Below are 72,089 nucleotides of genomic sequence, written 5' to 3' on the forward strand. Positions count from 1 at the left end.
CTCCCCCTGTCTACTTTGTACCTACTATTTATGCTTCTTATTCCTTGTACCTTTTCCCCCATACTCTCCCATCCCCTTCCCTGCTGAAAACCGTCCATGTGATCTCTATTTCTGGGAATCTGTTCCTGTTCTAGTTGTTTGCTTAGTTTGTTTTTGCTTTTTTTAGGTTTGGTTGTTGACAGTTGTGAGTTTGTTGTCATTTTACTGTTCACATTTTTGATCTTCTCCTATTTCTTAGAAAAGCCCCTTTAATATGTCATATAATAAGGCCTTGGTGATAATGAACTACTTTAGCTTGACCTTATCTGGGAAGCACTAATCTGCCCTCTCATTCTAAATGATAGCTTTGCTGGGTAGAGTGATCTTGGATGTAGGTCCTTGCCTTTCATGACTTCAAATACTTCTGTCCAGACCCTTCTTGCCTGCAAGATTTCTTTTGAGAAATCAACTGATAGCCTTATGGGAACATCCTTTGTAGGTAACTGTCTCCTTTGCTCTTGCTGCTTTTAAAATCCTCTCCTTATCTTTAATCTTGGCTAATGTAATTATTATGTGCCTTGGTGTATGTTTCCTTGGGTCCAACTTTTTTGGAATTCTCTGAGCTTCCTGGACTTCCTGGAAATCTATTTCCTTTGCCAGATTAGGGAAGCTCTCCTTCCTTATATTTTCAAATAAGTTTTCAAATTCTTGCCCTTCCTCTTCTCCTTCTGGCACCCCTGTGATTCATATGTTGGAACATTTAAAGTTGTCCCGGAGGTTCCTAAGCCTCTCCTCAATTTTTTGAATTCTTGTTTCTTCATTATGTTCTAGTTGAATGTTTATTTCTTCCTTCTGCCTGAAACCATTGATTTGAGTCCTGGTTTCCTTCCCTTCACTGTTGGCTCCCCATACATTTTCCTTTATTTCACTTTTCATGGCCTTCACTGTTTCCTGTATTTTGTGACAATACTCAACCTTTTCTGTGAGTATCCGGATTACCAGCATCTTGAACTCCTCATCTGATAGCTTGGCTACCTCTTCATCACTTAGTTGTATTTGTTCTGGAGCTTTGATCTGTACTTTCATTTGGGCCATATTTTTTTGTCTCAGTGCACCTGCTTGTAGTGAGGGGTGGAGCCTTAGGTATTCGACAGGATGGGGCAACCCACATCACTTCATTGTGGTGCTGTATGTGGGGAATGGGTCTAAGAGGGAACAATGCCACTTTTTTGGCTCTCGGCAGGCTTTCAGTCACTTCCTCCACTACCTACATGCAAATTGGGCCCTTCTGGTGCTGATTCCTGAGTGGATGGGTTTGTGTACATTCTAGGACCCTGTGGGTCTCTCCAATAAACTCTCCTGTGAGGCTGGGAGTTTCTCCTGCCACATGAACCCCCACAGGTTTTTTCAGTCAGAGGTTTTGAGGCTTTATTTCCCTCACTGGAACTGTGCATTGCTCGGTCTGTCTCAGTTGTTCCTCCTGGTTTACCCGCACACAAACTTGGGACTGCCCAGTCCTCTATACACTACCTTGACTACCCCTGTCCTCCAGCTGCTGCCTTGCTATGACTCCTCTCTGCCCCAGCTGCCCATCTCTGCCCCTCCTACCAGTCTAGATGAAAGTTTCTTCTTTAACTCCTTGGTTGTCAGACTTCCATACAGTTTGATTTTCTGTCAGTTCTGGTTATTTTTTGTTTTTAAATTGGTTTTTATCCTTCTTTTGTTTGTGCGAAGAGGCAAAGTGTATCTACCTATGCCTTCATCTTGGCTGGAAGTCAGATTAGTGGTTTCTAACCCATGGTCTTTAAATCAATGGCTGCTATTGTACTTTCATGTGTTATGTTTGTTGAAAAAAAATAACCATAAAAAAGAAGTTAGCATCAATTTGATTTTTGATATTAGGACTTTTTAAAAATGTCAAAACTGTTAGCAAGAGGACCTCAAGCATTAAGTCTGGGAAGCAGAGGAACAGAGATGATGACAGCAAAATGCCTCATAATAAACAAGGAGTGTGCAGACAGAAAAAGAAATTAACTTGTCAACATGTTTTGCTCCAATTGAGTTAGCCTGTTGGGGTTGGCATTTATTTTTATGTAAATGATTATCTCTATTGAGATCAACACGCTGGGGCTGGCAAATTTACATATGACCCAAATAAGACCAAAAGTCTTATAAAAGACAGCAACTTGCCAACCTGACAGTTCACCACAAGGGCTCTTCTGATTGTACTCCTGTGTCTCCCAACCTCTGCACCAAGACAGAGTCTCCTCTGTACAGCTAGACTGGCTGATGGCAGGGTTGGGTCAGGGGATGACAGGGCACAACTTGAGGTCTCTGAGTGACATGGAGTCCATGCTTTCTGTCTTGCTACTCCTTTGTGGCAAATCCTTCTAGCCATGATTGTAATTAGTTACTCAATATTGCTCTTATTGGCTCTTTTTTTTAATTTTTTTAAATTTTTATCCAGTTACAATTGTCTGCATTTTCTCCCCATCCCTCCACCCCACCCCAGCCAATCCCACCTCCCTCCCCCACCTCTACCTTCCCCCTTGATTTTGTCCTTGTGTCCTTTATAGTAGCTCCTGTAGACTCCTCTCCCCACTATCCCCTCCCCACTCCCCTCTGGCTATTGTTACATTGTTTTTAATTTCAATGTCTCTGGTTATATTTTGTTTGCTTTTTTTCTTTTGTTGATTATGTTCCAGTTAAAGGCGAGATCATACCTTTTGCTTTTATTGGCTCTTAATCCCAACTCCTTTGCTGGATATTTAAAGTAGGTTCTAACCAGTTTAGCAAATTTGTAATTGCCATTACTTTACCTGCTTGTGGTTTTGGAGGTGACCAGACCAACAGAAAAGAATCCACTCACCAGGTGCCAGTGCACAAAAGGCACTGGACACCTGGAGATCCAAACAAATGAAGACACTGCCTTTTCTAGAAGACCTTCTGTTTCAGTGGCAGGGTATTCATTCAAGCAGGTCAACAAAGATATTTTCATCTTCCACCTTACTACTTCCCCAGTTTCTATGTCCCTCCAGTCAGAACAGTCCATGGCACCAAGCCTGGTGTTAGTCATATGCTTATAATTTCCAACCCCTGAAACTGGAAATATAGTTGATATAGTACCGACTTCTTCACTGTGCCCAAGAAGGTTTAGACTCCTAAAGGGTACACAAATCTATATTTAAAATAATCTCTTGACAGGCTTCTTAAGATCACCCTGTCTACATAACCAAATGCAGGTTTGACTGTCTGCCACAAAGAAAACCAAACTTGTGAGACCGGTACTGGTAAGAAGGAAAGCAGTCTATTCAAGTGCTGGACACCTGAGAAGTGGAAGACCATTGTCCCAAAACATCTCTTAACATCTCAGTGCAGGCAGGGATTTTTATCAAGAGGGAAAAGAACAGAACAAAGAAATCAGGGGGAGTCATACAGGGGCATCTAGAGAGATCACTGGGGAAAGGGGTGGGATGCAGAGGTGGCATGGGAGAGGCCAGGCCCCAGAGAAGTAAGGGGTCAGGAAATGCTAGGTGTAGCTGGATTGAAGCTGCAGCATAGCAGGACAGATTTTCCAACCCCCGAGGAGGCAAGAGAGAGGCTGCTTCCCTGGGTAACTAACGGGTAAACAAATCAGCTCAGTGCCTAACAGAGCAGGAAGAAGCTTGCACCAAGTTTGCACATGCTGGAGAGGTCCCGCAACACATGTACCATGGAGGTTGATGTGGCGGCTTGGGGAAGGGCAGACCTGCCAGTCTCGCCCATGATATTGGCTGGAAAGCAGGATTCTTCCAGAGCACATGGACTTTTGGAGCCAGAGATTTAAATGGAGGGTGGGCTGAGTCTCACCCCTTTGCTTTACCTTTGCTTGCTGATCAGAGGCCAGCTCACACCAAGGCCAAGTCTCAGACCACAGTACGCTGTAGCTCCCCATTGCATAGACAGTCCTGGACTGTATCCTCTCTTCCGCTGAGATGAGTGCACAGACACATGGGCTGGAATGCTCACGGACCCCAGGGGCATAAGCAGCCTTGAGCACTGGGCCCCACAGACGAAGCCCCTACATGATCAGCTGCAGTTCTTGGCACCAGTCCCAGGCCCTTGGTATGGGAAACAGCTGCCACTCGATGATGGTGACATTGGCTCCACAATCAAGCACTCCAGGGAGGGAGCCTGAAGCCAGGGAGCAGTCCACCTAGTACCCTTCTGCTCCAGAAGAACAGATAAGAATAGAAGGGGATGTCTTGGCGTGGATTTGGATTTCAGTCTTTTTGGGAACATGGCAATTTCTGTGTTCTGGGGAAGAGATTGGCCTGGAGCCAGGGAGTTTTCCACTTCCCCAAACTGTGTAACATTTAAATAAAGACCTTCTTCCTTACTCACCAATCTTTGGTTTATGCCTGTATTTGGTGGTGGGAAACCGAATCCCACTTTGGTTCAGTCACAGGAGGAGGGCTAAAGGTTTTCTATGTGTAAGTCAGCATAGTCCATTCCAAAAATTAGATTGAAACTGGTCAAGTGGAGGTCCAGTTTTTATGGGTCAGAATCAGGAAGTCTCCCGGAGCCAGAATGTCCAGTTGCTGTAGTCAGCCTCCTTCCCTGAAGCTAGTTCCTTCGATAAGCTCAAAAGGCTATTAGTTATTTATGGCAATAATGACAAACCAGGCCTTTGTTTTAAGACATACATCCTATTCCCTGATTTGGAGAGAAGCATTGTTCTTTATATCTTATTTAATCAAGAAGGTTATTTTGTTGGTTAGCATAAGACTTCATATATCCTGTGTAACAGTTACAGCAGCCTGGTTCTTACCTCTTGCTTCACTCTCCAGTTTAAAGCCCGACTGTTTTTCTAGTTACTGAACTACCAGCCTCAGGGCCCGAAGATCACAGCTATGGCCCTGACACAAAGCCCTGTTCACAAAGACTGTTTAAAGCCATGGAATGCTCTGGCTCTTTCATAATTGTAATAGATATTGAAATGAAGCACATTCTATTCTCTCCACAGGGAGAGTTTTTTCTGTTCTCCTCCTTAGTTCAAAGATTCTTCCTGGTACCCTTATAGCATAATAATTTGCTTTTCTTTCCTATTTATGCATGCTGGTGGACACAAACTCCTCTGTTTTTGTCCTACTTTAATAAAAATTATTGACACAATCCTTACAATGAATGGCTCTGATATAACTGATTGTTCTCCTGTTGAGTAATAATACTCATAAAAATAAATGGAAGGCACAAGAAGAATCAGACAGTGGGCAGAAATTGGAATTGTAGAAGGAAACTGTTTAGCATTTATAACTTCCATAAACTTAACCTTGTATTTGTGTCAGCTACTTTATAGTTTTCCAATTTACTTTTTAATTGAGTCCTTTTTTCAGCCGTGTTTGGAAGATATAACTCTAAGTCGTCTTTCAAATCCGTACCACTTTGTTTGGTTCAATTGATTGCTCCTTATATTTATTATTCTTATGCCCAACATATATCACTTTCCATTTGGCCAACTGCAAATGCAATTTACCACGCATCAGGTCACTTATACAGCAGATCTGCATTAGTTTATATTTTACTTCGAGTGGTCCTTCCCATGTTTGCTGTTATCCCTATCAGTGCCACCTACCATATTGTTTAAGGTGTAAAGACAGAAGGAGTACTCAAGTGAACTGTTTTACTTGTTGACTGTATAGTCAACCACATATAGTTTAACCACATAATGTGTGGCTGTTGTTAGAGAAGCATAAATGTGAGTTAAGTGAACCAACGTTGGTCTCAGACTCTCCAAAAATGCTACAGAAATGTAAAAACTGTCCTTTCAGGCTACTTTTTCGGTGTGATCTCCTGGGAAACCCTGCAGTTGAGAGATCTGGTTTTGGATCTGCTGCTCACAGATTCTGTGACCTTGGGCTCTTTTCTCTTATTTTGCCCTCTGTGTATTGCCATTTCCTGGAATGCTCAGAGAGTGCTTCCTAAGAAGTTTCACTGTTGTTTTCTGGAAAAGTGAAATCAAGAAAAACTTGGACTGTGGAGATGGAAGGTATTACCATTATTGCTGGTGTTGTTGAAATGACACTAGTCCTGGTTCTTCCTGCGAGAAAATACTAAATTATTTTGAGGTTTTTAAATAAGTGCTATTAAAATTGGTTTTGCCACTGGGACAGTGACATTTGACCAGTCTCACTGTTTTCAGGGATCTTATTCAACCATTCATTCAGTTTATAATTCTAATGCACTCACTCAGAACACTCAACTCCTCAACCAGCTTTTTAATTCTCAGTTAATTTCTATATTAAGCAAATTAAGCAAATATATTTAAAAGATATATTATCTGAAGATAACTCTGATTTCTGTTTATATTGGTAAAGTCCTAGTTAGACTTACTCATTCTCCCTATGTGCCCATAGCACTTTCCACATGTATCTGTGACAGAGAACATCATATCAATTGTCTCTACTAGGTCATGGAGGACAATTATTTCTTAATTGTTTTTGTGTCACTGCACAATACGCAATTACCAAGCACCTACAAGTGACAATCACTGTGGAAACTATCGGAGATATAGAAAAATACAGATGAGTATTTTCCATAGCTCATAATGAAGAGAAACAGACATATTTATAAACAAATAAATGCAATAATGTATTATGGGTGGTGTAATTTAGCATGCATAAAGCTCCAAGTAACAAAAAAGGTCAACTCAAACTGACTTTAAAAAATTAAAAATTTCCCTGCCCTTTTCATCTTTATTTCCCTTCTCAACTTCCTTTGCATCTCACTAAGCTGTCCCTCCAAATGTTGGCCTAAAAAGATGGAATTTACTTAAAAAAAATTGTGTATTTACTCTTACATGTTTAAACTTCAGTCACCTTCAAAGTATTCCATGTTGGGAACTGCCCTGCCTGGTTTCAGAAGCTATAACCCCCCATGGGTAAGGCTGAGTGACAGACCTTGAGACCCTAAGCCACTAAGGACACAAAGCTTATCTCCCTGGCAGGAGCACTGCCTCTGCCCACTTTACTTTACTTCACCCTACCTGGCCCCCAGCACATGACCAGTTAGCCAATGATGGATAAGATTCCTCAAGGGAGGGATGACCTAAGACAGGTACTGTCATGAGGTAGCCCCCAAGGAAGGACTTGGGGGGCTATGGGGAAAGGGGTAGATCGACCCTGGCCCTTCGGCTTTGCCATAGCCTGAGTCCTCATTCTGTCAGCAAGAAGTCTCCTAATCTCTTGGTTGCCTTATTTCCCCTACCTGACTTAAGCCTGAAATAACGCCTTAAGCCTGAAACAATGCCCGAGGTGGGTGGGGCTCTGTGCTGGAAAGGGTGGGTTCCCTGGGGTGATCAGGCCTAAGAAAGAATGCATTAAATCCTGTGAAACCTGCTTTGCTAATACCCTCAATTTAAATGATAAGGGTCCAAACATGAAATGAGTTTTTTTCCCCAAAGTTGTATGGTCCTTTAGCTATCTGACCCTGACTCAAAATAAGCCCTCAGAGTTCTTTGAATGTTACCTATTTGATTATTACTGCCTAACAATGATTGATGAGCTTTCCATATATGCCCTGTATTCCTGTGCAAATTAAGCCAATAAAAGCCTGTCAAGACAAGGGTTAGGGTGCTCTCCTCTTGAGAGAGTGGCCATGCCATCCCTTTTCCTCCATAGGAAAGATGGAGGAAAAGGGATGGCATGGCCACTGCACACTACACAGACTTGGTAGTCTGTGTGAATTTGTCTCATCTCAGCCACAACACTGTGGACACTGCTTGCCGGTGACCGTGTCAATTCCATCTGATGCAATACACCTATTGAAATGTTTTTTCCACTGCTCAAAACAGTTTTTCAACTCATCTATTTTGACATCTATTTAGTGTTTCTGCTATTTTTTGTTTCACCTCTTCCACATCAGCAAAATGTTTCCCTTTGAGGTCTTTTTTCATCTGGGGAAATAACAACAGAAAAAAAATGTCACTCAAGGAGAGATCAGGTGAATATGGATCATGGGGCAAGGGACTCATGCCATTTTTGGCCAAAAACTGCTGAACACTCAGCACAGTATGGGTAGGTGCACCCATAAATCACCCATCATGAAATAGGCAAATACATTGAAGGAGTCTTCAGAAAAGACTCACTGAAGCCAAACACAGCCTCTCACACCAACACCAGCTAGTACACTGATACAGATGGGTCCCTAGAACACTAACCTCATAGGGTAAGCCTATACTACAAGGGGCCCACCCTCCCTCCAGAAGGTAATCCCAGTTTTCCGGGTTCTTCCTCATATGCTGGAACAAGATGCTGGCATCTGAAAGAGCAAGGTGATGAAAGGGTGTGTCATGGAAGGGGCAAGGGGAAGAGATAATTAGAGCTTAGAAATTGAGCAAATAAGTTAATGGATAAGTAAAATAAATAAATATATAGAGGATAAGGGAGGCAGCTTCCTCAGTGTCTGAGAAGGCATTTTATAAGAATGGAAAGTGGGAGGCTAGAAAGAATCTTGAAATATTAGACTATGGTATTAAGCTTAAGTATGAACTTGTGGGCTTTTTAATATACATATTCCAATAAATATGGAAATAGTTGTTGATAGATGTTTATGTGCATCTATGTAGATATAAATACACATACATTTTCTAACTCTATCCTCTGAGAGGGTCTAGATGTAGGCCCACCCTGGTCATGACGATCACCCTGAATATCTAAGACGGTGGTTCTTAAATTCCATCCTTCACTAGAGTCTGGTCACAAGGAGACATGAGGTAGACCTAAATTAAGGGTCATCCTATAAAATGAAAGACCTATATTCTCTAAACATTTTACGGATGTGGCAGAAGAGAAAGGACTGAGAAACTGTTCCAAACTGAAGAAAACAGATGAGACATAACAATTAAATGCAAATATGTCCTAGTATAAGATCCTGGACCAGAAAAGAACAAGAAGAATTAATGGGATGAGATACCAACTGGTATGTGATAAAGTTTGATACTTATTGGTATTTAAAGATCCAAAACTAAGACACTACTAACACAATTGGTTTTAGCATTTGCAAAAATTGAGTTACAAAGCTTACATTTTCCCCAAACATTTTGTTGTTTTCATATAGATGAACAGCCAGTAAAGGTTTTTTAAATGACACATCTGATTTCAGAAATACTGTTCTGTGAACTTTATACTAAAGCCTCACTGCTAATGATGATAAAATGAGGTCACATTTATAGTAACACCAAATCACAATGGCTTAGTACCTCCATTTGCCACGCTGCAGCTTAAAATGCATGCACCCACCATTACTATGTTCTCTGTGTTCTATTTTTTCATCAGGACCCCAGGCAATGGCCCCTGGACATGACCTGTGTAGCTCCAGGACCATCCTGGAGATTTGGAAAGTTATGTTGCCACAAGTCCAAGTCTGACAGAAAATCCTCCCTGAGACCCAGCTTGAATTGTTAGCAAATTATTGACAGTTTAGGCAAAAAAAGAAGGAAAGAGCATTATATCTAGTAATGTATTCTTGGTACTAAATGTGATATTGTAAGAGCATGTGGGCCCCACACTTACACGCAGTGGTATCTCTGAGGGTATTTTCCTGCCTAGCTCCCAGCCTGCTTCTGAAAGGCTACCTCCACCCCATCCCCCAGACCATGTGCTCCATTCACCTCTACAACCCAAAGTCTAGGTCCATCTTCCCTGAAGCTCAGAGAGAAATGAGACTTTCCCTCCTTCCCGTTGTTGCCTTGACTTCTCAATTTTCTTTTTTGTCTCTGAAACAGCTTCTTCCAGGATAGCTGGATTTGCTACACAAGAAGCACTAATCATAGTCTTAACTTAAGGCTCCAACAGAATAATTGCAAAATAAGATGGCCTGAAATCTCAGTAAATTCCAGGTTATTATATCTGAATAATGTGTAGTACACTGTTATGGGCTGAATTGCATCATCCATATGTTTAAAGATATTCATATGTTGAAGTCCTAATTCCCTAGTACCTTAGAACGTGGCTTTATTTGGAGACAGGGTTTTTAAAGAGGTAATTAAGTTAAAATGACATCATTGGGGTATGTCCTAATCCAATATGACTGGCATCCTTATAAGAAGAAGAAATTTGGATACAGACACATAGAGAGGAAAGATGGTGTGAAGACACGGAGAGGAGACAGCCACTTGTGAGCGAAAAAGAGAGACTTGAAACAGATTCTTTCCTGAAAAACTTCAAAAGCAACCAACCTTGCTAACACCTCAATCTCAAACTTACAGCCTCCACAAAGGTGAGAAAATACCTTTCTGTTGTTTAAGACACCCAGTCTGTGGTACTTGTTATGGCAACCCTAGCAAACAAATAGAGATATTAAATTTGAATCATGTCCATCTAAGTCCAGTTTCTTTTTGGTGTTTCTTCCATTGGTAGGGAAAAGATAAACCCTTGAGTTTACATTTTTATACATTTTTTCCCAATGACTACAAAGAGAACAAATGGAATTTTCTAAAAAAAAAAAAAAAGTTCATGGGCATAAATCATTCTAAGTATGAAATTTATATATAGAAAAAATCATTTGCCAAACCCCATTCCTTTCCCCCACCAAGAAAATAAAAGCCAGCAAGGTCTCCAAGATATGCTGCCTCAACCATAAATAGCCAATATATGAGGTTTGTCTGGAAAATGTCCAGCCATTGTTAATATAACAAGAACATTTTGCGCAACTGCAAGGTAACCTGGCAGCCAAGGCAAGTGAACTGGAATGAGCATGCATGAACAATGACGACTTCACTGTACTAGTCAGTGGGGGTGGTAGATGCCATTGAGTGAGCATGTGTACTGCGTGGCTGTCACATTCAAAATGACTGAGCAACTAGAGCAACAAATCTGCATCAAATTTTGTGATAAGCTTGAACACCCCTGGGCAGAAATTATTCGGATGATTCAGAAGGCTGAGCTATGGGAAACTTGTGATTGGCAGCTTCATCATGACAACATGCCCACTCACGCATCACATCTCATGCAAAGTTTTATGGTAAAATATCAAATCACCTAGGTGACTCAGCCCTCCTATGGCCCAGATTTGGTGCCCTGCAACTTCTGGATTTTCTCAAAACTAAAATTACCTTTGAAAGAGAAGGGATGTCAGACTGTCAATGAGATTCAGGAAAATACGACGGGGCAGCTGATGGTGATTGGGAGAACTGTGTGATGTCCCAAGGTACCTACTTTGAAGGGGACTGAGGCATCATTGACCTATGTACAATGTTTCTTATATCTTGTATCTTATTCAATTAATATCTCTATTTTTCATAGTATGTGGCTGGATACTTTATGGACAGATCTCACATTTCTAAACAAAATACTTATCTTCTCGGTGTAAAAAAATCTACCTCATAATCAGTACCTTTACAAATGTGTAAACATGTAAAACATAACAAAGGGATGATATGCCCAGAAAGGAATTCAAATCTCCATCTCTTAACAAAGATAAAAGCACTTTAAAACTTCAAAATAGCAACTACGTTCACATTCTGGCCATCAGGGAAGAGTTGGAGTTTATTCAGGGGAGCTCCTCTTATTCTGATAAAGCATTTGTATCTTAATTATTCATGGATGAAATAAATGGAACGAATGAAAAAGAATTTCCTTTAGTCTGTGCTCAGAGGGTGAAGCTGCATGTCACCAGAATCCAGCGATCCTGAGGATCAGCTAGCTATTTCTCCCCATCTGAGGCCGCCCTTATTCCTGTTTCCCCCCTTACCTCAAGTTGCATCACTTCTATTTACTCAAGCACCGCCCTCTTTCCCATTTCTCTCCCTAGCTTGCATCATCGCTTTTCTTCCCTGCTGCTGTGTGGATGACATACCTCTGTTCTGAGTTGAAATGCTCTGTTTCATGCAATCTAATGACAGAAAAGCCATGAACACCAATAGCAGTGGTGTTCAGAGTATGGTAGATGGACCAATGGTGGCAAATGAGGTCATGACAGGGAGTCTACAAATACAATTTTAAATTTTAATATATTTTTAAATTTAAGTGTACATAAGAAAATATAAAAATGAGACGTGAAATATTTATAAATTAACATAAATGAGCAGATGAAAGAAGAATTCTGAGCCTCAAGAGAGTCTTCCAGGTGACCGTGAAATCAAACCACATTAGATTTTATAAACCTAAGTGCTTTCTCTGACACACTCAACCATGGAATAGTGCAGGTCTCTTTGCTATGAATTCTCAGAGCACAATGTACCTCTTCTTTCCAGCACTTAGGCCAATTATAACTCACTCTTTGTGCAACTGTTTGTCAAGTGGCCATCTGTACTACTAGACTATTAGCTCTGAAGATGGTCCCATGACTGTTTACTACTGTATCCTCAGCTCTTAGCACAGTCTCTGGTACATATTAGCATTCTTTACGTATCGTAGAATAAATGCCTGAAAAAATAAATGGATAAATAAAGCTTTTCTCTGATTAGATGATATACCCATCACTTTCCTAAGAAGATTTCTGAGCAAAAGAAGGAAACCATAATTTGAGAATTAGTCACACACACACACACACAAAAATGAATTAAGTGCATAGTGCATAGTGTGGGGAAAAGAACAGAGAACAATGGGCTCCAAGTTGCAAGACCACAGTCTAAGCCTTAACTCTGCCAATAACCAACCGGTTTAGTGACTTCTCTTTTTGATCCCTAAGGTAATGTCACTTCTACTGACCTTGTTTCCCTGTGTGCAGAAAGAATGGGTGTTCTCTAAGATATGTCCCTATCTTAGGTGCTCTGCAGTCAGCTGAACATGGTTCAAGAGTTTCCTTAAGGCTGTGCCTTTCTTTTTCCCTTCCTGTGTATGCATGTTTTCAATGACTATTATTAGAATTAAGGCTTCAATCAAACAATACTCTTATCAGTGGAGAATATGTCAATCATATGGCTCAACAAAGAACATATAAAGTCTTATGTGTTCTGCTGGTGAGAATATATATGGAGCAGCCACTGTGGAAAACTGTTTGGCCCTTCCTCAAAAAGTTAAGCGCAGAATTAATTACCACATGACCCTGCAATTCTACTCTTAGGTGTATACCCAAAAGAACTGAGAACACTATTTAAACCAAAACTTGTATGTGGATGTTCATAGTAACTTTATCCACAATTGCCAAAGGTAAATACAATTCAACTGTTAAGTGAATAAACAAAATGTGGTTATATCCGTACAATGAAATATTATTCACTCATAAAAAGGAATAAAGCACTGATACACACTACAACATGGAGGAACTTCAAAAACATGCTAAGTGAAAATAGGCATAAACACAAGGTCACATATTATATGACTCCACTTACACAAAATATCCAAAATAGCTAAATCCATAGAGACACAGAGTCAATTAGTGTGAAAGGCAGAATGGCGAATGACTGTTTTACTGAAAACAGGGTTTTCTCCAGGATGAGGAAATGTTTCAAAACTAGACAGAGGTGATGGTTACAAAACATTGTGAATGTACTAAATGCCACTGAATTGTATATTTTTAAATGATTAATTTTATGTTATCTGCATTTTACCTCAAATTTAAAAATCCTGTGGGTTCCATTTTTTTAAAAATGTATAATAATCTTTCCAAAAATGTCACTTGGTATCAAATAGAAGATTTATAATTCTAAGGAAATCAATGGCAACAGTCTTAGGCAGGGATGAACAACTTTCCATCCACGCCTATAGCCTTTGAGCTTTAAGATGTAGCCTTTGATATCATGACAGTCACCAAAATCCAAAAATATTCAAGTCTGCTAATAATAATGCCTGTTATGTAATCAAAAGCATGACCCTTCTTGAGCTGAATAATTCCAGCCCACTCTCCACCATGAATTACAAATGGTATTGTAATATTCTCCAAATGTGACTAATATTAACATAAGATTAAAAACTAGGTTAAAATGATCCAAAAACCCATTACTTTCTTCAAAAACACAATAAATAAATAGTTCAAAACTCCAAATTGATCCCATATTCCTCCATTTGAAGACATACAAGAGATCTGCATGCAGAACTCTAAAAAAGTACATATAATTTAAAGCTCCAAACTTAGAAAAGTTATGCTTCTGCATGTGAAAAAATAGTAGCATTCACAGGGATTTTCCCCATTCTCCTTTGACATTGCTGCACAATTCTCCTAGGACAAGAGCTGCCATGATTCCCACAGGCCAACAAGCTACAGCTTGTAGGAGGAGACATGTGTGAGGACACAGGCATGCATGAACAAGCTCATTCACCAGCTCACCAAGCACATCTTCCCATACCCTTCAAGACCAGCATTAAAGACAAGCTTCACACTTTACAGAATTTGAAGACAAAATCTCCTTTTGAATTTGTTTTCTAAATGCTTGGTAAAATGACTCATTTAATCAGCATAAGAATGTCTTTGGAAACAACATTGATGTTTTGCCACATGACACATAATGTCACAATGTGGTACTTCGAGGATCAGTTCACGAAATATCTGTTAAAGAATAGCACCTAGCCCTGACTAGGGTTGCTCAGTGGGTTGGGCATTATCCTGCAAACCAAAAGATTGTCAGTTCAATTCCTGATTAGGGCACAAGCCTGAGGTGCCAGCCAAGTCCCTGGTTGGGGTGTGCGAGAAGCAACTGACTGATGTTTCTTTCACATATCAATGTTTCTCTCCCTCTCCTTCTTCCTCTCTTCCCCTCTCTCTAAATATAACAAAAATAAAATCTTTTTTTAAAAACAAGAACATCACCTATATTATACTCCATATATATAATATGGAGTATATTCCTTCTCTTCCTCTTTTTCTTTTTTTTCCCCCACTTCCTTTTTTTTTTCTTTTGTAATTAAAAAAGTAATGCAGGTTCCTGTCAGGAGAAAACAGAAATGTAGAAAAAAGAAAAATCACCTACAGCCCCACATTCCAAAATTCATCACTATTAACATTTTAACCACTAATTTCTAACCTATGTCGAATGATTTCATAAAGTTTTGACATACATTTTCCATTTTACTGTTTTTCTCTATAATTGAGCTAAGTCTTCTTGGAGAATAAAACTGTAGTGTTTTCATTATCAGACACTAGAGTTTCTGTTAAACACTCTATAAAATATTTTTTGAAATAGTGTAGGCCCTTTAGATTAAAAAAAAAAAAAGCTTTATGTTTAATCACCTCTTTGCAAGTCTCAGTTTATATTGCATGTCACCTCCATAGGGAAACTCCTAATTCTCCTGATCAGGTAAGACCCTCACTCATGTGCTCTCACAGCTTCCTTTGCTTTTCCTTTATAACATCTATCACAACTAACCATGTGCATCCTTATCAACTATTTCTCTCAACTAGAACATAGGGTCCCAGAAGGAAGTCACTGAGTCTGTCTTATTTTCTGCTGTTCTCCAACAATTGAGTGAGTTTTATTATGCGAAAGATATTTAGTAAATAGATGGATGGATGGATGGATGGATGGATGGACAGATGGACAGATGAATGGATGAATTAATAAGCCAGGAAACAAATTTTTCAGGAATGCAATCAGGCAACATGACTGAGTAAAGAGATAAAACTAGTGTGGCAGTGTATCTGCAGGTAAAACAGCTGAATTTCTACTCAATGAATTTATGCATCTTTGATCCTCCTTCTCAGATACCCGGACCCTGAGGCATGGGAACTGGATTTTCCTTTTCACTTGAAACAACTACCAAAAAAAGGGACAAAATATGGTTTTCAGACATTGGACATCAAGCGGCATAGGACAGTGATTCTTGCAAGAGGAAAAAAATAAGGTGAGCCCTGTGAGAACCCCTACCTTATTGTCTGGAGACAGTTTAAAGGCTGCAATACAGGAAGAGAGGACCTAGGAGGTACCAATATTCTCCTAGAGTTTGTTATTGGGCAATCTCTGGAGTCACCCAGGTGAAATTTGAAACTGGCTTAGATACATAGAGAGCAAGAAGAGAACAAAGAGGCAGGTTACTCCAGATTGGGAGGTGGTAGGTTTAATAAGCAAGAGCTCTTACACATGAGGCTTGTCTTGGGTGCTGCAAGGTAAATAGATACCTTTCCCACCCATGAAAATCTTAGAGTTTATATAGAGGCCCTCATGGGGTTCAGTCACATATATCATCCAGATGGTCTCGACAACACATTGCTTTCTTTAAGCTACATCCTTAAGTGGCTCCTTTTATAGCAACAGTGAAAGAACGTACATTCAAGGACAGGGAGGGGCGAGGAGCCTCCTATTACCCAAGGTCTAGGGTCACCTGGTACTCATATCCTTTTGATGACCTTCTCCAACAGATTTGAGGGGAGGGCGCTTGTTTGGAAAGGTCACAACAGTCAGTATTTATGGGGTAGAATACCAGAGAAGTCAGAGCTACACAAAAGGAGAACTTCAGAGATCTGCAAAGAGTCCCCCTTAAGTCTTTGACTGAGTCCTTGTGAGTGTAGAAACTGCCTGAGAAAAACCATCGAAATAGATCAGAAAGAACGATTCAGGGTGTTTACGAAGGACAAGAAGTCATTTTCATATCACAGGTCAGAGTAGAGAATCTTCATAAATCATGGGCTTTGGGTAGAATATTCAGAAAGATGGTACCTCAGCAGTGGCAGAAAACAGCCCTAGTCTACAGACTGCCCTGGTCTCGCTATACTCCAAAAGGACCACACCATTTGAAAGTAACTTCACTGTATACTATAACAAAGCTCAATGATATTTATAAAAATACAAAACTATCCAGTCTCCAACAAGGTAAAATTCACAATACTGGGCATCCAATATAAAATTACTTTGGCATGTAATAAAACAGGATATATGACCCATCATGAGGAAAAGAGAGCAATGGGGGGGAGAGCATCTGAGGGGGAAACAAAGTGAAATTTAGAGAGCATCTAATACTGTCATTAGAGAGAAAATATGGTATATACACTACAACAAACATCCGTATTTGCAAAACATCTCTATCATTTACTAGGTAAATCTGACTCAGAACCCTGTTTTCATAACCACTGGTTCCTATTCTGTTTATTTATGCTCCTTTAAGGACTGCAAGAATTGAGATGTGTGTACATAGAGAATTGTTTAAATATAAAGGCAACCCTAGACTTTCCATTTTGGATGGTCAAGCCATCAGCACCTCTAAGGTCCCTTCTACAAACCCAAGGATATAAAAACTAACAACCTGCACTTCTCTAAGGAAGAAACTGATACTTGAAAGAATCACTGTGCCTAATTAGTATTTGCCTACAAAGCTTTCAGCCATCTTTCCTGAATTTTGGATTTTTTTTCTTTGCTAGCAGTTTTCATAACACGATTCAAGTAGGATAGACTTTTCATCGATTACGTGACATATCACATTGCCCTAACATGTCATAAATTTCATGAATTTCTCAATATCTTGCCAGGATGAACCAACTTTAGCAATATTATCAGACTGTGGCTCTACATATCAAGATTCTTAATGTTTGTGCCAATAACTAAAATTTATAATGTCTTGAATTTAATGGACCCAGTGCATTGCTTCTTTCAGATTGTTTCAGCAGGGACTAAACTTTTTGAAGCCAATAAAACATTTCCTGTCCTTAAAATAAACTCTAACTGTTCTCTCTTACGGTGCTTTCATGGACAAAATATTGCTTCTCACCTCTTGCAACTTGCTATTTTAAAAGGGATGTTCTTTGGTTTTACTCAATGATCAATAAGTAAAACTCTGAAATGCCCCTAAGTGTGATAAAAGAATTATTAAAAACCAAGGGTCCAAAAATAATGTATAATGACAAAAAGTATTTTTGTCTAAATGAAAAATGCCACACAAAGTTCTAGTGCATATTAAAGTACTGCTCTTTTGGGGCAGGGGGCAGGGGCAGGGTGTTAGAAAGCCCAGGAATTTTGTCAAAGGAAACCATACCTTTGTCACTGTGGCTGCTGTCCAGACAGATGACAGTTGTTACAATCATAGGCAACACCAGCAGAACAGGAGATGCAATGTAGTGGAGGAAGGGATAAATGAACAGAGACTGAAATCAAAGGTCAGATCAGTGAAGGAATGAGTAAACCAAAAGCATGAGGAGTTATGGGAAAGGAATCTAGATGCATCCAAAATTACAGCATCAGTGGGAGAGAACAGGGAGCAAATCCAAGCGTGGATCTGTCACGGCTCTGAAAACCTATACAGCCAGCGGAGTCAGTAAAGAGGACAGGGCCCATAGCTTCTGCTGTGGGTCTCACCTGGAGTGAGAGAGGAATCTTGGGCCATCATTCTAACAACATATAGGTTAGATAATATCTAATTAGGAAAGTTATAAGATGTTTGAGGGCCACTTAAAAAGCAATTAAAGGACAAGTGTGGATTTTAGCAGAAACAAGATGAAAACAAAATTTCCTAGCATTTGTTAAATCACAAAAGGAGCAAAGAAACCAGAACTCATGTGTGTGCACACACACACACACACAGTACTCGGGAAGAGAGCCCCCAAGTAGTAGACCCATTGGCTGTTAAAACTGGCATTTCACATAGGGTTTTCTAAAATCTTATGCGGGAAGAAAGTAGCTAAAGTCAGAAGAGTTTTTATTTTGAAATTCATATGTTCCAGTGTACTTATATCTCAATAAATGATGAAGTTATATGGCACCTTCCTCTAAATTTAAGACAGAAGTTGAAAGATAATTCAATGTAGTCAGGAGAGGGATAAAGGTATAAAAGTAGGAAACAAAATATTCCTCACATCTTACTGTCTTTTTACCAGAGAGCAAGCTCCAAATGGTAGAGACTGTGTCTGTTATGCTAATCACCGAAGTGCCTAAAACAGTGCCTGGTGTACAGTAACTATTCAATGAGCACTTATTAAATAAATAAACAAGGGTATAATGCATTACAGCCACAGAAGGACATAATAAAAGCCTAGATCCTCAAGTTAGAAGTAACATTGGATAATTAAATTAGTTAGAATTAGTTTGGCTCTGTGTAACAAATTTATAATATGGGTGACTTAACCAAGATAGAATTTTATTTTTCATTTACATTTTTTAAATAAATGACTGAAGGTAGTCAATTCTTGGAATGGTATGGCATTTCCACAGTGGTCAGGGAACATCCGGCACTCTCCTCTAATGTCCATCATGTCTGGTCTTCATCCTCAAGGTCCAACGGCTGTTAGAGCTCTACATTTTCCTTCCAGAGGCAGGAGGATAGAAGAAAGGGCAGAGACGAGACAGGCGCATCCTTTTTATTGATGCCCACACAGTACTCTTCATTACACTGATTAGTCAAAGCTTAGTCACACTTAACAACAAAGGGAGGCTGGGAAATTTAGTCTTTTAGCTGGAAGCAATGTTCCAGTTTAAAATCTGTAATCTTTCATTAAGAAAAAAAGGGATCATAGATATTGGGCGGTTTTCAACATAATTTGAGCATTGATTAAAATCTTCTCTAGATAGTACAGCGAGAAAATAGAAATTATTTGGCATTAAGCATTTGCCCTTTTGTTCAATGTTTTTTAGAAAGATAAGCAAATTCGGCACTGAGCTGGTAACAGTGGGCGGAGCAGACAGCGCCAGGCGGCTGGGGATGTGGGGATGCGGGGATGCTGGGGGGGCAGGGGCAGGGGCGGAGGATGGGGACGCAGCAGCCCCGGGCTCCGGCCCTACGGAGCGGAGCCTTAGCCGCCAGGGCGCAAAGGCGGAGCTGTCCCGCAGAATGCACTGAATCGAATACTACATGATGAAATTCTTCATAAACCTATGGAAATACTACAACTTGCTGTTCCGTCGGGGTTATATACTCTTCAGAATAACTTACTCTATGTGGCATCGTCAAATCTAGATGCCACATAGGTATCTACGGTACCTATCGGGTCCTATCAGGTATCTATCAGGTCACCTATCCGCTGAAAATTCTTACGACGGCACTATTTTCTGTGTCTACGCTTAGTAAAAAGTTAGGTGTGTACCAGTGGCTCTCCCTGGTCGCCTTGATGACAGGAGTTGCTTTTGTACAGTGGCCCTCAGGTTCCCAAGAGCTGCATTCGAAGGAACTTTCGGCTGGCTCTCAATTTGTAGGCCTTGTGGCGGTTCTCACAGCGTGTTTCTCAAGTGGCTTTGCTGGGGTTTACTTTGAGAAAATCTTAAAAGAAAACAAACAGTCGGTGTGAATAAGAAACATCCAGCTGGGTTTCTTTGGGACCATGTTTGTATAGATGGGTGTGTACGTCTATGATGAAGAGTTGGTATCAAAGAATGGGTTTTATCAGGGATATAACCGACTGACCTGAGTGGGCAGTTGCTGCTCTTCAGGCACTCGGAGGTTTTGCAATCGCTGCTGTTATCGAGTATGCAGATGATATTTTAAACAGGTTTGCAACCTCTTTATTCATAATATTATCAACACTGACATCCTATTTCTGACTACAGGATTTTGTGCCATCCAGTGTCTTTTCCTTGGAGCCATCCTTGACATAGCAGCTACCTTCCTATATGGTTAAGATCCCAAGCCTGCAGGAAATCCCACCAAGGTATAGTCCAAGGCTGTCTTTCACTGGCTTCGCCAGGGGGCATGGGGGTTTCTGCATGAAACCGACGCAGAGGACTCCTGCCGACCCTCAGAGTGTATCATGCTGAGTCTGGTCATCGTGTCCAAATGGTTTGAAAACATAACTGTTTAAGGGTGAAATACGTATATCTGTTACAAAATACCTATTGCATCTAGAAATCAAAATTTGGAAGTATTTCCAGGGATTAGAATTATTGGAGGAAACTTGAAATCTAAGGTTAGAAAGATTTTACCGTTTTGATCGCTGCAGACATGTCCTGTGCACTCTTTGCAAGAGCACACCCACGACAAATGTCAGATCAGCTTCTGCAAACCAGATCTACTTCATTTTACTCAACGATTTTATCTTACTCTTTCTGTACAGACATACCAAATCACATCGAATATTCAAAATTTTAATATTATGATTACCTGTAAAGCTGTGAAGAAATAGAAGTATGACATGAAACACACACACACAAAGATAAGCAAATTGTTTTCAATACTTAAGAGCTGTAAAATAATGAACCAATTGACCTACCTCTCAACTGATGAGAGATGGAAGAAAAGGAAGAGATTTTTTTCCTCTGTTCCATTTTTATTTTTTAATCCTGAGCAAGAACTACTTCACCTTAGGAAGTTGGTCATCTCCATGTGTTTGTTCCCAGAGATCTAGGGAATCTGCCGATTTGGTGGAAGCTGGAACTAAACTGTCATGCCCCCACCAGTCCTCACCCATCCCTGCACCTTCTCCAATGACTCAGTTTGACCATCACTATTGCCTACAGTCCAAAATGTTTTTTCACTGCTTCCGTGGGAAAAAGAGGTAATTCCAGCCCACAAAAAGATGGGTGTCCTTGAATGCCACACTTACTACTGACTAGTAAAAGACCAAACCAATTATTATGGTAAAAAAAAAAAAAACTGAACTAGAAAAGAAATCATGATAACAGTTTCCAACTACTATTTTGTTTGTTTATTCATTTTCCACACAAAATTTTAGCTGATGCTATCAAACTAAATGTTTCTTAGAAATAAAACCACTGCAAAGAAAAATAATAGATGTGGTACCATGAGCCTAGAAGTTTTTATTAATATATGAGAGCTATTTGAAATATGAAGCCATGAATCAAAGAGGACTGAAAGGATTTATTTTAAGTGCCATAAGACACACTGTCTTTGAATCTTTGCCTGGGGATGCCTGGTGACAGGGATAGGAGAGTCAAGATTTGAAATTGGTAGGCTTCAACTGTTTCTCCTCATCCTCAGCCTAGTTACAAGGAAAAACAGAAAACCTAAGTGGCTTAGAGTAACCAAAGTTTATTTTTTTTCTTGCTGTGAGAACTATAAAACCATAAGAGACTTACAAACTCCCTGCTCAGATTAAAGGTCAAAACTTGATTTCCCAAATACTAGGGTGGTTCGGTGGAATAACAGGAGCAATGGATGGACCTCCTAATGTGGAAATACATAAACTCAGAGAATTAGGATGGGAGAGACATGGGTCTTAAAGATTCAATCCCAGAGGGTCCCATCCAGGGATGATATTCAATATACTTAGCAAGTGGTATTGCACAGGCAGCAGGCCATCAGAAACAGCACTGGTCAGGGCACTGGCTCAAAGACTTTGAGCCTCCCTGGAGTGCTATGTATTCAGTCTGGTTTCTTGATTGCGAAAAGTCACAGGACAAGGAAAAGGAAAAGGATCAGGTCCTCAGATAATTGCCCATCAGTATTTTAACAACACACATGACTGTCATAGGACAAACCAGCTTAATAATCAGGCCCAGTTCCACTCTTCCAGGCATTAGTGAAGCCAGGCCCATGACCATTATGGCCATACCCTTGCTCTCTGATATCATCCATTTTCAGAGGGTCTCTGAGCTCTTGCTGCTTTGTGCAAATGGCCACCCAGTCCTGGAGAGAACCCACAGGAAGACACAAACCCTGCCTCCAGAGTGTTTAACTACATCCACACCGGAAACATCAGGTGGGGAACAGGAATATCCATGTAGCCTTTGGTCTCCCATATTCACCCACTACTAAACAGAAATATACAGCAATATAATTTGAAAGTAAACTAAAAATTTTGAGATGTTTTAGTCTTACTTTAATCGTATTCTTCTCTAATTACACCTTGGTCTCCTCTAGAGAGGTAAATTAGATTGGAATACGCTCTGTATCTTCAACCAGCACGCTTAAATCAGTATCAGTTTAATTCTCAATTGTGAATCTGTGTGAATAAGATCATAAAATTATTGAGAGAGGAAACTGCTCACCAAAGCAAGACTTGTTGGTGACACCAAACTTAATACCAGGATAGAATGGCATGTTCAATTATTGTCAGAAACAGCAAATTCTCTTCAATGGCCTTCTGTAGTTGATGTTTACTCATATATAGTAAGTTGTCCTCATTTTCTTCTTGTGGATTTTCTTCTTTAATAAAAGTCTTCTTATTTGAAGACTTTGGAAAGAACAGCTAAAGCAAATTAGTTTCCCTTCCTGTTCTTTTTTTTTTAATGACTCTTTATTACAGGAGTCTAGTTTTTCTAACATGAAAGAAAGGAGGGAGGAGGATTTAGTTCCCTTTCCTGACCTTAATTTTCCTCAGATAGAACTGTAGCTCCTTGCCTTCTAGCACGTAGCCATCTGCTCGGCCGCACTGGTCTGGTCTTGAAGCCATGCACCTAAGAAGCTTGCCCTGCTGGAACTGCTCTTCCAGAAGACTTGATTTCGGCGTTCTTTTTCCTTTCATCATATTTCTTCTGAATTTTCTTTGATCGTTTTTTGCTTAAAATCTCTTCCTCGTCAGGAGTCAGCTTGGCCCCCTTCTTGCGGCCCAGGGGCAGTGCATAGTGGGACTCGTACCAATGTCAGTACAGGGTGCTGTCAATGAGCATGATGCAGTTCTTTTCTAGGGTCTTGGTTCAGACCAGTTCGTTGTTGGATGCACTGTACACAACATCCATAATCCTTGTTTTGCACGTACAACACTCTGAGCCCCAGGAGAAGTTGCCCATGTCCAGCCTCAAGGCTCGGTACTTCTTGTTGCCTCCTCCCATCCTAACTGTGTGTATGCACTGGGGACCAATCTCAGTGTTGGCAGCAGGGCGCCCCAGCTCATATTTTTGCTTCTTGTGGTAGGGCTTCCTCTTGCCCCCGCCCCAGTCTTGCGGTGCTTGTGCCAGTTGTCCCAAGAAATGCCCATGGCTTGGCACCGGCTGGAAAGAGAGCTCCCTTCCTGTTCTATAACAAATGGATCTATTATTAGGTCCTTGGCTTGTTCTTTCATTCCTCATGTTACTCCCTCTTTTTTGACTTAGATATCTCTTTTATCTGCATGTGCTCCCTGACAATCATTTATTTTTTATTGAGTTAAAATTCACGTAACATAAAATTCACCATTTTAACCATTCTGAAGTGTACAATGCAGTGACATTTAGTGGATTCACAATGTAGTACAACCATCACCGCTGTCTAATCCCAAACATTTTCATTACCCCATCAAAAAAAAAACAACTGTGCCCATTAAGCAGCTACTTCATATTGCTCTCTCCCCTCTCCCAGGCCCTAGCAACTAATCTGCTTTCTGCCTCTATGGTTTTGCATATTCTGGACATTTCGTATAAATGGAATCATATAAGATGTGGCTTTTGTGTCTGGTTTCTTTCACTTAGCCAATGTTGACAGGTACCTCCATGCATCACTAACTTTTGTGGCTGAATAATATTCCATCATATGGATTGACCACATTTTTATCCATTTATCAGGTGCTGGACTTTTGTGTTGTTACCACTTTTTGAATACTGTAGATAATCTGAAAATTCATGTAGAAGTTTTTGTTTAACGCCTGTTTTTAATTCTCTTGCACATATACCTAGAAGTGAAATGGCTGAGTCATAGGATACTTTTTTTTCTAAAGATTTTCTATTTATTTATTTTTAGACAGAGGAAAAGAGGGAGAGAGAGGGAGAGAAACATCAATGTGTGTTTGCTTCTTGCATGCCCCCCACTGGGGACCTGCCTGCAACCCAGGCATGTGCCTTAACTGGAAATCGAACTGGTGACCCTTTGGTTTGCAGGCCAGTGCTCAACCAACTGAGCCACACCAGCAAGGGCTCAAGCATAATTTTTAATTTTCTGAGGAATTGCTCAACTGTTTTCCACAGCTACTCTACCATTTTATCTCCCTACTAGCAATGCACAAGTTTTCAATATTTCAACATCTTTAAAACACTTGTTATTTTCCATTGGTTTTATTTTAATTATAGCTATCCTAGTAGTTGTAAAGTGGTATTTCAATGTGGTTTTGATTTTCATTTCTCTAATGACTAATAATGCTAAGCATTATTAGTTTATAAGGTTATTTGTCATTATTATATCTTTGGAAAAATGTCTATTCAAGTCCTTTCCAATTTTCTTAATTGGTCTATTTGCCTTTTTGTTGAGTTGTACCTCCCAAACATTTTAAGCAAAAGCATTTTTGATTGGCTTTTCAAACCAATAACCAAATTGCAGAATGGAATACAGACAATAAAGCAAGCCTAGACTACTTGCCACCTTCACTAAAACACACACACACATACACACTCATTTTGAGTTTCAATTTTTGAATCCTAATATCCCCAGCAAGACAACAAAGGTAAGTTATTTCAACAGAAAATGAAATTTTTCAAATTAAAGAAAGGGCAATTATTTATTTATGCATATATTTTTTCAACAAGTATTTATTGATCACTCTGCTAAGCATTAGGGTGACTAAAATCCTTGTGGCAACACTGCGTCTTCATACTTTCCATCCCCACAGGAGGACACATTATAAAGGGGTCTGCATACAGAAAACATGTAAAGTGTGAGGAAAAAATAATGGAGGGGAAAAACTTAGTTCACCTTATTCAGAGATTAGAAGAAAATGAAATTCCCAAACAGACTAGAGGTAGATCATCTGTTTTTATCATCCATTACAAAGGATACTGTGTTAAGAGCAAAAATCTCTCCTGCAAAATACACAAGAACATATCCAAACTCACCCATTCAATGCCTTTGAATTAGTAGGTGTAAATAAGGAGGTATCAAATGTATACTGTTCCTTTGTCAAGGATAATTCTAGGAAAAATGCTGTGGAAACTTGGAATATTAAGGAGAATTTGGACTCCTATTAAGAAATGTGATTCCAAGTTGGCAATTTTGGATGAAAATCTAAGGGAAAAATCTATGAAACAAAAGCAGTATCTCCAAAGGGTGAGAACTGTATTTTCTGATTAACAAAACTGAATTATACAGGTGTTTGGGACTTGATAAATAAGAGGTAGAGTATAAACATGAAATTAGTAGTGGTTTAGAACACAGGCTTTGAAATCAGACAGATCTGGATTTGAGAGCTTGGTGTCACTAATTAGGTTGTTCATCTCAGTTTCAGATCCATCCTCCTGACCTAACTTTGCAATGCTGGGGCTGGGGCTGGGACTCTGAAGCACCTTTCTGCTTTGCCCTCTGCTCCCTGTTAAACCTGCCAACTAGGGCACCAGAGGAAGATTGACAATCTGGAGGGGAAAGAAGAAACCTGTGTGTTCCTGATTCCATTTGGTTTTCTATTACTGTTAGCATCATCTTAGCAACACTTAGAAGCAGCAGTTGTTCCAAAAGTAGAAGTTGAATACAGCTGGATCCAGTTTGCAGCATTTTTGGTTTGGGTTTTGTTTTTAACAGTCGCAGACCAGTCCTATCAAATTCTCTCAGAGGAAATACCAAGAAGCTGGTTGTCATCCCTGGGACCCAGTAGCAACCATTGTGTCAATATACTAAGAAATCTGATCTCATGCATTTCCCAACCCTTGTGTGAATTAGAGTGACTCAAACCTTCAAAAAAACCACCCTCTAAAAAAGGCAAATTGAAATGACATAAAGTAATAGTGTTATCCTGGGGCTGGAGACCGAAGCAGGAACTGACTGCAAACAGGCACGAGGTGTGTTTGGGGGTAATGGACACATTCTGACACTGGACTGTGATGATGGCTCTGTAAATTACTAAAATATCACTGGATTTTACACCTAAAATAGGTGAATTTTATTATATCAATTATACTTCAATAAAGCCTTTTTTTAAAAGCAACTTCTGAAAACTAACAAATGGTACTTGTACTCACGGCCTATCATAGAGCAAGTGAGGTCATTCGGGACAGGATTCTCACTCCTAACAGGCCTCAGATTGAGACCTCCAGGGTTATTTTCAAATGAGAGATTACAGATAGTCATAGAGATACACTAAGAAAACAGAGAGCACATGTTTACCACCAACATTAATTGTTAAAATATGACCAGTTTTTGTTACCCTCAGCCTCTGCACATTTGAGGTGTTTGTCTTCAATGTCCAATAAATATCTTAATGGAATAGGATTTCTCCCTTTAGTGTCTGAGCTCATCTCTAAGATGTTCCCACTCCAAAAATATAAGGGTAGGGGGGCATTAACACTTAACTAAGCATCTCCTATAGAGCAGGTACCCTATTCTTTGCTTCCTACCATAATTCAAGCTAGTTTTTACAGTAAGTATGGTGGGCATTTCAACCCAACCATTTCACAGTGAAGAAAACTGAAGCACTCAAAAGTGAAATAACTTGCTTAAGAGGATATACTTACTATATAGGATAAGTTATATTTAAAATCCAGTTTTTCTCACATAAAATGGTATTTCCATTAAAATCTTGGTGCTTCTCTAGTGAGTCATGTCTGAGAGTCAAGAGAGAATTCTACAGGGTTGTGCCTTTACACGAACAAGGATATCAGTTAAATCAACTTAAATAGCACATTGTTCTTTAAGATGGCATGAATTATGAAGGTAGAAACCTTTAAGGAACTCTGAAAGGGTAGGTGACCCACACTGTGTATTTTACATAGGTATTAAAGGTAGATATTTCCCCCATGATTTCTTTAGGTTCTTTTTGGTTCAAATATTTGGCAATACTTTGTATTACACTGTTTTATAATGTTCTCTGCTAAAAAGTAGTAAACTCTGAGAAAACACATTCCTTTTTATTCCAAACCTATGAAAGCATAATTGTGCATTTTTTCTTTGGTAGCTCCTGTGGTTATATGACTGCGCATTTAGAGTTGGTGTTCCCTGGATCAACCAAGCCAACACTGTCAGCTTAAAAATATATATATATGAAGATCAAAATGCACCTTTTCAATTGAGAAGACCAACAGAAAGCAGAAATGGTGTATTTAAAAATACATATATACATTTTTTAAAAAATTATTAAGGGAAATCATCAGATCTTGTTTTGTCTTTTCTTTTTTTGCTTTGAAATGAACTTTGTCATCTTTCAAAGAGAAAAGAAAAAATCAGCTAAAGTAATTTGTGGGTGTTTCAAGTCCAGCCATGACAAAATTTTAAACAGAAATTTTAATACAGATCTTCAATCCCAATACTTTACAATAATGTGAATGGTGTTAACATTTTACCACAAAAAATTATATTTATTTTGTTAATATATATATTCCATAATTACATTTATCTTCTTAATATAGATATCCCATATTTGCCCATTCTGCGGCAATTGCATAAAGGCCAAATCTGCTTGGTGCTTGGGTCTTAAATGAGCTTGAAAAAGTCATTATGGCAGAACCTCAGCGTCATACAATACAAAAGTTCACGTTATCCACTTTGGATGAGGAATGCAATGGCACAACCATAGCTGTGAGGTTTAACTAAGGCTATCCACTGGAAAATAAATAACTTTTTAAACAAAAATACTGTCATTGGTTACTTCAGAGAAGTTAGCTAAGAAGTTTGAGAGATAAAGGAATTTTTTTTTTTTGTATATTATCCTGTGCTTAAACTTCAATGAAAGTGCTGAAACATTTATTTCATCAAGGGCATGCATTGCTTTGTTAATAAAATAGGTAATTACTTTTAAAAGGGAATATTTCAAAAGAAAAACAAAAATGTCTTTGGAAAACTCATATAATCTTAAAATAAATTTTCCATTACAGATGGATAATGCAACCCCAGGAGACACATGCTCCTGGGGTAAAATTGCAATTATCAAAAAAAACAAAACAAGAAGCAATTTTAATGCCTAGAGGAAGAAATCAGTGGTACTCAAAGTCCCATCCACAACCACATCAGGAGCCTGTGCCAGAACATAAATTAACATACTTCTCCCTTCTATGAAAAAGTTCACTATCAAAAACAAATAAATGAATCAGATGAAAAGTGTGCTTAATGACTATATTGACTGACATTTTGATGCAAATTGGTCACAAACATGTAGACAACCAGAGACCACACTTTAATTAGCACTGAATCCTACATGCTCCAAAAGAGTACTGGGAGGAGAAAGGGGCAGATTGCAAATCAGTTAAGTTTCAATGTCAGCAGTAAAAATCACTCTAGACAAGCTTAAGTAGAGAAGTAATTAATTCAAGGAATTCAGTGCACACAGAAATAGTAAAAAACTAGAAGCATGAGCATCAAGGAAAAAAGGAACCACTTAGCCAAGTCAAAGACCCTCCACCATAACACAACCCAGAGATCAAGCAATTATTACTGACATTGCCACCACTGCTTAACATTCACGGAGCTGCTCAATGCAATTGTGTCTAACCCTCATGAATTTGGCTTGCCACCTAAACATACAGTCCATCTCTTTTCTGCCTCCCAAATATAATACCAGTACGTCTCATTTAAACAATCTATCTTGCAACCAAAATCCTAGCTTCAAGGAAGTCTGGGAAATGTAGTCATTAACTTTTCAGCCCCTGAAGAGTAAGACTTGTAGAAGAGTGTGGGAATAGAAGTGAAATACTAATTGATTATATCTAACCTGAAAAAGAGATGTCTTATAGGAGTGAGTCTTCAAACATAAGAAGGACCTTTGCAGAAGAATAATTAGATTTATTGTGAGTAGTACCTGAGAGCAGGCTAGAATACTTGCTCTGTCCTGGTTCATCTCTTTAAAGGGGTGTTCTCTAGAATCCATATCTTTGGATTAAGATCACTTCTGCTTGGTGTATGTTCACTGTGGGGCCCAGGTGGAAGGAACAGTGGCCATCCAGAACATGATTACCTCATGGTGATCAAACCAAACTACACAAGTACATACCTATAAGGCCTCTGCTCACATCACATCTACCAACACCCCACTGTCAAAAGCAAATCACATGGCCAAGTCCAATATCAATGAAATGTACCTCCGCCCACAGTGGAAAGGCACTGCAACATTACATAGCAAAGGGCATAGGTGTACTTCCAAGGGAAGTGAAGAATTGGAACCAATAATCCAACAGTTGCCAGAGTCTTTTTCAATGTTGCAGTTCTGCATTCTGTAACCTATTATAGAGGTTCCTAAAGATGTGTGAACTCACTCACCTCTCCAGTTACCCACTTTTCTGCCTCCATCAACTCCCCAAAAGACCACAAACCACTAATCTCAGCCAAGCATACCCTTTTCTTAGCCTTTTTTTATCTCAAAGGAAGAATTACCCTTCTCTCCAACCAGGACCCATTTCCAAGCCCTGTTCTAAATTTCAACCCCAAAGTCTCAGAGACTTTGGTTGATCCCTATTCCCTCTTCTTCTCTCTTAAATCTTCAGTTTCGTTCTTTTACTGACATGTGATCACACATTTGGCTTATGATGTTAAAAAAAAAACAAAACCCTGCCCCCTGGCATTGCATCCCCTCTGTCACTCTGCAGCACTCTGAAATCTGGCCAATAATGCTCACAGCAAGAGCAAGGAGATCTTATTTGCCAAGTTTACTGTTTATTGTTTCAGGGCTTGGTGAGGTGCAATGAATACCTCTCCTCATCCTTACTTGAGTTCCACAACAAAACAGAAAAAGGAAAAAAGGATGAAGCTAACATTGAAGACATATGGCTTTGATGTGACAGCCAAATGCACCTATAAACTTCCTATGCCCTCAGGACCAATCAATCTGAGGATATTTTGAGTCTTCAGGGCTGGCACACTTAATCCAGATTTCTTTCTCACTATTCTAGGTGGAAGAGAAAAAGAAAGTACAAATCCCATTCTACCCCAGTGACCGGTTTTGTTCATAGATAAGCTGCAATCAGGAAAAATACCATTTACCTAGGACCCAAGAAAGATATGTGGAAATAGGTGTAAAGTATATGGGTAAATTACCTCTCATGGAGACTAGAGGACTGGAAAACAGGTGCTCCCCTGCAAGAGTTACTTTACAGATCTTTAATTTGCTTGAGCTCCCTGGAGTATTTTCTCTATTGTTCCTTTTCCAGGTTTTTCCTTTAATACTGTGACTGGTCCTATTTTACCTCCTTAATGGGGTGATCATAGGGATACTACCCTGGCTATTTTCCCATTCTCCAATATCCCTTGGAAATCCTGTCTACTCCTGTAACTTTCATTGTCACTCATGTGCGGTAGATCCATAATAAGCAGATGTTTATTTGTCTACCAGGCATTTTACCTCAACATTGCTCATATATATCTCAAATGCAAGATGTCAAAATAGATTTGTCATCTTCTCCCCAAAGAAAGCTCTCTCCTCTATTGTCTCTGCCTTTGTGAGTGGTACTAACTAGCATTCACCCAGTCTTTCAAGCCAAAATCTTAAGAAACATCCTTATTCCTTGTTCACCTCTCCCTCTCTGCCCTCTCTGCCACATTACTAGATCCGGTGAATTTTATTTCCTAAATGTCTTTCAAATTAGTTTCCTCACCTCCATTTATACTGCTCTTGCCTTGATTTGAACCCTCAATAGTTCCTCAACTACTGTACCCAATTTCAAGTCCCTTAAAGTGGATATCTTTTATTTGGGGTTCTTTTCTTTCCTTTTTTTTCCTACCTGACATCAATTAGCTCTCCTTCTTGCTAGCAGCACCCTAATTTTGCTGAATGAATATAAAGTGCCAGAGTGTATTTTCTTTTTGAAAAATTATTTTCAATTGGTGTGACATATGAGTCAGGTCCCCATGGACTGGAATGTTTGAGTAACCAAAACTTCCTATTGTTTAATAATATTGGTGAACAGAAAAATTACAGGATGTGTTGAGGGTCAGGGAATTAGATAAAAAAAAGATTTCATAATAAAATTAAATCCACCAAGAGAGAGGATCAAATATCCTTTCATTGTCCTTCCAGGTCACTAATAATGTTTTAATATCCTTGAAGTTCAATTGTATAGCTTTTGTGGATTTTGTTTTAAGTGAACATGGTTCCTTTGAGTAGTATTGCTTCTGAAACAATATCAAAATTAGGGAAACCCACTCCATAAACTTCTACTATACAAAATGGTGCTTTCATCTTTGTAACTCCCCCTGAAACACTTTTCTATCAAAGTAACAAGTTACCTTAGATGTGTTCAAACCCACCTAAACATGAAGTATTCACTTTAGTCTGTTACACACTGTTTCCTCCACCTTATACACTGGAAAGAAGTCCTTTGGTTTGAAAGCATTGCCAGTGTTTGAGGAAGTAAATCACTTTCAAGTTCATGGTGAATATTTTCAAAAGGATTTTACAAAGGGTTTTAATGACAACACAGTTTCTCTTACCCACCCCCCCAGCTCAAACCTGGTTTTGAACTCTAATTCAATGCCAAGCTTAGATTCCTAGGCTGTAAGAGCTGAAAAGAATTTTTATTTCCATCTAATTCCCACCTACTCATTTTATAATCAAGGAGACAGAGATGTGGAGAGAGAAAAGCATTTGTTCAAGGCCTTGATCTGTTTGACATGTTTTGAGATTTACTTCCCTAAAAGTCTTAGGATTTTGAACAGGACATTCAGTAACCCTCCAACTGTGGCACATGTCTTGCCTGATTCTTAGCCTCTGGTTTTAATTCAGGTGCTGCTCATGATCTCCCACAAAAGGTAAACTCTGGCCTCTTTTTCCCTAAATCTGAAGAGGCTTCTTCAAGCCTCTCTTGGAGAGAGGAGCCATGGGAATAGGGATGGGAATTTCAGCAAAGGCTGAGCAATTAGCCACTGCTTCTAGTGGCTTATACTGCTTCTCAGGCTGGGAACAGACTAAGATGCTGACAAAGCCACTGGCTCATAGAGGCAACTAGGAATCTGAAATGAAAGACAAAATGATGACATCAGGCCAAGATGGAGGCGTAGGTAGACACACTGTGCCTCCTCCCACAACAAAAAGAACAACAACAAATTTAAAAACAAAAAATAACCAGACCAGCCAGAAAATTGAACTGTATGAAAGTCCAACAACCAAGGAGTTAAAGAAGAAATAGTCATGCAGACTGGTAGGAGGGGCAGAGATGGGCAGCCAGGATGGAGTGGACTCACAGCAAGGTGGCAGCTGGAGGACTAGGTGGGCGAGGTGGTGTCTGGCAGTCCCAGCCCTGGCAAATATCTAAGGCTCCATCCCTTATGACGTAACAGGTGCACCAAGACAAAAAAATGTGCCCAAATGAAAGAAAAGATCAAAACTCCAGAAGAAGAAATAAGTGACAAGGAAATACCCAACCAATCAGGTGCAGAGTTCAAAACACTGGTAATCAGGATGCTCACAGAAATAGTTGAGTACACTCACAAAATAGAGGAAGAAGTGAAGGCTGTGCAAAGTGAAATAAAGAAAACTATACAGGAATTAACAGTAAAGGCAAGGAAACCAGGACTCAAATCAATGATTTGGAACAGAAGGAAGAAATAAACATGCAACCAGAACAGAATGAAGAAATAAGAATTCAAAAGAATGAGGAGAGGCTTAGGAACCTCTGGGACAACTTTAAATGTTCCAATGTCTGAATCATAGGGGTGCCAGAAGGAGAAGAGGAACAGCAAGAAATTGAAAACTTATTTGAAAAAATAATGAAGGAAAACTTCTCCAATCTAGCAAAGGAGATAGACTTCCAGGAAGCCCAGGAAGCTCAGAGAGCCCTAAAGAAGTTGGACTCAAGGAAGCACACACCAAGGCACATCATACTTAAATTACACGAGATTAAAGATAAGGAGAGAATCTTAAGAGCAGCAAGAGAAAAGGAGACAGTTACCTACAAAGGAGTTCCCATAAGACTGTCAGCTGATTTCTCAGAAGAGACCTTACAGGCAGGAAAGGACTGGAAAGAAGTATTTGAAGTCATGAAAGGCAAAGACCTGCATCCAAGATTACTCTATCCAGCAAAGCTATTATTTAGAATGGAAGGGCAGATAAAGTGCTTCCCAGACAAGGTAAAGCTAAAGTAGTTCATCATCACCAAGCCCTTATTATATGAAATTTTAAAGGGACTTATCTAAAAAAAGAAGATCAATAATATGAACAGTAAAATGACAATAAACTCACAACTATCAACAACTGAACCAAAAATCAAAAACAAACTAAGCAAACAACTAGAACAGGAACAGAATCACAGAAATGGAGATCACATGGAGGCTTGTCAACAGGGAGGGGACTAGGGGGGAATGGGGGGAAAGGTACAGGGAATAAGAAGCATAAATTGTAGGTACAAACTAGACAGGGGTGAGGGGGCAGGTAAGAATAGTATAGGAAATGGAGAAGCCAAAGAACTTATATGTACAACCCATGGACACAAACTAAGGGGGCAGGAATGCTTGTGGGAGGGGTGGTGCAGAGCAGAGGGGAATAAAAGGGAGAAAAAGCTGGGAAAACTGTAATAGCATAATCAATAAAATATTCTTTAAAAAGAGAAAGAGAAAATGAGGACTCTGGCTGCTCAATATATCTGTGGGGGGTGGGGGAGGGGCAGCAGAATTTTCTCTTCTCCAATCACAAAAATAAAGTGGTTGGGGTTGCCCTGTTCCTTTTTGCAACCCCCCTACAAACATATACTCACATAATGACAACAATAACCACTACCTGTCCCATCCAGCTACCTTTTTGTGATTTTTCTATATATTTACACATTTAACCTGAGGGTAGGAGAACAAAGATATATAAAGATTTTGTTTTTGTATAATTTCCTGCAAGTATCTTACTCTCATAGAGTAAGATAACCCTGTATTTTATAACTGCTCTGAAGCCCAGATTTGAATTTTTCCTCTCTTTCTAGAGTCATTGTCATTTTCAACTAGTATCCTAATTTAATAAATGAAACAGCTGAGATTCCCATAAACAGTTTTCTACTTCCCACAACCTGAAAGTATTCATTTTCCTTTTTTTTTCAGTCACCCAAGAAGACAAGCAAGAAACAGATTCCAAATCAAAATAAAAAAAGAATGCCTATACTCTTATATTATAAAATGCGAAACACAACATACCTGAAAGTGACGCTGACTCTATCACTGGAAGTGTTCAAGCAGTGGCTGAAGAAACATTTGATCAAGATTTTGTTAAAACATGTTCAAGCATCTAGCTAAGGGGTGGAACACAGGGTCTTTAGAGACCTTCCAACACTGAACATTTTTAGCCCAGCTATGGATATACACTGTACGCAGTTACAGCATCAATTGGAAAGTAGATTACAAATAGGAATAGAGGAAGTATAGAACAAACCTTCATGGAAGCCGGTAGGTGGATTTCAAGGAGACACCAGTTCTACAAATCAAAACATCAAGGCAATAAGTCCTTGCTTTAGTCAATATTTATATCTCAGGTTAATCTGTCTGGAAGTTGAACAAAAACAAGAATTAAATGCTCTGGCTATCTTCTCTATACACACATCCCTTAAGCAATAAAAGTTAGATTGGTGTCTGGGTACATAAAAATTGACTATTGGGAATGCCCTTTTTGCAAAGAACATTCTAAAGGCAAAATGGCCTAAAGAGCTTGTAAGAAGTCATTATTTTGTGAGAATTGAGTACAAATGTAGTTAATGCAAACAATTGTTGTCATTGAATTCAGCAGCAGCCAATGGAAAGAACCCACTTGTAAAAGTGAATTAACGAGTTAATACAATTGCAAAGTGTCATTGATCCTAGAGAATGTGAATGATTACGAGGATGACTACTTGTACTTTTTTCCTTTCTCATCACAGACCAACAAATTTACTGTTATTTTTATTGTCTTTATAGTTAGAAATGTCATGTTATTTGAAAAGTGTCCCTCCCAATGCACAGCTTCCTCTTTCAGAGAGGGAACCAGACAGACAAAATTGGTACAGAATCAAGTGCCAGAAGAAAAAAAACCCATGATCTAAGAGGAGAGGTCGCTTAATATAATAAGGACAAAAAACACCAGTGTAGGACAGGAATATTTGTGAGCATATTTGTGTTATATATTTGTGAGCAGTGCTGTACAAAGGTGGGGGTACTTTATCACTGACATTGTTTACATTGTTACATGAATTGCTGATGCAGAATGATAAAACCAACTTTTAGTCCATTTTATTATTGTGTTTCAATTTTATAGAGACAATGCATCTCCTCATTGCTGTGCTAGAGCAGAACCTGCCTCCCTCCACCCAAGGCAAGGCACTGTTTGTGAGCATTCTCTAGCCTTTCTCTCTCATAGACTCTTCTTTCCAACACAGTTCCTTTGGGAGGAATATTCCATGCCTGCTGGTCCTTGTGGCACTTATTTTGTTAGTCAGGACAATGCATAAAACTATTTGAGAAATAGAAGGAGCCAAAGATAAGGTAGGGAAATTTTTTAATTGAAAAGAGAGATACTTACATGAACAAAAAAGGAATAGATGGTCCAAAAAGGTGCAAATGGATGCCAGACTCCTCCTGTTCCTCTACCACCACCATCACCATTGTGGAATTAAGGATGCAGATAGGATTGAGGAGGCAAGAATCACTTGAGTTGAGCTTCAGGAAGGGATAGGAATTCAAAATGAGAAGGGTTTGGAGGTAACAGCTCAGAAGTCTTTAAGTTTAAAAAAGACTGGGGAGTTTGGAAAAGGGAGAGAGAGACTGCAAATAAACAACGGGGACTTGTTTGAACAATGAAACTGTGATGTGGATCCTGGCTGGCGGGATCCGTGTGTTGTGGTAGCAATGGACAAATTCACACAGACTAGAGAAATCCTGTGGAGAAAAAGGGACGACGGCATGGCTACTCTCTAAGTGAGAGAGAGGGTGAGAGGGCCAGAGAGAGCCCAAGAGCCGACCCCTGCCTGGACAGGCTTTTATTGCTTTTCTGGGCACATTACATCGAGGATGGTCCTCATTTACTAAGCACAGGTTCACTGTAGGTGATTACATTTTACAGACAACAAAGTAAAGAATGCTGCTAATTAGTTCAAAGACAAGGACGTTACAGCTCCAGGGGGAAAGTGGTTGAACTGCTCCAGGGGGAAAGTGGTTGAACTGGTTACACTCCATACTTGGAGGTTTAGCACAGAGTTTAAGAAGTTAAGGATACTCAGTAAACATTTGCTGCCTCAATCCAGGGTGAGGGAGTTTTAGCAAAAGCAAGTCTCATAGCAGCCTAGGTACAGTGCAGGCCTGATTCCCCATGGGAGAACCAGTCCGTGGGTGTGGGTCCTGTGTGCCAGACCTCATACCCACTGGCTTTTCCAAGTGGGAGCTGGGCTATATTTCCTATGCATGGAACAGTTCCCTATAAAACTGGAGGCATATTATTTTTGGTTCAAAATAGTAATGATCCAAACACTATTTTTGTCACCTTTAACCTAGGGGGTTCAATGTGATTTAAAATTCTTATAATTCATATATCTAACTTCTCTGAGTTATTTCTGCCCTATTTCAAGTAGGGAAAATCAGTCACAGAGGCTTAACTGACTGAATTCAGGCCACAAAGCAAATGTAGAATGTAGTAGAAAAAAATGCAAAAGCTCCATGAATTCCATTTCATTATCCCCTTCACTAAGCCTCCTCTTCCTATTTTTCCCCTCTTTTTTTCTTTTCTTAAATGTTATCTATTGATTTTAGAAAGAGAAGGAAGTAGGAAGAGAGAGAGAGAGAAACTTTGATTTGTTGTTTCACTTATCTATGCATTTATTGGTTGGGTCTTGTATGTGTCCTGATTGGGGATCAAACTCACAACCCTGGTGTATCAGGGCAATGCTCTAACCAACTGAGCTACCCAGCCAGGGCCCTTTTCTTCCTCTCTTGACAGCAATTTTCAAAATTAACCAATTCGAGCCTATGTATAGTGAGATGTAACATCTCCATTGTTTAACTCTCCCAGAAAGATCATCACTTTAGGAATATCCCTGAAGCTGGAATAAGAATCCATAGGTCCTCTCTCTTGTGTCCAGGAAAATGCTTAGCACGATTTTTCTATCCCTAACCCCTTTTCCTTTTCTCTCTTGCCAAATATCAGCCAACTCATCTACAGCATTATTTTTGTTTTTTAGCAAAATTGATGAAAATCTACTACCTTGAGGGATGGATCAATATATACTCTGGATAAGTGGGTGTTATGTAAGATGTACAACTGTGGGTGTATTGAGATATAAACATGTGTATTTACTGATAGACACACACACTCCTTTGCCATTTATTTTAGCCTCAATAGTGGAAAATAATTTCCTTTATGTGCTGCCCTAGGTATTATTCCTCATTCTTGTTCAAATCAGTGTCAAACTGTTCTGGAAACAACCCAAGGAGTTTCCAGGTGTCAGGAGCCTGATTGGGATTGTTCAAATTCTGTTCAGCCTCACAGTCAAACAAGCACAATACAGTCTAAGAGATGTAGGTGAAAATATTTTTCCTCTCAAGTAATCACTAGCTTACCTTTTCTGATTTCTTTGGGTAAACCTCAGCTTCCCCACTACCACCAGCATTAGGGAACTGACATGCTCTGCAAGTATGTTCCCCATACTAACCATTAATGAGGGCCTCCTCATCATCTCTCTTTGGTTTTCTTTTCCTTGTTTCTATAAGAGGATAAATTATTTTTCTCTTTTATTCATTGCCCTCCATGCTCTCATCCATCTCTGCACTTGCCAGAGAACAATTAGATGTCTCAAAAGTGCATTTTGACAGAAAAGAAATAAGTTGAAACTATCAGTGTGACATAGGAGGAACATGTCATCTGTAAAACAAAGTCCACCTTCCTGAACATAGCACAATACAGGCCCTTGTTTACTTCGGCATCCTTATCCAGTGCCGATCTTCTGGATAAAAGCCATACCAAATTACCTGTTTCTCAAGATGCACCCTGCCATATCTCATTTCTAGACTTTTTATCACGCATGCACTTGACCTGTCTTGGATGCCTTTTCCCATCTCATCTGCCTGGTGAGGTCCTACTCATTCCTCAAGAGCCAGCTCAAGGGCCTCTTCTTTGAAGGCTTCACAAACCACCCAAAAAAGTATTCACCATCAGTTATTTTTATCCATAGTCTCTTGCGCTCTTATCATTACATTTACATTTTACATGTTCTTCCTTGCTCTGTTGTATTTTCTCAGTGATGGCTTGTCTTGATTTTTTATACCCAGAACCTACTGCAGCACCTGCTTATATAATAGGTTTTCACTAAATGTGGTTGAATGGATGAATAGGTGAATATGAATCTATCTTCCCTTTGGACCCAAATAAAATTTCATATTTACTTTAGGACTGCTTGAGGAGACCTAGAATGCTAGCTATGTTGCATCATTACTATTGGAGGCATGTAGACTATCTGACTCCCTGCAGAGAAAAGTAAAAGAAAAGCAAAGATCTTATCCACTAAGAAATGTGTGTAATGCTGATTCTCTGATATTTATCTTGCTTGCTTTTAATTTTTTCAGATCCCTCACATCAGAGAAGATCTTCCTTTGCCTTCTCTCTGAATAAATTAAATTTCAGATTGGTGCCCCTGGACAATTTTACATAAAGGAGGTTTTAAAAATGTGAAAGTTCTTGCAGGAATGATTTCAGAGCTGAGTCCTCAACTGCAACAGGACAATATTCACTGGCCTTTAAATTCAATGAAGGACCCACAGCCCAGACTCATTGTTCTACTCAGGCTAGTGGGGTGAATGTTCTGGGAGTCTTGCCAAGTGTCCCATCACTAAAGTCCCAGATAAACAAAAAGCGTAAGTGATTTCCTACCATTTTAACCATTCAAATTATTATTACACAGTAAAAACTGATCTTGGGTTCTCTATGACCCAGACACTCAATTAATGATTCTATACTTTTATATTTAACTCACTTGTAATGAATTGGGGAAGAGTTAAAAAGATTCAGAAGAGAAAAAAATAATTTTCCTCCTGTGATAACAGTATTTTGAGGATGAGCCATAGGTTTGACAAAGTATATCTCTTCTCCTAGTTTCTGGGATAAAGGGAAGTTTTCCAAATATGGAAAAAGAAAACATGATAGAAGGGTATCTTTAGAAAAATAGGCCTCCTAGGGGCACTTGGTCAGACAGTTCCTTTCTGCCTCATTTCTCAAGGGCTAGACAAATAATTCCTGAAGTTGAGACAGAGCGGTTGTCAAAACCCAAAGATCAAAAACAGCTTGCCCACAAATCTGTCTGTGGTCAGAGTGGCTACCAGGCAGGGTAGCCAAAGTCATGAGAAAACCCAAAAAAACTATGTGGTAAACGGTATCAAATCCTTTCTGGAACAGTAGAGACTAAAATAAGCAAATTAATTAAACACCAGCAATATTGGCCAATGAGGTCATTAACCCAGTATCCATGTAGCCAAGCCCAGGCTTCCATAGATGACTTAGAGTTTTAAGCAAATGGTCAATGAAATAGCATGACCTTATTGAAAAAGACACAAGAAGCAGCAAAATAATGGTATACAAAGATTAGAAAGCCCTTCCTAGGTGCCTGGAGGGTTTAGGTATTTTCTCTCTAAGAAGGGTGTCCACGCTGATATGTAAGGCAATATAGAAATGTAAAGTCACAATGAGATGAAAAAGAAAAAGAACGTCAATAAAAGCAGAGAAACTTCACATTTAAAACTAAGTCTAAATATATACAGACTCTAATGAGCCTTTATATATTACTAGAGACTTGTGAACCAAAGATTTTACCAGATTCTAATCAGGCAAACAGTAGTTTAAAAGAGTCACGTCCCTAGATAGGCCTAAGTAAACAATTTGAAAACCTGTTTATCATTGACCCTTTGTAAAGGAAGGGAGGGAGGGAGGGAAAGTGAGAAAGAGATAGGAAGAAAGAGAGAGAACCCAACCAGCTATATATGAGCCTGGTTTTGGTGCCTAGATAGCAACAAAGGAGACAAGATCTTGCACAACAGTTTCACTAGTAAATTTCTTGCACCTGAACTAAAACCAGGGTTTTTCAACCTCAATACTTTTGACTTTTTGGATTGGATAATTTTTATTGTGAAGGGCTGCTCAAAATACTTGGCAGCATCTCTGGCCAAGAGCACACACAAACACATACACACACAGTTGTGTCAACTAAAAACATCTTGGGGGAGTGGTGGGGAAGTGGGGAGGAGGACGAGGCTACATCGTCCCTGATTGAAAAACACTAAATCTAAATCTCAATGGAATATTTCCAGCAAAAACTGGTGATAATTGCTACTTCACACAATGATCATGGAGCATTTCAAGTTTAAATTCTTGGGCTTATTAATCTCTTCAGATCAAATTTCCAAAGGAGTCTATGATTTTTGCAAATGTTATTATATATTTACAGGCAGGCAGTTAATTGAAGTCCTATTTAAACTGTCTGTGTTTAACTAAAGTTCCCAAATTTTTCTCCCATAACATGAAAGTATGTGTGGGTACAAGAAAGAAAGAAGTGCATGACCTTTTTGTTTGTTTGTTTTGTTGTTGTATTTACTATATGTGGGCTTTGGGTGGGGGAAAACATTTCTGTTTATTTTTTAGGACACACTATAATCTAACCTTGTCACTCTGACAAGTATTACCTTCATTGTTGAAAATAATTCAAACTAACAAAGAAAGAGATGGGTCTTACAAGCACTTGGAACCCATGTAGAGTTGGGTTTAATTGCTTATTGATTCATACAGATTCTCTACACTGCTTTCCATGGCAGTTTCAATAGGGAGGGGAAAAAAGAAAAATACGAAGTTACTATCCTAATGGCAAAGTCATTTGCAGTGATCAACTACCAGTCATATGTTTTTGATAAAAAATGGCTTGCAAAGAGGAATTCCTGTAAGAAGACAGAATACCAGTAATTACCTTCTGACATTCAGAAAAAAAATTAAAATGTGATTATGGTTTCCTGAATGGCAGAGTCTGTGGAGGAAGTAGCCATTCACACTCCCGCCAGGGTTTCTGTGAACTACCTCTTGTCCAGGAGTTTTGAAGGACATCTGAGTCTAAGTGAGTCACAAGGTTATTTCACTATTCCTATTCTAAGACTTATGTGAACTCACATGAGAGGCTCTTTGTGTCTTGAATGACATGAACAAGTAACAATGTTTTATGATGTTGAAGCCTGGAACCTTCCAGTTCCCCTTTTAATTTAAATGTCCTTGTCCACCTGACTTCTGATATATATACCCACACATCACCTTTTGACCAACTAATAAAATCTGAATTCTTTGTTTTACAATTCTTTATTTTGATGGTGCACCTCTGTCATTGGAAATGGCATTTGTAATTGGTCACCTTGCCTGCCTTCTTTCCCACACCCTTTTGCCTTGTGTTGCCCTACGCATTCTCCTTGGCTCATTAGACCCTCAAGGAGAACCTAGGCTATGTTTCTATTGTAGAATCCAAATGTTTTACTGACCACTGAGTGAACCCACAAAACTTTATCTTTCTTTATAAAGAATAAAAACAAAGGAACATGCTGTCAGTAGTAAAAGTACAGAGGTATGTGGTTTAGATTGATTCAAAATTCTAAATGCTAAACCATCTTATTTTTAATATACTTTAGAGTTGGCCGAAGTATCTCCCATCCCACATGATCTTCTAACTCTTTGCCACTTCCCTCATCAAGGGGTGGAAACGTGCCCTCTCCTCTTGTGGGCAGGCCTTTGTGACAGTCACACCCAATAGAATATAATGAAAGAGACACTTTGTAACTCTGAAGAGTAGGCCATAAAAATGCGATGCATTTCTTTCTTGTTCTTTCAGGATATTCACTCTTTGAAGCAAGCCCAAATGGTCCATGGAGAGTGGCACATGGACAAGAACTAAGGACCCTGGGCCACAGAACTGTCCAAGCTCCCAGCTGACAGTACAAAATGCTAGCCAGATACATGATTGAGCCAGCTTGAAAGTTAATCCTCCATTCTCTGAGTGAACCTACTCAACTGACACCATTACTGTAGTGATGAGCCTGAAGTGGTTATCTGAACTCTCCCCAAACTGCAGATTTATAAGCAAAACAAACAATAATTGTTTAAAGCCACTAAATTTTTGGTTAGTTCTACATGCAGCAATAGATAACTGATATAAACTTTATTACTGCAAGAAATAGCAAGTGTACTTTAAACATAATGAATTCTAGGAATTTCTCCAGATAAAGCTCTTAGACAGTGCCAAGGTAAATATTTTAAAACAGTGTTTATTATAAGACTGTTTGCATTAAAGAAAACAATTTCTAAATGTCCCAAAATTTGGTATTGTTAGAATACTATATGGCATTTATGCAATTGTGTGATAGGGAGTCATTGTTTGAAAGGATGACATTTAAAGTACATGAGATAGGAATTTTTTAATAATTGACCAAAATAGCAGTTTTTAAAACTGTATGCACAGAATAATTCAATTTTTGTGATGTGTTAGTGTGTGGATGTGTATGTTTATTTATGGGAAAAATTTTAAATATACAATCCAAGATATGTATAAAGCTCACCTCTGTATGAGGGGCTCAAGAGTGATTTTTATGATTTTTTCTTGCTTATCTGAATTTTCTAACTTTTCTCCACTGAATGTGCTGAAATAATCTTTAAAGCCTTTAAGAAAAATAAATCAAGGATTCTCTTTAAAATTTTCGTGTAAGATACCAGGCCATCTCTTGTCAGAGTGGGCAGGGATATCCGCCTGGCAACCTAAGCCCACCCCTTATCCTATCAAAGATGTCAGAATATCAGGATGGGTGGGGATATCCGACTGACAGCTGGAGCTTGAGGGGAACCACCAATGATGGATTGCAGCTTTGTTCCAGGAGACTAATCCCTAGCCCTCGAGGGGAGCCAATCAGAATTTTGGTGTATAAAACCCTGCCATATTCCCTGCTTGGTGCGACTTCTCCGGCCCCCACTCTGCGGACCAGAGAATTTCGCCCGAGAGCACGAACCCCAAATAAAGCTCTGTACTGCCTAATTTTGTGGCTGATTGGCATTTATTCCTCAGCGGAGCCTAAGAAAACCTTTCATCTCTGATAGTAGTTGTGTCTCCAGAAAATGAATTGACCTGCAGCAAATTCAAATACATACCTTGGTCAGTTGAGTCATATGTTAGCCTTGGTGATGGACCTTAGTTCTTGAGTTCAGCAAAGAACGGTTCAAAGCCAAGAACTTTAGAGCAAGAAGTTTACTTAGAAAGTCACAGAGGTAGAAAAAGTGAGCCAGCTGGGCTGTGTGGACTCAGAAAACAAGTTACAGAGGCAAAGAAGAGCCCTTGGAGCTTAGGAGAAAGAAAGCAAAAGTATATGCCTGATGAAAGAGGAGGTGTGAGGGGGAAGGCACGGACATCCTCCAGAGAGAGAGAATATGCACTGGGTTTCTTATCTTAAAGGTTTTTATCTGTTTTCTAAAGACAGGATTTTTAGAGGAGGTCTGAGAGGAGGATCTCAATAGAATATTCATCAGCTTTCTGGGTGTGTCCTTTAATATGTGGATGCATCAAAATGAGCATATAGGTCAGGGTCGTGGTCTCTAGTGATTCGTTGGTGGTGCTAGGGTAGGGGGGTCTTTTCTTGTTGCATCTGGTCCAGAGGTCAGCCATGGCATTGCTTCACCTAGTTTGCTGCTTTCCTAGGGCTAGAGCTGAAACACAACTGAGGCCTAGATATTAACTGTAGTTTGAGCAAAACTATCTTTGTGGAGACTTTGTTCCCTTAATTATTTGATGATGATCACAACCTCATTGTCTCAAGGACTTTTTAAAAAAATATCTTTACCTGAGGATATTTCTTCATTGCTTTTAGACAGCGGGGAGTAAGAGAGAGGAACATCTATGTGAGAGAGAAGCATAGATTGATTGCCTCCTCTAGGTACCTGGACCAGGAACCAAACCTGCAACCTAGGTATGTGCCCTGACTGGGAATTGAGCCAGCAGCCTTTCAATTATGGGACTATATTCCAACCAACTAAGCCCCACTCACTGGCCAGGCCTCATTGTCCTGAGGTCCTAATGCTTGAGGGAGTGGTCATGCAAGGGAGAAGGAGGCAGGTGAGCCAGGGAGGCTGGATGAGGCCAGTTTGAATTCATCATCTCAGTTTTCTCAGTCATTTTACTTGTCAAGGAATTTCCCTAGCTTCTTAATATTCTGCCTCAAAAACAGGATCCCTCTCCAGTTTCAGATTACTTGTTTCCTCTATTTGATTAAGGAGTACACAAAATTATTTTCTTTCCAGTGTCAATGAAAGGAAAATTGATTCTCTGTAAATTTAAGAAAAAGGTTTAATTTGGACCTTACTGAGAACGACATCCCTGGAACATGAATTCAAGAAGCTTTGAAAGAATGCTGTCATTGAAAAGTGAGTGATGCTTATATAGGCAGAAAAGTAAGGAAAAAGTACATCTGGTGCATCAGAAGTTTCAATGAGAATATGTATATTTCAATGATTAACAGTTTTACATCAAATGGAAAGAATGCATACATGAGGTTGGGTCATCCTGTCCCCTGGCTTCAGGGAGTCTGGGAACAGGGTCTGGAAACAACTACATTTCCTGAAGACTATTTGAGATGCATTTTCATCTGCAGTAGAAAGAACAAGCACTTTTTACTACAACTGGTAGCCTTTAGTTTTGAAATTCTGCAAAAGGTGTACTTGACTAGCCCCCAGAGTTCATGCCTAGGTGAAAAATGTAGGGAGGCTCAGGGCTCTCTCCTGGTCACTGATTTATCTTGAGCACTCTTTCCTTTCCTCACCACAGGAGCCACCTAGAAGCCAAGGGCACAATGCAAACAAACCCACTTCTCTGTGCATGAGAGATTAGGAGCTAGTGCCAGCAGCAATAATGCCAGCATCTAGTGTGATTTTTGAAAATCTCAGTCACAATGAGAGAGTGATTCAAGAGACTATTACATGGGGAAGGAAAAGTTAATTCATTGGGTCTAAACAGGCAATTTTGGATGAAGCCCTATCAGGGGTGTCCAAACTTTTGGCATCTCTGGGCCACACTGGAAGAAGAGTTGTCTTGGGCCACACATTAAATACATTGCAACATGTGTATTACACATGTATCACCAAAAATTATCATAATGTTTTAAGTAAATTTATGATTTTGTGTTGAGCCACATTCACAGCCATCCTAGGCCACATGCAGCCCAAGGGCTGCAGGTTAGACACCCCTGGATGGGCAAAGAGAAATTGGTCCCAAAACGAGGCAACTTTGCCAACCCAGCCTAAAACATTTAAAACTGGCTCTCAGGAAGAGAGTTTCCCACTTAATTACATACACTCTGCTTTGAAAAGCCTTGTTTCCTTTATTTCTGTCTTCAGATAGTAGATTTCAAACTGTCTGCTGGGAAGGCCCAGTAGAATGGTTAGTGGTTGTAGGGTTTAGAAGAAAAAATAGGCAAGAATGTGGGGCATCAGAAAAGGGGGCTCCAAATTTGCGATATCAGAGATAGAACAATGACTTACAGTTATGTGAATTGAAAAAAGAAATACTCTTCATAAGAAAGGAACACAAACTATACCAACTGGCCAGGAGGTGTGTAGTTGATGTGTTCTTGATAATTATCCAAAAGGTAAAAATTAAGATAAATTCCATTAAAAAACAAAAAGAGAACTGACTAACATGCCTTCTCCTGGCTACACAAAGGGCTCAAATTATTAATGCATCAGTATATCAGTCACACTCTGGGCTTCGAACACACATGTGTAGGGGGCTAGGGTGCTGGTAGGGGACATTCTATCACCAGTCCTGTCACCTGAACTGGAAACTCATGCTCTTCAAGAAAAGGACTTCAGCTGCATAAGTTAAGTGGCTATCACAGAACTGGAAAGCTCATTCACTTTGGAATCAAAGGAAAAGGCTGCTGGTATACTTTCCTCTATTCCATCTCCTTTTCCTCCTCCAAAAGGTACTTATTATAGTCACTTGCTGTAGAACACAGCAAAGTTTCATTTTCCGGTTTCTGCATGGGCTGCAGTTTAGCTAATCCAGTGGCCAAGCCACCCAACCTTAGAGACTCTGAACTTTAGGCCTGTAAATAAAGTTGGTCCTAAGTGCGTATTATGAGTCACCAAGAAATTAATAGGGAGGATAGTTAAAAATGCATTAACTGAAATAGTTTACCTGCCTGGGTGGTTACCACAGTAGAAGGCTAAAAGAAGCTAACCCAGGTTTTCCCAACCCCATGAAGGAGTCCAGGGTCTCTAATTTGGAGTGACAAGGTAGAAGAGATGATCAAGAATATTACTTGTGAATTGCCTGTTGACTTCAAAGTAGCTTAAGTAATTACCAACTTTAAGCCAGGGGACACACAAATTTTACAAGGAAGATTTGGAATGCTTCAGCCTTAGGGTTTTATCCTTACTCTCCCACTTAATGCTGTATAAGTATGTGCCAAATAATAACACTTCATTAGTTTTTACCCTGTGTATGATTGAATTTCTGTGTCAACTTGACTGGGCCATCAGGTACCAAAACATTTGGTCAAACTCTTTTCTGGGTATGTCTGTGAGTGTGTTTCTGAACGAGATTAACATTTGAATCAGTTGACAGAGTAAAGTAGATTGCCCTCCCCAATGTGGGTGGGGCCCATCCAATCAATTAAAGACCTGAATAGAAGAAAAAAAGGCTCTGTAAGAACGAACTCCTCCTGCCTGACCTCAGGAGCTAAGACTGTGGTCCTTTCCTGCCTTCAGACCCAAACTGAGACCATCGGCTCTCCTGGTTCTCAGGCCTTCAGCTGTGGATTGGACCTACACCATCAGTTCTCTTGGTCTCCAGATTACCTTGCTAACTATAGAGGTTGGGATTTCTCAGCCTCCCTATCTAGATATGTAGATGATAAGTAGATAAATAGAGAGATAGGGAGATGGAGAGATAGATAGATGATAGATGATAGATAGATAGATAGATAGATAGATAGATAGATAGATAATGTTACTGTGTTGCAATGCTTCAAGGCCAGGCAGGTGCATGGTATTCATGAAGATGGAAAAATATTCATGCAGCCATCAGGGTGTCTGGCATGCCTTTATTCACGGGTGAGTGAGTCATGCAAGCTGCAAGCTGCGTGTGTATCTGCATGTCCCTGCCTGACACATGTGGACCTTGCTCCCCATTGTGGCTGCTATCATGGCACCTGTCCCCTTGTATATGTCTCTCATCATCACCCGCCAGCAGGGAGTCCCTACCTGTTTAAGTACTAGAGAGGAACAAAGCCAGGACACTTCCAGAACATTACATAATATAACATAATTCTGCACATTCAAACCCACCTCATGTTATAGGAAAAGTTTATTGGGCACAGTCTCAAGACTACAAGAACACTACCTATCAGGCCCCTCCAAGGCTATGGGAACACTGCTTCTCTTGGTTACCCAGACACCTGGGTGAGGAAGCCAGACTGCCTCCACTTACCCTACAGTTACCATACAAATTGGGGCCCTGCTGCCCACCTCCACTCTCTAGGCAAAATTCCAGAGGCAAAGTCTGGTGATAAAGGAAAGGAGTCTTCATTCAAAAGCTTTACAATTTTGGAATAACAGCTTTCCAGGTGTATTAGTCACTTAAGCCTATCAATTAAGGCTAAACTCTTTAATACCTGAGTTCTCCTATCATTCCTCCTGTTACTTTTTAATTATCTAATTTTTATATGGTTAGTTTACAAACTGAAACAACATAAGACACAAAAGCTACACAATGTTGGAGAATGGCAGGCTTCTGCCTCAGAGCTTGTCCCCTCTGGAACACCCAGAGAAGAATAACCCTGGCATCCTCTGCCCAGCCAGCCTGATCCTAGGTATGCCTGGAATATCAATCTGTTAGAAAGTGCAGGCAGCTACAGCATGATCATCCAGGCATCCTCCAGGAAGAAGAGAGAGCCCCAGAGCCAGCATGCCAGACCCCTTTTTATTTCCGTGAACTCTGGAGTCATTCATCTTCTCAGCCAAGACTGTTTACCATTGCCTCAGGCAACCTCCTGCTACGGCCCTTCCCTACTCCTCCCTAGTGATCTGATCTGATCTCTCCATATCAGATAGATAGATAGATTCTATGTCTCTGGAGAACCCTAATACAACAAGCTTCCTCAGCTGTAATATGGGAGAAAGGCCCTATGAAAAAAAATGAATGAAATGCAGTACAGTGTAAGCACACAACACATATTCTCATTCTCCCTAACCTCTAGCTTTCTGCCAATAGAGCTTGCTTGTAGGTTCTCCTCTTCTTAGTAAATCAATATTCTAAGAGATGTTTATGTCAAGTTCATTGGGTATGTGGTATATTCTACAAACTCAGGTGTATACGAAATCACTTTATTTCCAATATAGCAACTTGATTCAGACCCTAAACACACATCCCATCACACTGAAGGCAAATTCTCAGTCAGCATGAAGATTTCCTCTCTTCCCAAAGGAAAAGGGAACATCTAATCTCTAGTGATAGCTTAAATTCACATTGCCCAAGTCATTCCTGCCATCCAGACACTTCTGTTTTTGGCTGGGCACAGTTTCCTGGGAGGCAGGGCTCCCTGGTGCCCATGGCTATACCAGTCACAGATTTAGTCACCACACCCTCTCCTGCATAACACCCATGACCCTGAGAACTCCTTAGGAGCTGCCTCCCCCAAGGGAACCTGCTCATTGGAAACTACCCATATCCATATCATATTTCACCTGATTTGATTTGAGAAAATGTAAAGTATATTGATCTACAATTAAGCTAACTTAGGGTTACAGAGTATAAAATCACATTAGACTACCTGAACAAGGGAAGAGCAGTCGTTTCTATTGCCATCTTGCATTTTTGGTAAACCTAATTCTTGCATCTAACACCCACCAAAAGTCTGGAGCGGAAATAAATTATACTCACCTTTGAACACTTATATAAATAGTGCTTTGTGATACTATCATTCATAAAGCAATGCCATTGAGAATGTATCTTCCTACCTTTGAACTTCACGCTATTGTGAACTTTATGCTAGTGCGCATCCAGAAAGTCGTGCAGGTGAATATGGCTATGGTGTAAACAGGCACAAAACCCTCAAATAAACAACTTTCTAAAAATTAAACCTTTAAAACTTTGTTTAAGAAAACAGCAACAGGTAGCATATAAGACCAGATATCACCAGTGGTATTTCTCTACCTTAAAAGAAAATGCTTGAGGAGTAGCAAGTTGAAACCCATTCCGTGTGTCACTGGCAGCACGTTGACAACTGCACATCACTTTGACACCTAAGATTAGCAAACTTTGGCAAAATTTCAGATGACAGGTGACAAGGCCAAAGTTCAAACACATCTTGTCAGTATGAAATACGATTTTAAAAGTAAAAACATATAATAATAACTTTCAAATAATTTAAACCTGAGTTGGGGATTAAAAAATCAGCTGCTTCTGTACCCTGTGCTTTGCAATCTTTCTGAACAAAGAGAGAGAAAGAGTTTTGGATCCATGACAATAGCGTTAAGCAGCATTGTTAGTGTAAATGGCCACAGGTAAAAAAAAGGTAAATATCTTATGGTGGAGAAACGTCATATAGGATCATGGAAGCACCGATAGTAAAAATCACTAAGCATATACTAGTCACCTCTTACCTGAAGTGCCACGTTCACTTCTCAATGCCAGACTTTAAAAATAGTACAGAACAATAGAGGTCACTGTGGGGAGAATGGCTTGGCTGCTGACCCAGCACTGTCGCAGAAATCAGCCATCACTTTCTTCAGTCCTTGCCTCAACCCATCCAAGAGTCAAATATCCTGGGAGACAGCAACTCATTGACAGAGCTGAGATCCCTTCGCAAACCCTCTGATGGGCCAGAACGGTGACAGGAAGGATCTACCAAAAAAAGTCTTCCAAATATCCTTCACTTCTGTAGCAAAAGTGCACACATCCAGATTTCTTGTGGTGCCAATACTACTCACACAATAGAAAGGAGGTAACTTCTCAAAAAGGAATTGGGGGAACAAATGCTGAGGCAAATATAGGTTTACATTTGTGAGTACATGAAATACAGAGTTTATTCTTGTATTACTGTTAATTTATTATGGTATTATTTATTATTATCAACCTACATTTGCCCACCCCTGTATATTGTTACTAAATGTAATGTGAATTACTTAGGTTAATACATGGAAAATGAATTCATGGTTGACTTACAGGTTAGCTACTTGTCTTTCCTTACAGTGAACACAGTGACTTCTGGAAATGGTTAGACAGCCCAAACTCCGATCTTGTTTCACTTTGAGTCATATGTTTGACCAAAATCTATGAGTGGTAGGGAAATCTCAGGTTGAACAACCTAAACTAGGTTTCCTCTCAGAAACAGGTAGTGCTGGGCAGGTGCACTAATGAGCCGCATGGAGAATAATTCATTCTAAAGGAAGAGAGAGTCAAGAGACAAAAGGACAATAGACCAGAAATATAGGTGAAAGGCAATTTTGAGTGAAGCACAATATCTGTCACTGAAGTTATCCTCCAAGTCAGCTAAGCCACCATTGGCTCAGTCCCGAATCTTAGTAGGAAAAGCTGAATAATATATAAAAAAGTAAAGGAGCACCTTCTGGCTAGGATGGTATATATTTACAGTCCAAGCCTTCCCCTATTCACCATGCTTTGCTCCATACAAATAGCAATGATAGATGGCATTTTTAAAAGAAAATCTAAAACACATAGCCATATCTCTGTAGAGGAAAAAGTAAACTAGAACACAGGGCAGTAAGTGAGACCGAAGGCATAGAACCCCCGGATTTGGGGTCTGAAGTTTGTCAGAGGCTGATGGAAGTTAGAATAAAACCCCCTTTTTCACACACCACAAGGGACACAAACTAATCTCTTTGCTTGCAATTGACAGCTATGGTGAGGCTTTTCTGTCATGAAAAGAAGCTAAACCAGTTAACTAAGCTACTGTACAGAACTGGGTATGTGCTATGTGACACAGGTGCATAACCAAGAAAGGGAGAGGAAGTTGAGGTAAAACAACCTGTCAGACATGATCTAGGCCAACCCACCTCCTGATTCGGCAACTGTGTTACCATGGCAGGTCTCAGGCAGCCAACTCTAGAAGGGCCTACTTGCAAGTTTGGCCTTTGGCTGGCATCTGGGAATTTGGCACCCAAATCATACCCTAAATGATTCACCATACCCTCATTTTTTGTACAATGTCATTTATGGTAAACATCTGCTTTCCTTCTTGGAGTCTGGAACTTCAGTACATGCTAAGCAGAAGATGCCTGGGTGATCAGCCCCCAATACAAGTCATGAACTCCAATTCTCTAATTGGCTCTCCTGGGCAGAAATATTGCACACATATTTCTACACATTTAATTCTGAAAAAAATACATTTGGTATGTTCTTTCTCCTTATGGAAGGGAAAGAGTATAAGGAAGCATGTACATAGATTCCTCCAGAATCTACTTGTATATTTTTCCCTTGATGATTCTGTCATAGAGCATTTCACTGTAAGAGAGACCCTAAGCCATGAATCCCTCTGTGTGCTGAGTTCCATGAGTGCTTCCAAAGATTCTCCAAATGAGTGTGGCCTTGAAGAGTTGCAGAGCAGTGCTGGCATGGGATTCACTAGAACAACTCCAACTCACTAAAATATGCCTACACTGTTATTTTGGAAGGGGAAAAATGGCAAGGGGTTATGAAATCCTTGTTCCTGGGTGAGTAAGGAATTGTTCAGAGTATAAAAAAAGAAGCTGGACTTCTATCTTTTGTGAGAGGGAAAAGTTACCTATGGAACATGAAAACAGATCCAAAAGGAGACTTGGCTCATTGAATCCCCTGGCTTCTTCTGGCTGTGATGAGTAAAATGAAGAAAAAGGAGAAGCTCAAGGGATGCCCTTGTTTTTTATGCTCTCCACATGGTGGTAAGGAAAGGGGATTCAATATATCCAAAGAGGGGCTGTGGATGGGACAAAGATAATAAGAATTAGCTGCTTAGTTTCTCTCTCCTTCCGGCAGAAGGAAAAAAAAGGGTGGACCCTGCAAGCCTGTTCGGCAGCCCGACTCTAGCACCTGCCCTCCTTGCACTCCAGCTGGGATCTCCCGGTAGCTATAATCATAACCTGTAAATGCTGAATTTACTGCTAGGGCATGGAACAAAACTTGCAAAAAATAAAAAATGTTAAATGGTTTTTTATTTTGTGGCTATCTCTCTATGTATGATTAGCATTCATTCATTTTTTAAATTTTTTAATTTTCATATACTTTGTCAACAAAAGAAATTCCAAACCTAAAGAAAGGTTTAAAGAGTTTGAGTCAAAGCTGAGGGCCAAACCCAAAAGCAAAATCCCAGAGGACTGAGAAAATGCTCTGAGGAAAAGCAGTTTTGCAGTTTCCATTTTATCATTAGATTCAAAGAAGACATAAGGAAGATTGTGCAAATCCACTGGTGGCAGATTAAGCAGTTGGGACGTAGTAAAGCAGGGCATTCTCTAGGACTGGATAAAAAGCAAATAGAGAGATACAAGAAAAAGAGAAAAATAGAGAGATACATATTTCTTTTACATTGGTGGGTATAGGAGAGTTAACATTTAACATACATAGTTTATAGAAATACATGGTTAAAGATAACTGTGAGCAATGTTGGAGTCGCCTCAGTACAGGGTGCTTATGTCTAGAGACTGGGAGGAGTGACCATTCTGACATGTTAAGTATGTTGTCCTAGATGAACAAAAACAATGGACGAGGCCTGGTCAAAATAAACATTAATTTATCATAAAGGCCTTAGGATGTGACTTCCCATTATAACCCTCTCAGTTGTGAAGTTTTATGATTAGAGCATCCCATGTGGTTACTTTTGGTTACTGGCTTGTCAGGCCTTTCAGGTAGTTCCTGGAACTCATCAGGTTTGCCAGGTAGTCCCCTTTAGTTTCACAGCTTATAATTTCATAAATGCCAGCATGGGAAGATCACAATCAGAAAAAGCTGCAAAGAAAAAAAAATGTTAGCACTCCTCAACTCCCTTGCTTGCTTTTTGTCATAGATGGGTGAATTGAAATTTAAACTCTGAGCATTGAAAACAGAACAATTTTTTATCACTGATAATTTTTGCTATGAGCTTTGTTTATTAGAGCCTCTTTAAAAAGGAAACAACCTGTAAATAGAGGCAACCTCTAGATTAAAATATACTTTTTGGTTTTAAAAAGCAGTTTTTACTTTGCTAATGAACTCTTGTTGAAATCAAACGCCTGACCTTTAAGGGCTGATGACTTTTTCTCTCTAATGTGCACATTTTAGAGTGGGTCAATTTTAACTCTCAGACAAGGTAAAAAAGCCTTAAGAAAACCTTGTTACCTGGAATTTGAACACAGCTGTCTGGCCCTGCAGTGATTTGAGTTTGCTACTGCAGAAGAAAATTGGTTGTTGGCATTTTGGGGATCCTGAATTCAAGATCCTAATTTCCTGGACCAGACTCTAGGCTGAAATCTTTTACTATGTGCTGTGGGCTGTTTTAGCCCTTGTACTAGGTGTGCTGAACTGAAATCAGATGGGATCTCACCACTCAATGAAGGGAACTCAGACTCTGGGACTGTTACAGATTTAGAACAGCCTTCAGTGGGGCTACAAACTAAAATCATCGTGGATGATGGCTGGCCTGTCTGAGTTACACACAGATGCCCATGGAAAGGGATTTGTTTTCTCATGGGACCATCTGACATTGAGCTGACTGGCTCTATATTGCTGATACAGAGACTAATTGCATTCATAACTTGTGGTTCCTGCCAAAAGCTACAAGGTGAGGAAGGCACATCACTTGAGAAAGCTAACAAGCTTTCAAAAACAGATCTTTATGATTAATGGGATTTGTTTCAATTAGCTAAGTCTAAGACACCTAGTGGGCATGACTGAAGTCAATACTGCAGGTTGGTCCCTGAATCATAGGGTCCTGATGATAATACTTTTGCTGTAAAGACACCTTGGATAAGGGTAAAGGAGGTTGACTGTACAGAAAAGAGCTAATACAGGAGGCTTGAGGTTGTTATCTTTCTAAGGGTCTTGCTTGTAAGGTTGGTCCTGCACTGGCATGTGGGAACTTGGTACTCAAACAGTACCCTTACTGATTAGGAGTCTCACTGTGCCTAGACTTTTTATACAAACAGTGGAATTTATTGTGAACACCTGCTATTCACTGAGGAGTCTGGAATTTGGATACAGCAAGGCAGAGGCTGCCTATGTGGATCACACCCTAATAAAAACCTTGGGCACTGTAGTGCACCAAATAGTGCCATCCCCCAATTCATGTCTGAGTCCTAAAGCTCAAAACCTATAAATGTGATTTATTTGGATAAAAAGTTTCTTTGTAGCTGGAATTAACTTAAGCATCATTCTGGGTTTAAGGTGGGCCTTTGATCCAATGGCAGGTGTTATAAGAGAAAGGCAGAGAGGAAATTTGAAACAAAGAGACACAGAAAAGTAGGCCCTAAGATGGAGGTAGAGACTGGAGTGATATGTCTATAAAACAAGGAATACTAAGATTTGCCAGCAGCCACCAGAGGCTAGAAAAGAGGTACAGAGTGGCTTCTCCCTCAGATCCCCCATGAGGAGCCAACCCTACTGACACCTTGATCTCAGATTTCTGGTCTTCAGAACTGTAAGAGAATGTATGTCTGTTGTTTTAAGCCATCAGTTGTTACAGTGGTCTTAGGAAATAAATACAGGCACTGAGTCTCTAATGTGCTTCTCTGGACAGAAATATTACAACATCTTCCTGCATTTTTTACTGCTGCGAAAAGAAATATACTAGGTGTGTCTCTTCACAGAAGAGAGAGGGCATAAGAAAGTCTACACAAGCATCTCTCCAGACTCCTCCCATGTCTTTGTCCCTTGCCTATCCTGTCGTGCATCCGTTGGCTACATTAAACCATAGCCCTGAGTATAACTCTCTAGCAAATCACTGTATTTGTATGTATTAAGGAACCCTAAATAGACTGGTTATGTAATATCCTCCATGTCTCAATAGGACTTGAGATCTAGAGCATTCATATATGACCTAATGGTGAACAAGAGACCTGAGCTACCCAGTTGGGGAAACCATAAAAATTCCTACTCAGAGTAAGATTAGTATAGAGAGTAACAGAAAACACTAACCTCCCAAAGGCAGGAAACTAATGCTGAAAAAGAGTACCTAGAAAGTCAGTAACAGAGTATTGACTTCCTCCCTTTCCCTACCAAATTATAGTAATGGAGCAATTAAAAAATAATTTTAGGACTTCCAGTCAAGATGGAGGCGTGGGTAGACATGCTCTACCTCCTCTCACAGCCATAAGATGGTTCACAACTAACCTCAAAACAAAACACAACCAGAACTGTCAGAAAATCAAACTGTATGGAAGTTGGACAACCAAGGATTTAAAGAAGAAACATTCATCCAGACAGGTAGGAGGAGTGGAGACGGGAAGCCAGGATGGAGAGGATGTGGTGTAGCAGCAGCAGCAGCCAGCAGAATGGACAGTCCCACATTCACTTGTGACAGATAAAAACCAGGAGGGACACCTGGGAACAAGCCATCCCAGCCCCAGGCCAAACTGCACACCCAGGGTTCCAGCATGGGGAAATAAAGCCTCACAACTACTGGCTGTAAAAATCAGTGGGGGTTAGAATGGTAGAAGAAATTGCCAGTCTCTCAGGGGAGTCTGTTTAAAGGACCCGCACATCCCTAGAACATATGCAAATACATCCACTCTGGGATTTAGCACCGGGGAAGCAGCTAGAAGGGTGCCAGTCACATATGGGAAGCAGAGGAAGTGACTGGAAATGAGACGAGAGCCTAGCAAGCAGCATTGTTCCCTCTCAGACCCCTCCCTCATATTCAGATCCATAGATCAAAACTATGAACAGTAACATGACAACAAACTCACAACTATCAAAACTGAATCTAAAAAAACAAAAACATGTAGGTTCCAGCCAAGACAGAGGCACAGGTAGAAACCCTTCACTTCCTCACACAACCAAAAGGAAGATAACAACCAATCTAAAATCAATAAACAACAAGAAGTGTGAGAAAAATCAAACTGCATGGAACTCCAACAACCATTAAAGGAATAAAGAAACAGTCAAACAGAACAACCAGTCCAGTAAGGCGGTGGATGGAGAGAAACTGAGGTGAGGTGGCAGGCCATGGGCTGGCAGCGAGGAGGCAGAGAAGGCTGTGCAGGAGAGGCTGACTTAAGGGGAAATTGAGACTCAGAGGTGGCTGTGGACTACAGCGGTCGCTGCCATGAGAGAAACTCTCAGTCTCACATGAGAGTTCATTGAAAAGTGCACCAGAGATGAGTAGGTGAGCTACATTGTTCCTTCTCTGCCCCCTCCCCCACAGGCTGAGCTGAATTTAAAGCCCTGGTAATCAAAATGCTCGCAGAACTGATTGAGCTTCATGGAAAAATGAAAGAACAAATAAAAGATACCCAAAGTGAAATAAAGCAAAATATTCAGGGAACCAACAGTGACAGGAAGGACACCAGGACTCAAATCAATGACTTGGAACAAAAGGAAGAAATAAACATCCAACCAGAACAGAATGAAGAAACAAGAATTCAGAAAAGTGAAGAGAGTCTTACAAACCTCTGGGACAATCTGAAACATTCCAATATCCGAATCATAGGGGTTCCAGAAGGAGAAGAACAACAGCAAGAAATTGAAAACTTACTTAAACAAATAATGAAAGAAAACTTCCAAAATCTGGCAAAGGAAATAGACTTTCAGGAAGTCCAGGAAGCCCAGAGAGTCCCAAAGAAGTTGGACCCAAAGAGGAACATGGCAAGGCACATCACCATTAAGTTACCCAAGATTAAAGAGAAAGAGAGAATCTTAAAAGCAGCAAGAGAAAAGGAGACTGTTACCTACAAAGGAGTGCCCATAAGGCTATCAGCTGATTTCTCAAAAGAAACCTTACAGGCAAGAAGGGGCTGGAAAGAAGTATTTGAAGTCATGAAAGGCAAGGACCTACATCCAAGATTACTCTCTCCAGCAAAGCTTTCATTCAGAATGGAAGGGCAGATAAAGTGCTTCCCAGATAAGGTCAAGTTAAAGGAGTTCATCATCACTAAGCCATCATTGTATGAAACGTTAAAGGGATTTCTCTAAGAAAAGGAAGATCAAAAACATGAACAGTAAAATGACAACAAACTCACAACTATCAATAAATGAACCTAAAAAAATAAAAGAAAGAAAAACAATGAAAACAAAAACTAAGCAAACAGCTAGAACAGGAACACAATCAGGGAAATGGACATCTCATGGAGGGTTTTCAGTGGGGAAAGGGAAGGGAGGAATAGGGGGGAAAAGGTACAGGGAAGAAGAAGCATAATTGGTAGGCATTAAATAGATGGGGAAAGGTCAAAAATGGTATAGGAAACAGAGAACTCAAAGAACTTATATGTACAACCCATGGACATGAACTAAGAGGGGGATGCTGGAGGACTAGGGGGTGCATGGGGGAGAGGGGATAAAGGGGGAAAATTAGTCAAACTGTAATAGCATAATCAATAAAATATAATTAAAAAGAAAAACCTAAGCAAACAACTAGTACAGGAACAGAATCATAGAATTGGAGATCACATAGAGAGTTACCAGTGGGGAGGGCAAAGGGAGACAATGGGAAAAAGGTGCAGGGATTAAGAAGCATAACTGGTACAAAATAGACAGGGAGATGTTAAGAATAGTATAGGAAATGGAGAAGCCAAAGAACTTATATATATGACCCATGGACATGAGCTAAAGGGGGGAAATGCTGGAGGAAAGGGAGGTACTGGGTAGAGGGGGCAAAGGGGAAAAAATTAGGGCAACTGTAATATCATAAAAACCTTTCTATTATAAAATATGACACACACAAAAAGACCATATAAAATAATAATTCACTTGATGAATGTTTATAAGGCAAACCCTCTTGTAACCACTGCCCCTATGGAGAACTCTGACAGTGACCCTAGAAGATGTTAGTGTGCCCCATCTCCCTACCTCCCCCCAAAATGTCACCATTATCCTGACTTTTACGATAATCACTTTCTTGCTTATCAACCAAGTGTGCATCCCTAGATGCTCTAATTTTGTCTTCTTTAAGAAAATCTTTTTTTAAAAAATTAAGTTTTCTTTTTGTATTACTCTTGGAGAAAAAATAATTTTAAAATAAGATTTTACATTCTTAAAGATATAAAAAAAAGAATAATTCCCTTAAGAACGAGACATAATGAAACAAAAACGGGCAAAAATAAAACAAATGTATACATTTTTAAAAGAACCAATCAGAAATGCTATATGAAATATACAATCTCTAGAATTTAAAAATTCAGATGAAATAAATGCCAGACACAATTAAAGAGAGAATAATAGTGAATTAGAATACATTACACAAAGAAAACCTACTCAAATGCTGCAGTATAAAATAAAGATATTTAAAATATGAATGAGGAGATAAGACACGTGGGGTAGATTAAAGAGATCCAACATAAATGTACATGTATTGAATGAGAGCTCAAGATGAAGAGAGGGGATGCCAGAGAACAATATTGGATGATTAAAAGTCTGAGAGCTGAGCAGATAAATCCACATTGACACATTTAGTAACAATATAAGACAGTAAGGATAAGTTAAGAAAAATGTAAAGACCATCGGAAAAAAATTACCTAAAAACTAATGACAGTTTGGCTGAAAGTGGACTTCTAATCAGTAACAATAGATAGCAAAAGACGAAGGAGTAACATCTTCATTGTGCTGAGAGAAAATAACTGTTTATCAAGAATTCTAGACTTCTGGTCAAGATGGTAGCATAGGTAAACATGGCTCACCTCTTTGCACAACCACATCAAAATTACAACTAAAATATAGAACAACTATCACTTAGAACCATCAGAAATCAAGTTGAAGGGAAGTCTGACAACTACAGAATTAAAGAAAACACATCCTTCCAGACTGGTGGGAAGGGTGGAGACACAGAATGGGCTGGTCCCACATCCATGTGTGGTGGATGAAAATCCAGAAGGGATATCTTGGGAGCAAGGAGTCCCAGCCCCACACCAGGCCCCCTAGCCCAGGGTTCCGTGCCAGGAACATAAATCCCCATAACTTCTGGCTGCAAAAACCACAGGGACTGAGTCAGAGGAAGAAAATTCTGGAGTCTCCAGCAGTTCCTCTTAAAAAACACACACAGACTTACTCAGATTCACTCCCTCTGAGCTCCAGCACCAGAATAGCAGCTTGAGAGGCACCAGTGGTATATGGGGAGGAACTTAAGTATCTGGCATCAAGGAAGGAGCTGGGAGACAGCTACCTCAGTGAGAAAGGCAGGCATATGCCATTGTCCCTTTGCTGAGCCGTCCCCCTACAGAGCCACAGAGCCAGCAGGCAGGTGCCATATCTAAGACTCCATCAACCTGGCTAACAGTTTGCTCCGCCCTAGAGCTCCCGAGACTCTGTCCCACCCAAATTATGGGCCAACCCAAACTGTTAATATTGACTTTTCTCTATGAATAGCTGGTATTAGCTCATGCTTCACAACTTCCTAAATCCTATCAAACAAGCTCCAGCTGGCCTCAGTGAGCCTTCAGCCCCCATACCTCCTCCTAAGTAATCCAGGCCAGGCACGAGAAGCAGCCAGCCTAGATTCACAGCTTGACTTCACCTGGGAATCTCCAAGCCCAACACAAGTAGCAGCCATATCCAATTGTTTTATAGCTCATGTAGGGTGGCCCTGGGCAGAACACAGGTAGGGGATAATCTTGGGCTGCACCATCCAGGAAACCCTAGAGCCTGTTCAATGATGGACAGCTACAGACCACATCAGAACACCACTACCCAGCCCCTGTACAGCTGATCCTCCATGGAGGGCGGAGGTTGGTGGTCAGTGATCACAGCCAATCCTTGAAGCTGACTGGCCTGGGTAAATCCTTCCCATCCAACAGCAATCAAAGCTCAACTACAAGAGGAGAGTGTACTTAACCCACACAAAGGGTGCTGCTCAAGTACCCAGCTAGGGTCATAGGGGTTGCTGTGCCACTGGACCCTAGGGGACACCTACTACATTAGGCCACACTACCAAGACAGGTAGCCATAGCAACTCTACCTAATACATAGAAACAAACACAAGGAGGCTTCCAAAATGAGGAGACAAAGAAACAAGACCCAAACGAAAGAACAGATCAAAACTCCAGAAAAAAGAACTAAACAAAATGGAAATAAGCAATCTATTAGGTGCAGAGTTCAAAACAGTGATTATAAGATATTCAAAGAACTTAATGAGGACCTCAACAGCACAGAAAAGATCCAGTCAGAAACAAAGGACAGACTATTTGGAATAAACAATTTACAGGGAAACGACCGTAGAGTGGGTGAAGCTGAGAATCAAGTCAATGATTTGGAACAAAGGAAGCAAAAAAAACCCAGAAAAATGAAAAGAAAAAAGAATCCATAAAACATCAGGATAGTGTGGGCATCCTCTTGGACAACTTCAAGAAGTCCAACATTTGCATCATAGGGATGCCAGAAGGCGAAGAGAAAGAGCAAGAAATTGGAAATCTCTTTGAAAAAGTAATGAAAGAAAACTTCCCTAAATTGGTGAAGGAAATAGACAAGGAAGTCCAGGAAGCACAGAATCCCAAACAAGATGGATGCAAAGAGGCCCACTCCAAGACACAACACAATTAAAATGCCAAAGGTTAAAGATCAAAAGAGAATCTTAAAAGCAGCTAGAGAAAAGCCATTACTTACCTACAAGGGAGCTCTCATAAGACTCTCAGCTGATTTCTCGAGAGAAATTTTGCAGACCAGAAAAGATTAGCAAGAAATGTTCACAGTGATGAAAAACAAGGACCTAAAACCAAGATTACTTTATCCAGAAAAGCTATCATTTAGAATCAAAAGACATATAAAGAGCTTCCCAGACAAGAAAAAGCTAAAGGAGTTTGTCACCACCAAATCAGTATTACATGAAATATTAAAGGTCTTCTTTAAGAAGAAAAAGAAAAAAAGAAGATAAAAATATGAACAATAAAATGGCAATAAATACGTATCTATCAACAATTGAATCTAAAAAAGAAACTAAGCAAACAAGAAGAACAGAGACAGGATCATGGCTACAGAGAGGGCTTTGATGGTTGCCACATGGGAGGGAGTTGTGGGGGAATGGGTGAAGAGGTGAGAGCATTAAGAAGTACAAATAGGTGGTTACAGGATAGCCATGGGGTTATAAAGTACAGTATCAGAAATCCAGGGGTTTCAAACTCATTTTCACTGGGGGCCACATCAGCCTTGCAGTTGCCTTCAAAGGGCCAAATGTAATTTTAAGACTGTACAAATATAACTACTCTTTAACAGTTACATGAGAGCTTGGTGCTGCCACTGGGTAGAAACAAGGTGCCGGTCCAGATAAAACAAGGCGGAGGACCAGATTTGGCCCACAGGCCTTATGTTTGCCACCTCCTTGTGGATTAGCCAAAGAAATTATACACATGACCCAGGGATATAACAATGATGTGAAGATGGCCTGAGAGGGTGGGGTGATGGGTGGAGGGGGGCAGAGGGGGAAAAATTGAGACAACTGTAATAGCATAATCAATAAAATGCAATTTAAAAAATAAGTAAAAAAAAGAATTCTATATACAGTTAAACTTATATTCCAAAAATTAGATAATTTTATATATAAAAATATTAAGGAGATTTCTACATAGTCTACTAAAGTAGTAAAAAGAAAAGCGAGTCCAAAGGAAAAAAGGAAGATGGCCAAAATATGGCGTTCACAGAAATTAGTAAAATCACTTATTAAACTTATTTTGACTAGTGAAAATGATACATTTTGTATTAAATAAAGTAGCACTAAAAGTATAGATTATAACAAAAAATAAGTTGGAATCATTCAATCAGTGTGTAAACTATGCTGAAGTTCTTTTATATTATTAAGTAGCAGGACAATGACATTGCATGACTTCATATCTTGTTAGAAAAATTTATATTTAAGTATAAATGTGAGACATTTCAGAAAAAATATGCCATAAGAATATGTCATATGTAACACAAATATATATTCAATACAAATATATTATGTATTAAATACATACAATATTGATATATAATTTCATGTATATATGTAATATGATATATTCTGTGTTAAATTTCTTTTGGGAGTGTAAAATTTGGGTGCATACTAGGCAGAAGGTGCTTAAGTGACCAGACCCCAATAAAAATCTTGGGTACTATAACCGGTCGAATAGTGGTCCTCAAAAATTCATGTCCGAGTCTTAAACTTCAGAAATAGAATTTACTTTTACAAGGATAGCCACCCTCCCATATCATATCTATGGATTTCTTGGGGAAACATAGGCAACTAATCTTTATTTTGTAAGCTGGAAGCTCCATACTCCCGTCTTAAATGCATAAGGTAAAACACACTAATTTTCTTCCTTTGTATCTTCATCTTAGAGCTTCATGGATAAAAACTGGCAAGAGTTAATGGCAACCAACATTGATTGGGCAACTAATATAAGTATGGCATTCACTGACCAGTTGGGCCTAATTTAATTAAGTTTCTGAGATATAATTAACTTCTAGCTCCCCCATGATAACTAATCTCTATCTCTTATTATATTATAAACTCTGGAGGACATGAAGTCACTTTGATCCATTCAACAAAACAAAAAATCTGCGTATTCATATAGGTTGACTTGCTTTGCAAACAGTATTGACATATTGTGGGGGGGCTCCACCCGCAGGGCCCCTCCGGCCACCATGGATGAGAATAAGTCTACCAAGACATGATCTGCTTGGGGAGGAAAGGGGGTCAATCTCTCAAAGGAGAAGGGCCAAGAGCCTTTTCCTCAATGGGCTTTTATTGGGTTCAGTTTGCACAGGAATACAGGTAAAGCTCATCAATCATTGTCAGGCAGTAAGGATCAAACAACAGATAACAAACTAAGAACTCGGAGGGCTTATTCTGAGTCAGGGTCAGTTAGCTAAAGGGCTATAAAACTTTGGGAAACAAATTCATTTCATGCTTGGACCCTTATCAGAAAACTGAGGGCATTCTTAGCAAAGCAGGTTTCACAAGATTTTATGCATTCTTTCTTAGGCCTGATCACCCCGGGGAATCCACCCTTTCCAGCACAGGACTGCACCACCCTCTGTCATTGTTTCAGGCTTAAGTCAGGCAGGGGAAGTAAGGCAGCCAAGAGATTAGGAGACTTCTTGCAGACAGAATGAGGACTCGGGCTATGTCAAAGCTGAGGGGCGAGGGTCCATCACCCCCTTTTTCTATAGCCCCCCAAGTCCTTCCCTGAGGGCCACAGGAAGGATGACCTGACCATGCCTGTCTTAGGTCATCCCTCCCTTGAGGAATCTTATCCATCATTGGCTAACCGGTCAGGCTCAGGGCCAAGCAGGGTGAAGTAAAGTGGGCAGAGGTGGTGCTCCTGCCAGGGAGATAAGCTTTGTCTCCTTAGTGGCTTATGGTCCCAAGGTCTCTCACTCAGCCTTAGCCTTGGGGGGTTACAGCTTCTGAAACCAGGCACGGTGGTTCCCAACAATGTATGAGATATTTTTTGAGGTTAAAGTTACATAAAACACACAAAGCTTAGCAGCGCAGCTCAATGGATTTTTACACATGTTCACATACATACAGAGCCATCCGGGTTATGATATAAAAATATTTCAGCATCACAGAAGCTTTCCTCATGCCCCTCCCCAATTCACATTCCCCCATATAAATACCATTCTGACCTCTATCAGTGTAGATTGCTTTTGCCTCTTTGGGGGTCTTTTATATGTCATGTCTCTATTTAACATGTTCCATCTTTCCTTCATCTTCTTGAGCATATGGAATATGGTTATAAAAATTGTTTTAGATTATTTGTCTACTAATTCTATCATCTGTGTCAGTTCCAATTAATTGATTTCTCTCCTCATTATGGGTTTTTTTTTCCTGTCTCTTTGCACGCCTGATAAGTTTTCATCAGATGCCACGTATTGAGAATTTTACCTTGTTGGATACTGCATATATTTGTTTTCCTATAAATACTCCTGAGCTTTGTTCATGGACATGGTTAAGTTACTTGGAAACAGTTTGATTATTTTGGGTCTTGCTGTTAAACTTTAGTGGGACCACAGCAGTGTTTTGTTGAGGGCTAGTTTTTCCCATCTCTGAGTTCTGAATTAGTACTCCCCCCAATTCCCTATGAAGTATGAGGCTTTATATACCTGGTGGTTGAAACAGGAAATATTCTGTTCCTGAGTGAGCTCCAAGAATTATTCCCCCTAATCCTTTTGAGTGGTTCTTTTCTTATATACAAGCATTGATTAGTACCCAGCTAAAAGACCCAAAGGGGACCCTCTACAAACCTATAAATTTCTTTCTCTGCCCAGTTCCCCTGTCCTCATAATCAGCCTGACAACTCTAGCCACCTTGACATCTGGATTCCCAGCTCCATGTGCTCTTCTAAGCAGACCTTTGAGCTTCCCCTGCATTTCACCTCCAAGGGCTGAATTCTGAAAACTCTCCTGGAGGAGGCAGGGCTTTACCTACTTTCTACCAGCTCTCAAAGGCCACTGACCTTTGTTTCCTGTAGTTTGTCTTGAAAAACCATCGTTTCATATATTTTGTTTGGATTTTAGATATTTCAGGCAGGATTGCAAATCTAGTCCCTGATATTCCATTTGGCCAGAAGTGGAAGCTCTTATTTCACATCATATTGCCCTGGCTGGAGTGGCTCAGGGATTGAGCACCCACCTGGGAACCAAAGGGTCGCTGGTTCAATTCCCAGTCTAGGGCACATCATATTGTATATTGTCTTGTGTATCTGACTTCATTGACTCAACATTATGTCTAATCCACCCACACTGCTTCATGTATAAGTAAATGGTTTTTTGTTTTGTTTTACCCTTTGGTATTTCCATCAATAATACTTTACTATTGGTATTGAAATTCATAATTACCTCCAAAGCCTTTTATAAGAATGATGTTAGTTATCGTCTTGATGTCCAAAAATCATGGATTTGACCCCTAAGTTTGACATTTGTCTGCTATATGCCTGTGAAAATGCCATTAAACCCCCCTACAGTTACTGGCTCAAAATTAATAGTTTGGTCCAAGTGCTTTATACACTAAAGTGCTATAGAAATATACGGTGATTTTAACATAGAAAATAAAGGTTTCCTGAATTTTTTTTTACAAAAAAAGCAAGAATTTGGTGTCTGCCCTATACAAATAATTGCATTTCTCACAGAAGGCTTCACTGAGTAATAAGTGGAAATAAGTACTTTTCATGTACAGATTACTAGAAAACTCTTTAAAGAAGGCAATAGTTACATGTAGTAGCTCAGACATTATTGGCTTAACTTGCCCTGAGAGATTAACCAGGGCAAAAAACAGTATGCTAGATTATGAATACTTTTTAAACTCAGAAGCATATTGAGTAGGCACCAACAGGGTGATTTTACTGATATGACCGGGCTTTGAAAGGCACCAAAAGTAGAGTTTATGCATTTCTCTTTTTGCATATAACTTTTGTTGTTTTAATAAGGTAAGAAATTCCATTTAAATAAAAGACGAGTATGTTCTGATAATACGGTTATAATGACATTGAGTTCAGTAAAGATAAATACGCCGCAGGAATCTATTCTGAAAATATCCATTCAATTTCTCTCAGTGCTTTGAGCTTTATTTTTCTTAATTTAATGCCTGAACATTAACTATTCCAATATCAGATAACATACTTTCATCAATTTGAGGACAAACTACTCCCACATCAAATGAAGTGTTCCGAATTTTGCTTGATTCAATGTATTCTGTAAAAATAAACGTATTAGGTCTTAGCTTTTCTTGTCAGTGAGGACCCCTCAAAATTTTCAAAAGCACTGGTTTTCTGAAGGAGATTACTGCTCACCTACCACTGACAGCCCTTCTAGCTGGCAGCCAGTGTAAATGAGCTGTAGCCTTTTTTTTTTTTTTGAGAGAGAGAGAGACAGAGAGAGAAAGTGGTGAATAATTTGTAACAATGGAGTTAGACTGCTTCTGCCACTTGTTAGCTAAGTGACATCGGGAAAGTTATTCAACCTCTGAGTTTGTTTTCCCATCTGTAACAGCAGTAGCCTTATATACTAAAAGAAAGATTAAAATTCTGCATATAAGTTTTTGATACCACGCATAGCACATAGAGCTCATCGTTAGCTGTGGTTGTTATTAGTAAACTTGCTTGACATTTTCATGGATCCTTCTTTCAGAACCACTGCCCAACTGCTGTGCCCAAGAAGAGGGTCTCACTAATTCCCAGGTAGTTTCAGCTGCTCACCCACAAATCTAACATATCCTGGACCACTCACCATGACAATCTTCCCTCAGACATATTCCTGGTTCTGAACTTCGCATATTGCTCTATGGCTTCTTTGGCATCCTACTTGCCTTGTTTTGTTTAATTCCCTGAGTGTTCTCACACTGTAGTGATTACAAAAGTGAATTCTGGAATCCAATTTCCTGAGTTTAATCTACATCCATCACTTAGCATCTGTGGGATTTAGGAAAGTTAGCTACTTAACCTTTCCAACCCTGTCTCCCTATCTGTAAAATGGGGTTAATAAAAGTACAATAGTAGGTTATTGTGAAAATTAGGACTTTGCAGGTAGTAGGGACTTGAGCACAAAGATGGCACTCAGTAAGCACTCACTCAATATCATCTTCTATTTATAGTTAAAACTCTATAAGCACAGACAGGAGTTTCCAGGTGGTTCATTATCTGCTGATAGCAGGCAAACCCTTGACTCCAAGGGAGTAGAAACAAAAGTTCATTAACCAAGAGAAAGAGGCTTAAAGAGTCAGTTGCTCTTTGTAATATCTCACCACATTCTAGTCCTTAGTCCCCTGATGAAGACAATCTCCTTCTACTAATTATGTCTTCTTTCGGGTTGATATAGATATATTTAGATACAGATTAGGTACACAAATCTACGTGTGTATCTAAAGATCTGCATGGCGGTGATGGGAAAGTGATAACATGTCACTTAGATGAACAAAGTCTGTCCTGGAATGGCAGCTATCCCCATAAAAGGTTAACTACCTCAAACCTAGAAGTTCAGTCAGGAGCAATCATAGGGCCAAGCCTTCTTTTGTAGAAGCATACAGACCATTGAGAAAATCTTCCTAGCATCAAACTTTGAAGAAAAGAGGATTCATTTGATGCCATTAATAATCCAAACCAATTTAGAAAAATTCCAGGGCCTGATTCTGGGTCTTCTGCTGAGAGATAGCTTTGGTATTTTAAAATTAGTTTTGTCAGAGAGTGATTAGAAACCTCTGGTATCCTCTGGTCCTGTTTTTAGTATCTCATTCATCTTTATTCTTGTCTCTTAGATCCATTATTCTCCTCCAGGATAATCAGACGGTCACCTTTGGTCCTAGTTTAAAAGATATTCAGGGTGTCCTCAATACTGAATGTGATGTCTGATCTTCATCCACTGATCCTCATCCACTGTGTGGTTCAAGCTTTTGGGGAGCAGGATTACAGATATAGCTTCTTGGGCAGATTTGCTTTCTCCTTCCCTTTTTCCCACATTACTCTTCCTCATTTTATGTAAATGGACATGTGGGTAAAGGAGAGAAAATTCAGAGAATAGTTTTCAGACTCTGCCAGAGAATTCTCACTTGCTGTGGGCTCTCTTCATCTCCTCAGGTTTCTGCCTGTGGCTCCTCTGTCTCCATGCAGGATTCCACTTTGGGTTGGGTTGGTGAGCTTTGGGTTGGTTGCCAGGCCTGGGACTGTGTGAACTGGCCTCTTTACTTGTCTTTGTCCTAACTACCACACTCCCTCTCACCCTATCTTCAAAGTCTAATTTAGAATCTTAAGTTGAACCAGATTTCTGTTCTCTCCCTCTCGGCCAAATTATAATATACCACATGGAGCTAAGGCATGTGTCTATGTTTATACCTTTTAAAGACTTCTCAAAATTTTAATAAGTTTTGTGAAAATTAGATTTGTTATTTGGGAGAGAGGTTGTCAGGGAAATAAGGGCAGAAAAGCTTGCTTCTATAAACTCAATTGTTGAAACTGTTATTTCCTATTAAGCTGTAGAGACAATAAGGGCATTTCCAAGGATTTCCTGGATGCATAGGTGAAAAGGATGTGTTATTTGAAACAAAAGAGGGGACAGGAGAAGATGGCATATAAGGAATAAAAGGGAAATTAATCATTCACCTTAATTCCGTGGTTTGTGAACCTGACTTTGGCTGTTCGGGAAAGAGATAGGAAAGAAACTATGCTTTTGACCATTTTGCCCCAGGACACCCCACGTAGTCTATCCTGCACTCAATTCCCCCAAATGGCCAGATATACACTTAGCACTCCTGGCAATAGAAATAAATTACAGATTCACCACTTTGGTAAATAACTTGGGAAAGTGTTTCGAAGCCATAAAAACATTCATATTCTTTGACACAGTAACCCAACTCTAAGAAATATAATCATGTGAAAGAACCACTATATACAAAAGTGTTTATTTTTTAACATTTGTAATAACAAAAGAAAAAATGAATAAACAATAGAGGAAACCAAAATATGTTATGCTTCATGAAATCTGTAAAATTGTAGGATCATTAGAAACATTCATTAAAATACAATAATACAGAGAATATTCAATGTAATATTTTAAAACAATAAAATTGTATCCAGACTCTAAATATAACTGTATAAGTATCATATCTACATATGATTAAATATCTGAAAAGACTATGGAAAAAGAAACTGGCAACCTTTCTATGAGTTATTTTTGCCTTTTTGTTCTTTTATTATAATGTTAGAACAGAAATAAAATTAGTATTGAGAGGATATGAAATCAATGCTCATTTATACATCTAGTTACCCAAGAAGTGTACTAAATGGGGATAATCTCTGCCCAAGTCAATCATGGCACCTCTTCTGACCCAAAAAAACAAAGTTGGGACAACACTGAAGGTACAAAAATGACAGATTGCTGTTCCCAAAAGAAAGAAGCTATTTATCCCTAAATGCAGTTATATAATGAAAGGCATTAAAAATGAGCCAATGGAAAATGCTCCTTTGGGTGGGGTAGCATTTTATTTTATTCATTTTTATTAAATATTTTATCATTCTATTATAGTTGTCCAAATTTTTCTCCTTTGCTCTCCTCTGCCTAGCCCACCCCCCACCCCCATAGTCAGTCCCCACCCTGTTGTCCATATCCATGGGTCATTCATACATGTTCTTTGTCTAGGCCCTTCACTTCTTTCTACTATTATTCCCCTCCCACCTCCCCCTTGTCACTGTCAGTCTGTTCCTTGTTTCCATGCCTCTGGTTCCATTTTGCTCATTTGTTTGTTTTGTTCATTAGGTTCCTCTTATAGGTGAGATTAAATGGTATTTGTCTTTCACCTCTTGCCTTATTTCACTTAGCATAATATTCTCCAGTTCCATCCACGCCATCACAAAAGGTAGAAAGGAGTTCCTTCTTTCTTTCTGCTGTGGTAGTATTCCATTGTGTAAATGTGTCACAGTTTTTTGATCCACTCATTTATGGATGGGCCCTTAGGCTGTCTCCAGCACTTGGCTATTATAAATAATGCTGCTATGAACATTGGGGTGCAGAGGTTCTTTTGAACCAGTGTTTCAGGACTCTTAGGGTATAATCCCAGCAGTGGAATCACTGGGTCAAAAGGCAGTTCCATTTTTATTTTTCTGAGGAAATTCCATGCTGTTTCCACAGTGGCTGCACCAGTCACATTCCAGTGGGTGTTTTAGGAAATATGAAATAAAGACCTTATACTTCTGAGTTTAATCTGGAGTTCCAGAGAACGATAACACTCTTTAAAAAGGGCCAACCAAGGATTGCTGGGACCAGACAGGTGTTCCTGAGGTCTGCTGCTGCCTGACTCCATGAGAGGGGCATCCCTACTCTAATGACTTGTTGAGTTCATCTCAGTATCAACCAAGTGTCTGAACACTGAGAACATACCAGCCAAAAAACAAAAGCACCTAGCCCTAAAGGATCATCCTGGGATAAACTTGGTCCCAAACATGATGTCATTTAAGAATACATCTGGATCAAGAGATTAAAGAAGCTGTCTAGTAGAGTGATGCAAAGCATAGAAAGACACAAATGACTAAAAGTTGACTTTTCCTTCTTAAGAAGACACTGAGGTAAACCCACAATTGCAAACTTTGGAGAACATGTCAGAGAGCAAAAGAGAGCCACAGGACATCTGCTGTCATTGATCTTCAGAAAGAGATCAGTTTGAGGAATCACAGAACTCACAAATGACTCCCTTCTAACCTCCAAGCACAGCTCCCTGCTGTGGCCTGCATCTGAAATCCGTGCCTGTGTGTACATGGAAACAAAAACAAGTGTGGTTAACTATATATCTATTAATATTTCCCTGTGTTTAAGGAATAAACTGAGGCATAGAAAGGGAGATTGCTCTGTGAGAAAGAAAACCACTTCTTACTAAAGGACCATGGTCCAACAGTTATCTGCTTCTGGCAGGAGACTGGGAGCAACCTGACAGATGCTAGCAGTTTCTGGTAAAGCTAATTAATGAATTAATGCAGATTTTATTTTATTTTATTTTTTTAATTTAGAGAGGAAACAGAAGAAGGGTTAATGTCCTTACCCAGAGTTCTCAGTAAAATAGGATTATGATCTCTGCCTTTTCATAAGGATTCTGTTCACTATAGCTCCGTAATACCTAGGACCCTCCGGGTGCATGATGTGAGGAGGAAAGGGGAGAAAAGCTGGGGATGGAGCTAAGGAGATAGGGGACAAAAGAGAGCTGAGAATGGCTAGGCAATGATCATGGAACCCAACTAAGGCACAGCCACCCTGTGACAGGGAGTGAAGAAAGAATCAAGCAGGCTCCACATTCCAGGTAGACTTCAATTCCAGTGACAATCCTAAATCCTTCCCTCAGGGAAATGGAAGGTGAAGCAAGAGAAGCAGGGATCCTTTTGGGAAATCAGGGGAAAACATCAGAACAGCAAGTGGGTAACATCTCTCAATCAGCAACCCTTGGATGTGCAACTGCAGAAGCGAAATTACCAAAGATGAACTCAACATGGGAAATCCCAAATCACAAACCTATCATATAAAAAACACTCAAAAATGTTTTGTTTATTTATTTACTTCTTAGGAATCCTGAGAGTGAAAAAGGATACCACCCAGCTGAGATTCTCAGAGGTAATTAGAGTTCAGAGCCAAGATAAAAATGTCCTTGGCTTCAGAAACCTTTCCTTTACTTCATATAAGTCTTGTGGCTCATCTTCAAGCTGTCTCTTGAGAATGGGGCCTGCAGGTGTGATACATGCATTTTCAGATGAAGAGAGGTGTATAGAGGAGACTGTGGTAACTGACTTATGTTGAAGAGACTATGGTAATTACCAACAGATTTTCCAGCATCAGCGTGCCCACAACATATCTCTGTATCAATAATGAAGACTGAAAGTTGTTAAATAAGAGACAACCAGAAGAACCCCCTTAATGACCCAATATTTTGCCAAAGAGATCCAAGGCCAGGACC

The 72,089-nt window shown here is 39.7% G+C and overlaps 2 pseudogenes; one reads left to right on the top strand and one right to left on the bottom strand.

The window, feature by feature from the left end:
* The first annotated feature begins 10,806 nt into the window (after positions 1-10,806).
* On the top strand, positions 10,807-20,466 carry LOC112302782 (UDP-N-acetylglucosamine transporter pseudogene; annotated as a pseudogene).
* A 2,589-nt stretch (positions 20,467-23,055) lies between these two features.
* LOC112302781 (small ribosomal subunit protein eS8 pseudogene) lies at positions 23,056-23,685 on the bottom strand (annotated as a pseudogene).
* Between the last annotated feature and the right edge of the window lie 48,404 nt (positions 23,686-72,089).

The sequence above is a fragment of the Desmodus rotundus genome, chromosome 1, assembly GCF_022682495.2.
Source record: "Desmodus rotundus isolate HL8 chromosome 1, HLdesRot8A.1, whole genome shotgun sequence".
Classification (NCBI taxonomy): domain Eukaryota; kingdom Metazoa; phylum Chordata; class Mammalia; order Chiroptera; family Phyllostomidae; genus Desmodus; species Desmodus rotundus.